At 44.6% G+C, this 62298-nt stretch overlaps 5 non-coding genes and 15 pseudogenes across 5 annotated transcripts; all 20 read left to right on the top strand.

Moving 5' to 3' along the window:
- Nucleotides 1-3577: 3577 nt before the first annotated feature.
- LOC148334018 (U2 spliceosomal RNA) lies at nt 3578-3697 on the top strand (annotated as a pseudogene).
- Nucleotides 3698-4845: 1148 nt separating this feature from the next.
- On the top strand, nt 4846-5020 carry LOC148334017 (U2 spliceosomal RNA; annotated as a pseudogene).
- Nucleotides 5021-5677: 657 nt separating this feature from the next.
- On the top strand, nt 5678-5841 carry LOC148334016 (U1 spliceosomal RNA). Its single transcript, XR_015844387.1, has one exon. It is a non-coding gene; the product is annotated as a U1 spliceosomal RNA (small nuclear RNA).
- A 688-nt stretch (nt 5842-6529) lies between these two features.
- LOC148334015 (U2 spliceosomal RNA) lies at nt 6530-6661 on the top strand (annotated as a pseudogene).
- A 9336-nt stretch (nt 6662-15997) lies between these two features.
- LOC148334014 (U2 spliceosomal RNA) lies at nt 15998-16117 on the top strand (annotated as a pseudogene).
- A 1148-nt stretch (nt 16118-17265) lies between these two features.
- LOC148334013 (U2 spliceosomal RNA) lies at nt 17266-17440 on the top strand (annotated as a pseudogene).
- Nucleotides 17441-18097: 657 nt separating this feature from the next.
- LOC148334012 (U1 spliceosomal RNA) lies at nt 18098-18261 on the top strand. The gene has a single exon (XR_015844386.1). It is a non-coding gene; the product is annotated as a U1 spliceosomal RNA (small nuclear RNA).
- A 688-nt stretch (nt 18262-18949) lies between these two features.
- On the top strand, nt 18950-19081 carry LOC148334011 (U2 spliceosomal RNA; annotated as a pseudogene).
- Nucleotides 19082-28529: 9448 nt separating this feature from the next.
- On the top strand, nt 28530-28649 carry LOC148334010 (U2 spliceosomal RNA; annotated as a pseudogene).
- A 1148-nt stretch (nt 28650-29797) lies between these two features.
- LOC148334009 (U2 spliceosomal RNA) lies at nt 29798-29972 on the top strand (annotated as a pseudogene).
- Nucleotides 29973-30629: 657 nt separating this feature from the next.
- On the top strand, nt 30630-30793 carry LOC148334008 (U1 spliceosomal RNA). Its single transcript, XR_015844385.1, has one exon. It is a non-coding gene; the product is annotated as a U1 spliceosomal RNA (small nuclear RNA).
- Nucleotides 30794-31481: 688 nt separating this feature from the next.
- LOC148334007 (U2 spliceosomal RNA) lies at nt 31482-31613 on the top strand (annotated as a pseudogene).
- Nucleotides 31614-41061: 9448 nt separating this feature from the next.
- Nucleotides 41062-41181, top strand: LOC148334006 (U2 spliceosomal RNA; annotated as a pseudogene).
- A 1148-nt stretch (nt 41182-42329) lies between these two features.
- Nucleotides 42330-42504, top strand: LOC148334005 (U2 spliceosomal RNA; annotated as a pseudogene).
- Nucleotides 42505-43161: 657 nt separating this feature from the next.
- Nucleotides 43162-43325, top strand: LOC148334004 (U1 spliceosomal RNA). Its single transcript, XR_015844384.1, has one exon. It is a non-coding gene; the product is annotated as a U1 spliceosomal RNA (small nuclear RNA).
- Nucleotides 43326-44013: 688 nt separating this feature from the next.
- Nucleotides 44014-44145, top strand: LOC148334003 (U2 spliceosomal RNA; annotated as a pseudogene).
- Nucleotides 44146-53593: 9448 nt separating this feature from the next.
- Nucleotides 53594-53713, top strand: LOC148334002 (U2 spliceosomal RNA; annotated as a pseudogene).
- A 1148-nt stretch (nt 53714-54861) lies between these two features.
- On the top strand, nt 54862-55036 carry LOC148334001 (U2 spliceosomal RNA; annotated as a pseudogene).
- Nucleotides 55037-55693: 657 nt separating this feature from the next.
- On the top strand, nt 55694-55857 carry LOC148334000 (U1 spliceosomal RNA). The gene has a single exon (XR_015844382.1). It is a non-coding gene; the product is annotated as a U1 spliceosomal RNA (small nuclear RNA).
- A 688-nt stretch (nt 55858-56545) lies between these two features.
- On the top strand, nt 56546-56677 carry LOC148333999 (U2 spliceosomal RNA; annotated as a pseudogene).
- Nucleotides 56678-62298: the final 5621 nt, after the last annotated feature.

Raw genomic sequence — 62298 nt, 5'->3', positions numbered from 1 at the left:
GTGCAATAGGGATTCAGGTTGATCAGGCCTGTCCACCCATCGCACCCTAATTACTGTAAGGGCTTGCCGGTGACCTCAAACAATTTTCTGTCCTGAGGCCCGTCCCTTAAACATTCACTCAAACCACATATGCATCCAAACACTTTTTCTTTCACACTTTCATTCACCAAACGATACTTTCCAATTCCACACAGAGACCCCTCCCTTGGCGCGTCCGCCTTGATTTCACTGAGATTTGTGCTGGCAGATCCATAATTTTGCCTTAATTTAGCCAGCGTATGCCAAAATTCACAACTGTGGGTCTCTGGATTTTCCCATTCACTCCCCGTGAAGTTGTTTCTCCTCTCCTGGACGTAGCTGACGAAACTGCACCTGTGACATCAAACAGCTCATAGATGCGAATGTTAGCAGTCTGGTATTTATGGAATGATGTCATATCCTCTAAAATTGTCATGTCAGCGTTCGCGTCGTACAGTCAAAAAAACATCTGTCTTCCACCTTTGTCACATTTAATACACATCAGTTAATAAATCATCTACGAAACTATTTAGTCCAACTTTATATTTGGTAAACCAATCTCCAATGGCTAGATATTCCCCTTTCCAAAGATTTTCTTTCAACATGTTCATAGAATACTTCACTTAAAACTTATCCCAAAACCATAATCCCTTTGCTTAAAAATTTAAATTTTAATAAGATTGTCGCCGCCCTGCTGTTCCTCAGGTGTCCCCTGCCTGTTTCCGTGTTCAACTTGCGTTCATACTCCCTGCCAATTTATATTTATTGTTCAGTTGAATATATACTTTATCCCGTACCTTACTACACTAGCACTGCAAAAAATTGCTCCACAGTGCGACCCATGCTCGACCACATAAGAACACCTCAAGGAGAGGCAGATGCCTGAAGATTAGATCGTCTGCAACATCGAGGGGGGGTGCCGAGACACACCTCTGAAACAAAAGGACTGTGACCTTCTTTCGAGAGCACCAAAAGGCATATCTTCCTTTTCAATCAGTTAACGACTGCCATTGATGCCTGTTCTTCCTCTTGTGTCTGAAATGTTTACATGTTCCTGCTGGTGCTTCCCCCCCCCTGGGGCCAGCACGGGCGTCTCCACACTCCCCTGCTGTTCTCCGCGCACCCTCTCTCTCATTATTCACAGCCTGTTCCATCAATTGTATGGTCGCTGGTGCCATCCGTGAATCGTTATCTTTTGCATCTCAAACCATTCTGCCCCCCCAATGTGACTACGGGGCCATTAATTGCGCCGTCGGAACGGGCGGCGGCTCAAACACATACTGTTGCGAGTCTGGCAACTGTGGATGAATGCCTCTCAGACATTCCGTCTTTTCTTCCACTTTTTCAATCACTTCATCCTCTTTCTCTGACTTCCTCCCCCTACTTGGGAACGAGCATCTAACTTCAAAGGGCTGTGAACTCTCTGTTACAGCACACTCATGATTTTACGATTACACCTCTACCCATTGCCTTCTGTAAAATCTTTCTCACTCTTATTTTTTTTCCTTTAATTTTCCAAATTCACTGTAGCCTTACCAAAGCCACTCAAACAATCAAGGTATCAAATCACAAACTACAAAGTCAGGAACCACCTATGCTCTTGCAAAGGTTTCTCATGCGCTCAAAGCTTCCTTCAATTAAGATTTCATAACACCAATCTTTTTCTTTTTCTTCGTGTCATTTCCATCTGTGCATTTCATTCCAGTTACTAATTACAGTTACCTTAATAGAAAGACCATCAACTCAAGTATGAAACATGAAATATTTATTTCTTCAATTCCTCCTTACAGCAGACCCTAATTCTTATCCTTTTCATTTGTTCAAGTCACACCTTCTTCAATCACCAAACTCTGTCATTCTCAATACTGCCTGTTTCACCATCCTCCTTTCAATGGAACATTAATTGTCCCTTTCTCTTTTCTACACATTCTGCATTTTTTTCACATTCCTTTTCTTTTCTTATTGAACTTCCAATCGCTACACTGACAAAATTTCTTCTCTTTTCTCTAGCTTTCTTTCTTTCTCTTTTCTTATTTCATCCCTACTTCATGTTTTTCTTCTCTTTTTTATGTTTCATTTTTATGAATTTATCCTTATTCTCCGTGCCACACCCGGGACCCGAGACCACTATAACACTTCCTCTCCTTCGCCATCTTGAAATCAAAATCCACTCGTGCGTGTCCCAAACACACTTCTTACGCAGAACAATTTTAGCCTTTACATTCACACCGCTTCCACTCTGATATTTTAAATCGTATCTTAACCACGAATAGTTCCAAACTATTCTAGTAGGTAAATCCCAGATTTTACACTACTATCGTCCACACTTTTACACTTATTTATTTATATATTTATTTATTTATATATTTTAACGCCGTTCCACTCCGCCTTCCTCTTATAATTTAGCGTTGCCAATATGCAGAATTTGAAAAGGATCTGCTTACCTTATGTCACTGTGGGCCCAAGAGGAAGGCCGGTCGGATGTGCGGCTCCTTTATTCTTTATCAGGTCGTCACCTGGTGTGGACGTGGGCCCCAGGCCCGAGTCCCAGACTCTTGTGGTTTTTCATGAAGCCCCAGGCTTCCTTTGAGCCCCAGACTCTTGAAGCCCCAGACTTCTTTTCTTTTCTTAGAGTCCCAGACTCTCTTTGAAGTCCCAGACTTCTATTACCTCTCATGCATCACGTCAGGGTCACCATAAATTGATGGAATTTATCTTTATATCAATGTTAGAATTTAACTTTAACCCAATGTAAACTCAAATTAGTAATCTGACTCCAATTTGCGACCTTACCCAACTCTCACTCATCCAACAATATACGCGCTCGTTCTGCAATAGAAAGGTATCAGGAAGCCGGCATTTTCACGCACAAGTGGGTTTATTCCCAATACACAGATTTCTACATGGCACCTGGATCTCGGGTCCCTCTCAATACAACTCTACACCTCTCTTGCCACCAGCGAATGTGTTCTACCCCCGAGTTGCCCAGTACTGATTCATACTATACAACATGCAAAATGGCACAGACAAAGGCATCCTGGCATAATTCTATTGGCTATGTGTATTGCAGTTAACTTTAGCTCGCTCTCATTGGTCTTTCTCCTCCCGCCGAATCCCGTGGCTCCTCCTGCGTGCGATCCCCCGATGGCCGCTCCTTCCCGGAGTCATCTCGTCTCGCTCAGCACCTTCTGCTTCTAAAACATTCCATTCTTGCACAACCCCCGCAACCAGTTTTGCTTCACCAGTCACACTCTCAGCATTTTACAATATCACATTTTCATACATTGGATGCACCAACATCTAATGAACTATGTTAAGCTCAAACTCTTATATTCCTTTAATAGTCAAATGTATGAAATCCTTTAAGTGTAACTGAAGTTTAGACCATGCTAATGACCAAACCCTCAGGATTGGAATGCAGGAAGATTGGATCACAGCTGCACCACAGGAGGTGTGAACGAGACCCCTCTGAAACAATGGACTTCCATGCCGGGATCACAAAAGTGGCTCCTAGCAGTCTACTCTTTATTCAGTTTTTAAATTGACTGCCATTTACATGATCCTTTAGGGACCATATATTAAATTGATTTTTGGAACTGGGAGATGGAATAGGGGCTTGCTCCGTCCATTCCACGCATCGACCTGGTATTGCAGTACCGCCAGGAGCGGTGCACCCACCTCTGCTGGTCACAATGAATTTGTTGCTGGATGTTTCCATTCTATGTAGTTCTGTGGGAAAACGAAGAAACCCTTTAAGCAGCTGTCGTGTTTCTCAAAGGCTGTCTCTTGTTTTTGAGACTTTCACCGAATACCATGTCATGCTGCGGCTTAAAGGACATTCTTTCATTGAAGAAAGCGTCGTCTTGCTCCGTTATTGAGGTAACATGCGGTGGGTGGTCATATAAATAATGGTTTCAAATATAGATCATATAAATTTCCTATAAAGTTATAATATTGGCGCTTGGCTAATCAAAATGTAAAAACCATCCCGCCCTCCCAAACAAACTTCGGGACCTGTCATGGATGGCGGCGCACGAAATCCTCCCAGTCAGGTACGTTATGCACTCCCGAGGTATGGCAGCACACTCAAACTGCCCCCGACCTGGTTGTGGCGCCCAAGAGTCGGTGAGGCACCTCCTCTGGGAGTGCAGTGCTGCCACGGACCTGTGGGCGACAGCCGGCCACCTGCAATTCCCGGACTTGCCAGCAAGGGAGGTCCTCAATGCACAATTCGTGCTCTATGGGATGGGCCCAATGACGAACACAAGAGAACATTTTGCAAAGCAGTGGCTCACCCTTGCCGCCATCAAAGACGCCATTTGGACCTCCAGAAACTTGCTGGTAAGGAGGCACAGACAGACCCCCCCGTGGCTGTGCTCCGAATGGCAGCGGCTACTCTGAGCTGCCTGCGGCAAGCCAAGGACAGAGTCACCAAGAAGAGTCGTCTGTGCCCGCCCGGAGGAGGGAACCGGAGCCCACAGGGAAGGTCCTGGCAGCGACGGCCTGGCTCCTCGGGAGAGAGTGGAGAGATGCAACACCTCTGAGGAACTCCTTGAAGCATCCTGGCAGGTTTTTTTTCTCTCTGGATTCTGTTTGAGAGGGTGAGATGAGGTCCCACTTAGTAAGGCGATAGTACGCTCCTGCACAACAGAGGTTGAAGTGCTTTTTTTAACAATTGCTTTTAAAAAATATTGACTAGATATATTTTAGATACATTTTACCTTACACCTTTATGTCACACATGCTGCTTTTTTAACATGTAACCTCAGAACTAAGATTGTGCTCCATGTTGGAGAGATGTGAACAACAATGTCTCCAGTAACAATAAAAATTTATCAAAAGAAAAAAATCTGTTCTTATCAGTTTAATATCTGATACGTCCCTTTCCTGGGGACCAGATATTAAATTGATTTTTGGAACGGGGACATGGAATAGGGGCTTGCTCCGTTCATTCCACGCATCGACCTGGTATTGCAGTACCTCCAAGAACGGTGCACCCTCCTCTGCTGGTCACAATGAATTTGTTGCTGGATGTTTCCGTTCTACGTAGTTGTGTGGGAAAACGAAAAAACTCTTCAGCAGCTGTCGTGTTTCTCAAAGGCTGTCTCTTGTTTTTGAGACTTTCACCGAATACCATGTCATGCTGCGGCTTAAAGGACATTCTTTCATTGAAGAAAGCGTCGTCTTGCTCCGTTATTGAGGGAACATGCGGTGGGTGGTCATATAAATAATGGTTTCAAATATAAATCACATAAATTTCCTATAAAGTTATAATATTGGCGCTTGGCTAATCAAAAACGTAAATAAGTAAAGTTTTGTAAAGGAGTTTGAATTGTTACACCGCTACATGTTCCTGACCACACAAAGAAACAGGAAATGAGTGCTAGAAAGGCGTGGGGCAGGGTCAATTCAATTCTCGCTTTGAATTCTTGTTAGAATTTAAGCAAGGCGTGATGGGAATGTTTTTGCTGATTCTTTTGACCTCATTCACAAATATTTACTTAATGCAAGTCTAAAAGAGACTACTTAAATTAATGTACGTGTCATGCATCATCCAGCGTGTATGTGTGTGCATGCGATCACACGTGCGTTGCAATCGGGCCCGTGACTGAAGATGGTGTGGGTGCTTAACCTTTTGGCCTGGCAATGTGTACATCTCATACTTACCTGGCAGGGGAGATACCATGATCCCGAAGGTGGTTCACCCAGGGTGAGGCTCAGCCGTTGCACTCCGGCTGTACTGACCCCTGCGAATTCCCCAAATGTGGGAATCTCGACTGCACAATTTCTGACACTGGGGGACTGCGTTCGCGCGCTCCCCTGATTTCTGATGGTAATGACAATGAAATAAAATCATTCATGTCACTTAGTGAGCACGCATTCATGCTTATTTGTCAACATGCGATAAATAGTTAGCTTCTTTCGCAGTTGACAAATTACTGTCATTCACCTCCACACAAGTGGTGGCGCTAGCAAGTGACATTGTCAATTGGGAAGCAGGAAGTGCGTGTAAACGAAAAGATCTCGGTTTTTTAGTCTGTTTAGGACTGTTTTACATGGTTACACGGCATGAAGTTAGCGCAGAATTCATATTGGTCCGATATGGATCACGTGACAGGCGAGCGATTTCCTAACTTTCTTTTCACTTAGAGGAGGAAAAGCAACACAATTGTCCTCTTACGATCCGCAATACGTTTTATTAGATTCTTGAAATTCGCACGTCGAACTATTTAACCATTTAAGAGCATTGCGATGCCAGTAAATGGAATACTTCTATTGCTGTTTCCAATTGGTCCACTTTGGGTCACATGGACTACAGTACCCAGCAATTGCTCAGCTTTTGTTTCGTTCGCAGGCTGGCAAGCAAAACAGTTGGTCTCGTTTTCAGCTAAAAATGTGTGAGTTTGATGTTTGGCATGTAAATGGTTTGTTGTGATCATTTTACATTGGTCACCGTCACTGTTGCTCGGAATGTCGAGAATCAAGTCGCCCCCTGTGTCAGTTTGCTGATATCGCTTCTCGGCCTTTTGGCTAAGATCAAGTGTAATATCTGTTCTTATCAGTTTAATATCTGATACGTTCCCTATTTGGGGATGTTGGAATTTATCTTTATATCAATGTTAGAATTTAACTTTAACCCAATGTAAACTCAAATTAGTAATCTGACTCCAATTTGCGACCTTACCCAACTCTCACTCATCCAACAATATGCGCGCTCGTTCTGCAATAGAAAGGTATCAGGAAGCCGGCATTTTCACGCACAAGTGGGTTTATTCCCAATACACAGATTTCTACATGGCACCTGGATCTCGGGTCCCTCTCAATACAACTCTACACCTCTCTTGCCACCAGCGAATGTGTTCTACCCCCGAGTTGCCCAGTACTGATTCGTACTATACAACATGCAAAATGGCACAGACAAAGGCATCCTGGCATGATTCTATTGGCTATGTGTATTGCAGTTAACTTTAGCTCGCTCTCATTGGTCTTTCTCCTCCCGCCGATTCCCGTGGCTCCTCCTGCGTGCGATCCCCCGATGGCCGCTCCTTCCCGGAGTCATCTCGTCTCGCTCAGCACCTTCTGCTTCTATAACATTCCATTCTTGCACAACCCCCGCAACCAGTTTTGCTTCACCAGTCACACTCTCAGCATTTTACAATATCACATTTTCATACATTGGATGCACCAACATCTAATGAACTATGTTAAGATCAAACTCTTATATTCCTTTAATAGTCAAATGTATGAAATCCTTTAAGTGTAACTGAAGTTTAGACCATGCTAATGACCAAACCCTCAGGATTGGAATGCAGGAAGATTGGATCACAGCTGCACCACAGGAGGTGTGAACGAGACCCCTCTGAAACAATGGACTTCCATGCCGGGATCACAAAAGTGGCTCCTAGCAGTCTACTCTTTATTCAGTTTTTAAATTGACTGCCATTTACATTGTCCTTTAATCCCTCTCATGACCTCAGACATCTGAGGTCATCACTTGAACACCTTATTTCATTGCTGCACACGAGCTCGACATCATTTGCCATAAAACTAAAACACATCAAACAATTAGTAAAAGAATAAGAATCAGTAGAAAATTTCATTCCAGTAGACAATTCGTGAAAATTAATACAAAAATGTCATTCCAATAGAAAATTAGTAGAAAAGTTCATTCCAGTAGAAAATTAGTAGAAAATTTCATTCCCTCCTTATGGCCTCAGGTCCCCGAGGCCATCTTTCCATACTCATATCCTGGACTTCCGGAGGGCCACGGCTACCTCCGCCTCCTGGGGGTCCTTTTGAGGGATCATCATGTACTGACCCCCCGGAGGGAGTGGCCCCAACGTGCGTTCTATTGTCTTAACAGTTAATGATCTGATACATGGAATACAGCAACATCCGTATAACACCATAATAGCGGCAAACACAGCGATAGAAATCAGTACTGATGCAATCAGGCTTTTATATTTACCAAAGATGTTTAACCAGTCAGAATACCAACTGGTGTCCACACCTGAGTGCTCCTTCATTTTGTTACTTAGCGTGCGCAGACCCTCCAATGCCTTGGTAAGGCGACGGTCAGGAGATGTATTGTTGGGAATCAGAGTACAACACTGATGCCCAAAAATACCACACACCCCTCCTCTTTCGGCTAACACCATATCTAAGCTTATTCTGTTCTGGAATGCCATAAGAGACGTGGCAGCCAATTGCTCATGCACTGCCTGGAGTGCTGAGGTGGTCAAATTCGCCAATCGTTGGACATTATAGTGGACATAATTAATCCGGTCCACATTTTTGTTTACTGTAACGAACAGGAAAAGGCTCTCCCATCCTGCCGCAATTTGATCCACCAATTTATACTCGTCAGGGATCCCTCTTGGAACTCCAATTGCATCTATATACGTGGGATCTCCTGCATTCAACCATTCTTGCATGTCCCTTCTCTTCCTGTTAAGGAAGGGGATTCTTCCCCATTGTCCAACACCTTCCCACTCCATTTTGGCCAGATCTAAGGCTGTCACACTAACTGGCATGATCAGCGTTACCAGGGCGCACTTACCTGAGGCATTGGTGGGAAGCCTATCGTACAGCACTTTCTCTCCACACCACAGCCAAACATCATCACGAGCGAGAGGGATTCCTACTGGCAAAGACACATTTTCATTACACCATGACTCCTGGATATTGCCAATCCCAGGACCCGTCCCATTTAACTTTTAGGCAGGTGAACTTTTGTTTTGCAACTTGGGTGTCAAAAATAGGCTCTTTCTTTTTTATTCCCACATCATTCCATGGGTGTGTCCAATTAAAATTGTCACGCAAGTGTTCACCTGTGTCGGTTGTTTACATTTCAGATTTAGCAGTAGTTGTTGTGTCTGTGTCAGCGTCTTACCATCATCTCGCTCTGCTTCATACCATACCGTTCCATTACAGGAATAGTACACCATCACTCGTTCTCCTTTCACTCCATCACTTCTGTCATCCTGCATCCTTTGTTCAAACGCCAACATAGTCCACACAAAGCACAAGCCAGCCAGCAAAATAGTCAAACATTTGCATCGTCCTCGTCTTTGTTCAGACTCGAAAGTGTCTGACTTTGATCCAATTCATGCCATCTACACATTCCCTCTCTTGACCTGCCCGTCCGGGCGGTCAACCTCTAAGCTCAACCTTGGCGGGCACAAATACTGGGGCCGGGCGCAACTGTGAGTTATGGTACCACTGTTGTTCTGTAGTTCCCAATTGGATGGCGTGTGAGGTTCTAGCCAGAACACTAAACTGTCCTTACCCGCGAGATTGAGTCCACCTCCGGGAAAGCACCCGGAGGTTGATGTACGGAGTAATGTCCGACTCCAGTGATGCTGAGTTCACTGAGTTCAAATATCTAACTGCGTTCCGAGATTACAAATTAAGCCTCGAGCTAACGCTCCAATATTGACTGTTAATTGACAAATTTTAAAGCAACACAAATGAAATAGTAACCATTTATGCTTAAAATAAAAAAAATCCCAAAACTATAATAACGCAGATACCGAATTAAACCTCTATTTTCTTTTTTTTTTTTTTTTTTTTTTTTTATGGGAAGAAAAGGTGCTCTACAAGACATAGACAGCTCCAAGACCGCTGCAGTCTTCACCTCCTATTGTCTCATGATTGACTCAATCCACCTACAGGCTGTGCCCACACTGATTCTGTCAACTGGGGGAGGGGGTAGAGACAGTAAAAACAATCGCGGAGCTGTGGAGCCGAGCCCCAAATCAGTCGGGCCCTGGGTCCACAACACCTCTAGCAGAGACACACACAGAACTACCATTTCCGAGCGACCCTTCCCTGGAAATTTTGAAATTTAGTAATGTTCCCAAAACCAAAGAATTTGTAGTCGGTGCTGAAATATGATCTCCTGATTGTGACGCGGAGTATTCAACAACTATGGGGTCTAGATCTCTAGTATGATGACGCTCATCAATATTCAATGCGATTTGTGGCTCTGCGACAGTAAACAATTCATACCATTTCCGCTGCTCAGGGACAAGGCACACGTGCGAGGCAACGCCAGTAGACATAACAAATATATAATTCTAACGCAAGATGCACTCATGACTAAATTTGGACGAGTGCATTTTTGATAAACCAAATCATGTTTGTGATCACATGTACAATGTGATATGTCAATTGGTGAATTGAAAGGGTGGCGGTTGCTAAACCACTCAGACCAGAGCAAGAACAGGGCATACCCACCGCGGGAGGATGGGAACCAGGTTTCAGAGCTGCCCTCAAATGTTTCAGTTCAGTTTAGCCACAGGGAAGGAAGAGAGCACGACATATGCTCCCTCCGTGGGATGTGCACAGTCAAGTTCAGTCCCATCCGGGAATGCCACTCGAATTCCAGTGTTCGTTCAGTCAATGGCAGTGACTCAGGCAATCTCGAGAGTCCACATGGCTCAGTGGGGGTTGCGGAAGGAGCTCATAGCTCGCCCCAATATCCAGCACCATCGAAAACTTGTCCATCCACCGTCCCCGGAATGCTAGGACCTGCTAGTCCTCGAACGCTGAAGCTCCGCGGCCCCCTGTCACGGAATGGGGTACGAGCGGGTTTGTGTCAAGTGCGTTGGGAGTGGGTAACGGTGGCGCCCCCTGCGCTGGTGGAGCTCTTTGTGACAGATATGACACCGGAGGATGGCACATTCCAGAAAGTGGCTCGGCATGGACAGCTCATCACCCAGTGACCCCACACCCCGCAGCCAGAGCACACCCCACTCACAACCCCCGTCTGTAACCACCCATACCTCTGTTACTGCAATCCCAACCTCGTTGACTGGCCTGCTATGGACAGCAGCCAGTCTGCTGTGGCGCTGCGTCACCCGAACCTTGCCCAGAAGCAGCAGAAGTGGAAGGAGCAGCTGCCTCCTTTTTTCTTATCTCTCTTGGCCTTCTAAACCTGCAAGTACAACAATTTTAGTCACGCTCCTTAATCCAATCCCATATTTTCCTTTTCTGATGTCGTGCAAAATTATGTACAAAATGTGTTCTACTTAGCCCGAGTAGCATTTCTCATTGATGGACTATTTCGCCTGATTTCTGCCACTGGGAGGGGCACGCCCTGGTGGACGGCCAACTGGAACAGCTGTGTAATGTCGACATTATTGGATGGGTCACTGCCGGAAGTCTCACTCCAATCACGTCTCGCCCTGGCCACATAGACCAGGCCTGTCTCCCCCTTCCCCACCTGAACGACACAGCAACATCGACCCCAACGGGCCAGAAATATCTGATGCACGGCACGGCCAATCTCACCTGAGGTGTCCCCACTTAGCTGGTGACCATCATGCTGGTCAGCAGGTCTGGCCTCGGCCTCAAGTGAGGACAGTTCCTCTTAAATAAATTTTGTCCCGCTTGCAACTCTGTATAAACCTCTTAGTCTGGTGTCTCCTTTGTAGGAGATTTCAACCAACGTGACCTCTTTACAACGTGTGACCTCTTTACAACGTGTCGAATAAACCAATGTTGACCTTTCTGCTATCTTTACAGCTGTGAGAGCTGTTACTAACCACTCCTTCCCCCTTGGGTAATTACAAATGTCTTATCTTCAAACTTCTTACAAGCACCCAGTATCCTGGCTTCACTATATTAGTGCCCCTGCTGGGAGACAGAAAGATCCTGGTCACTCTAAATTTGCGCCTGTCTTTTGTTTTCCTAACACTTTTCACATATGGTCAGCTAAAGTTGCTTTAACAACTATTTCCCATTTGTTCTTAAATTTGAGGTATTCTATAAGTTCTTCCAAACAGTGTTTTACAATGTCTTAGTCCTAAATACAATGAAATACGTTACAATGGAAAATATCAGAATAAAATTTCATACATCCAACATGAGACACGTGCTTGTGACCACTTCAGGGTCATTTTTGTCTGAAATATCTCCTCTACAACAACTTACCCTTGCGTTAAGTGAGTAATTTTCCATAAAAACAGTGCCACTAATTCGACATTAACTTCAAGTATCACTGCTGTGGTGCTGTATTATATGGAAAAGTCTGAACAATCCAAGAAAATTTTGCCCTATCCTGGACTGGGTGTGTGTTATCTAGTCGCGCATCCAATGTGAATATATCTTATATCTCCCTCTTGTTGAGGAGAACCTCCGGGATGGGCGTGGTGAGGCGCTATTTGAAGCGTTCTCCGGCCTTCTGGTCACACTGGTCACATGTCACCTCAAACCTGTGGACAGAACTGGACGAGTGGCACTTGCCAGTGAGAATGAGAAGGGGTAAATTATCTTCCTTCCAAAACTTTCAGTTTTGCATAAATTTTGTGTAATAACGTCAATCAACCATTCACTTGATGTTTGAATTTAATTACTCCAATCTTTCTCCAATAACAATTTGAAAATCAATACTCGGGAGTGCAATAGGGATTCAGGTTGATCAGGCCTGTCCACCCATCGCACCCTAATTACTGTAAGGGCTTGCCGGTGACCTCAAACAATTTTCTGTCCTGAGGCCCGTCCCTTAAACATTCACTCAAACCACATATGCATCCAAACACTTTTTCTTTCACACTTTCATTCACCAAACGATACTTTCCAATTCCACACAGAGACCCCTCCCTTGGCGCGTCCGCCTTGATTTCACTGAGATTTGTGCTGGCAGATCCATAATTTTGCCTTAATTTAGCCAGCGTATGCCAAAATTCACAACTGTGGGTCTCTGGATTTTCCCATTCACTCCCCGTGAAGTTGTTTCTCCTCTCCTGGACGTAGCTGACGAAACTGCACCTGTGACATCAAACAGCTCATAGATGCGAATGTTAGCAGTCTGGTATTTATGGAATGATGTCATATCCTCTAAAATTGTCATGTCAGCGTTCGCGTCGTACAGTCAAAAAAACATCTGTCTTCCACCTTTGTCACATTTAATACACATCAGTTAATAAATCATCTACGAAACTATTTAGTCCAACTTTATATTTGGTAAACCAATCTCCAATGGCTAGATATTCCCCTTTCCAAAGATTTTCTTTCAACATGTTCATAGAATACTTCACTTAAAACTTATCCCAAAACCATAATCCCTTTGCTTAAAAATTTAAATTTTAATAAGATTGTCGCCGCCCTGCTGTTCCTCAGGTGTCCCCTGCCTGTTTCCGTGTTCAACTTGCGTTCATACTCCCTGCCAATTTATATTTATTGTTCAGTTGAATATATACTTTATCCCGTACCTTACTACACTAGCACTGCAAAAAATTGCTCCACAGTGCGACCCATGCTCGACCACATAAGAACACCTCAAGGAGAGGCAGATGCCTGAAGATTAGATCGTCTGCAACATCGAGGGGGGGTGCCGAGACACACCTCTGAAACAAAAGGACTGTGACCTTCTTTCGAGAGCACCAAAAGGCATATCTTCCTTTTCAATCAGTTAACGACTGCCATTGATGCCTGTTCTTCCTCTTGTGTCTGAAATGTTTACATGTTCCTGCTGGTGCTTCCCCCCCCCTGGGGCCAGCACGGGCGTCTCCACACTCCCCTGCTGTTCTCCGCGCACCCTCTCTCTCATTATTCACAGCCTGTTCCATCAATTGTATGGTCGCTGGTGCCATCCGTGAATCGTTATCTTTTGCATCTCAAACCATTCTGCCCCCCCAATGTGACTACGGGGCCATTAATTGCGCCGTCGGAACGGGCGGCGGCTCAAACACATACTGTTGCGAGTCTGGCAACTGTGGATGAATGCCTCTCAGACATTCCGTCTTTTCTTCCACTTTTTCAATCACTTCATCCTCTTTCTCTGACTTCCTCCCCCTACTTGGGAACGAGCATCTAACTTCAAAGGGCTGTGAACTCTCTGTTACAGCACACTCATGATTTTACGATTACACCTCTACCCATTGCCTTCTGTAAAATCTTTCTCACTCTTATTTTTTTTCCTTTAATTTTCCAAATTCACTGTAGCCTTACCAAAGCCACTCAAACAATCAAGGTATCAAATCACAAACTACAAAGTCAGGAACCACCTATGCTCTTGCAAAGGTTTCTCATGCGCTCAAAGCTTCCTTCAATTAAGATTTCATAACACCAATCTTTTTCTTTTTCTTCGTGTCATTTCCATCTGTGCATTTCATTCCAGTTACTAATTACAGTTACCTTAATAGAAAGACCATCAACTCAAGTATGAAACATGAAATATTTATTTCTTCAATTCCTCCTTACAGCAGACCCTAATTCTTATCCTTTTCATTTGTTCAAGTCACACCTTCTTCAATCACCAAACTCTGTCATTCTCAATACTGCCTGTTTCACCATCCTCCTTTCAATGGAACATTAATTGTCCCTTTCTCTTTTCTACACATTCTGCATTTTTTTCACATTCCTTTTCTTTTCTTATTGAACTTCCAATCGCTACACTGACAAAATTTCTTCTCTTTTCTCTAGCTTTCTTTCTTTCTCTTTTCTTATTTCATCCCTACTTCATGTTTTTCTTCTCTTTTTTATGTTTCATTTTTATGAATTTATCCTTATTCTCCGTGCCACACCCGGGACCCGAGACCACTATAACACTTCCTCTCCTTCGCCATCTTGAAATCAAAATCCACTCGTGCGTGTCCCAAACACACTTCTTACGCAGAACAATTTTAGCCTTTACATTCACACCGCTTCCACTCTGATATTTTAAATCGTATCTTAACCACGAATAGTTCCAAACTATTCTAGTAGGTAAATCCCAGATTTTACACTACTATCGTCCACACTTTTACACTTATTTATTTATATATTTATTTATTTATATATTTTAACGCCGTTCCACTCCGCCTTCCTCTTATAATTTAGCGTTGCCAATATGCAGAATTTGAAAAGGATCTGCTTACCTTATGTCACTGTGGGCCCAAGAGGAAGGCCGGTCGGATGTGCGGCTCCTTTATTCTTTATCAGGTCGTCACCTGGTGTGGACGTGGGCCCCAGGCCCGAGTCCCAGACTCTTGTGGTTTTTCATGAAGCCCCAGGCTTCCTTTGAGCCCCAGACTCTTGAAGCCCCAGACTTCTTTTCTTTTCTTAGAGTCCCAGACTCTCTTTGAAGTCCCAGACTTCTATTACCTCTCATGCATCACGTCAGGGTCACCATAAATTGATGGAATTTATCTTTATATCAATGTTAGAATTTAACTTTAACCCAATGTAAACTCAAATTAGTAATCTGACTCCAATTTGCGACCTTACCCAACTCTCACTCATCCAACAATATACGCGCTCGTTCTGCAATAGAAAGGTATCAGGAAGCCGGCATTTTCACGCACAAGTGGGTTTATTCCCAATACACAGATTTCTACATGGCACCTGGATCTCGGGTCCCTCTCAATACAACTCTACACCTCTCTTGCCACCAGCGAATGTGTTCTACCCCCGAGTTGCCCAGTACTGATTCATACTATACAACATGCAAAATGGCACAGACAAAGGCATCCTGGCATAATTCTATTGGCTATGTGTATTGCAGTTAACTTTAGCTCGCTCTCATTGGTCTTTCTCCTCCCGCCGAATCCCGTGGCTCCTCCTGCGTGCGATCCCCCGATGGCCGCTCCTTCCCGGAGTCATCTCGTCTCGCTCAGCACCTTCTGCTTCTAAAACATTCCATTCTTGCACAACCCCCGCAACCAGTTTTGCTTCACCAGTCACACTCTCAGCATTTTACAATATCACATTTTCATACATTGGATGCACCAACATCTAATGAACTATGTTAAGCTCAAACTCTTATATTCCTTTAATAGTCAAATGTATGAAATCCTTTAAGTGTAACTGAAGTTTAGACCATGCTAATGACCAAACCCTCAGGATTGGAATGCAGGAAGATTGGATCACAGCTGCACCACAGGAGGTGTGAACGAGACCCCTCTGAAACAATGGACTTCCATGCCGGGATCACAAAAGTGGCTCCTAGCAGTCTACTCTTTATTCAGTTTTTAAATTGACTGCCATTTACATGATCCTTTAGGGACCATATATTAAATTGATTTTTGGAACTGGGAGATGGAATAGGGGCTTGCTCCGTCCATTCCACGCATCGACCTGGTATTGCAGTACCGCCAGGAGCGGTGCACCCACCTCTGCTGGTCACAATGAATTTGTTGCTGGATGTTTCCATTCTATGTAGTTCTGTGGGAAAACGAAGAAACCCTTTAAGCAGCTGTCGTGTTTCTCAAAGGCTGTCTCTTGTTTTTGAGACTTTCACCGAATACCATGTCATGCTGCGGCTTAAAGGACATTCTTTCATTGAAGAAAGCGTCGTCTTGCTCCGTTATTGAGGTAACATGCGGTGGGTGGTCATATAAATAATGGTTTCAAATATAGATCATATAAATTTCCTATAAAGTTATAATATTGGCGCTTGGCTAATCAAAATGTAAAAACCATCCCGCCCTCCCAAACAAACTTCGGGACCTGTCATGGATGGCGGCGCACGAAATCCTCCCAGTCAGGTACGTTATGCACTCCCGAGGTATGGCAGCACACTCAAACTGCCCCCGACCTGGTTGTGGCGCCCAAGAGTCGGTGAGGCACCTCCTCTGGGAGTGCAGTGCTGCCACGGACCTGTGGGCGACAGCCGGCCACCTGCAATTCCCGGACTTGCCAGCAAGGGAGGTCCTCAATGCACAATTCGTGCTCTATGGGATGGGCCCAATGACGAACACAAGAGAACATTTTGCAAAGCAGTGGCTCACCCTTGCCGCCATCAAAGACGCCATTTGGACCTCCAGAAACTTGCTGGTAAGGAGGCACAGACAGACCCCCCCGTGGCTGTGCTCCGAATGGCAGCGGCTACTCTGAGCTGCCTGCGGCAAGCCAAGGACAGAGTCACCAAGAAGAGTCGTCTGTGCCCGCCCGGAGGAGGGAACCGGAGCCCACAGGGAAGGTCCTGGCAGCGACGGCCTGGCTCCTCGGGAGAGAGTGGAGAGATGCAACACCTCTGAGGAACTCCTTGAAGCATCCTGGCAGGTTTTTTTTCTCTCTGGATTCTGTTTGAGAGGGTGAGATGAGGTCCCACTTAGTAAGGCGATAGTACGCTCCTGCACAACAGAGGTTGAAGTGCTTTTTTTAACAATTGCTTTTAAAAAATATTGACTAGATATATTTTAGATACATTTTACCTTACACCTTTATGTCACACATGCTGCTTTTTTAACATGTAACCTCAGAACTAAGATTGTGCTCCATGTTGGAGAGATGTGAACAACAATGTCTCCAGTAACAATAAAAATTTATCAAAAGAAAAAAATCTGTTCTTATCAGTTTAATATCTGATACGTCCCTTTCCTGGGGACCAGATATTAAATTGATTTTTGGAACGGGGACATGGAATAGGGGCTTGCTCCGTTCATTCCACGCATCGACCTGGTATTGCAGTACCTCCAAGAACGGTGCACCCTCCTCTGCTGGTCACAATGAATTTGTTGCTGGATGTTTCCGTTCTACGTAGTTGTGTGGGAAAACGAAAAAACTCTTCAGCAGCTGTCGTGTTTCTCAAAGGCTGTCTCTTGTTTTTGAGACTTTCACCGAATACCATGTCATGCTGCGGCTTAAAGGACATTCTTTCATTGAAGAAAGCGTCGTCTTGCTCCGTTATTGAGGGAACATGCGGTGGGTGGTCATATAAATAATGGTTTCAAATATAAATCACATAAATTTCCTATAAAGTTATAATATTGGCGCTTGGCTAATCAAAAACGTAAATAAGTAAAGTTTTGTAAAGGAGTTTGAATTGTTACACCGCTACATGTTCCTGACCACACAAAGAAACAGGAAATGAGTGCTAGAAAGGCGTGGGGCAGGGTCAATTCAATTCTCGCTTTGAATTCTTGTTAGAATTTAAGCAAGGCGTGATGGGAATGTTTTTGCTGATTCTTTTGACCTCATTCACAAATATTTACTTAATGCAAGTCTAAAAGAGACTACTTAAATTAATGTACGTGTCATGCATCATCCAGCGTGTATGTGTGTGCATGCGATCACACGTGCGTTGCAATCGGGCCCGTGACTGAAGATGGTGTGGGTGCTTAACCTTTTGGCCTGGCAATGTGTACATCTCATACTTACCTGGCAGGGGAGATACCATGATCCCGAAGGTGGTTCACCCAGGGTGAGGCTCAGCCGTTGCACTCCGGCTGTACTGACCCCTGCGAATTCCCCAAATGTGGGAATCTCGACTGCACAATTTCTGACACTGGGGGACTGCGTTCGCGCGCTCCCCTGATTTCTGATGGTAATGACAATGAAATAAAATCATTCATGTCACTTAGTGAGCACGCATTCATGCTTATTTGTCAACATGCGATAAATAGTTAGCTTCTTTCGCAGTTGACAAATTACTGTCATTCACCTCCACACAAGTGGTGGCGCTAGCAAGTGACATTGTCAATTGGGAAGCAGGAAGTGCGTGTAAACGAAAAGATCTCGGTTTTTTAGTCTGTTTAGGACTGTTTTACATGGTTACACGGCATGAAGTTAGCGCAGAATTCATATTGGTCCGATATGGATCACGTGACAGGCGAGCGATTTCCTAACTTTCTTTTCACTTAGAGGAGGAAAAGCAACACAATTGTCCTCTTACGATCCGCAATACGTTTTATTAGATTCTTGAAATTCGCACGTCGAACTATTTAACCATTTAAGAGCATTGCGATGCCAGTAAATGGAATACTTCTATTGCTGTTTCCAATTGGTCCACTTTGGGTCACATGGACTACAGTACCCAGCAATTGCTCAGCTTTTGTTTCGTTCGCAGGCTGGCAAGCAAAACAGTTGGTCTCGTTTTCAGCTAAAAATGTGTGAGTTTGATGTTTGGCATGTAAATGGTTTGTTGTGATCATTTTACATTGGTCACCGTCACTGTTGCTCGGAATGTCGAGAATCAAGTCGCCCCCTGTGTCAGTTTGCTGATATCGCTTCTCGGCCTTTTGGCTAAGATCAAGTGTAATATCTGTTCTTATCAGTTTAATATCTGATACGTTCCCTATTTGGGGATGTTGGAATTTATCTTTATATCAATGTTAGAATTTAACTTTAACCCAATGTAAACTCAAATTAGTAATCTGACTCCAATTTGCGACCTTACCCAACTCTCACTCATCCAACAATATGCGCGCTCGTTCTGCAATAGAAAGGTATCAGGAAGCCGGCATTTTCACGCACAAGTGGGTTTATTCCCAATACACAGATTTCTACATGGCACCTGGATCTCGGGTCCCTCTCAATACAACTCTACACCTCTCTTGCCACCAGCGAATGTGTTCTACCCCCGAGTTGCCCAGTACTGATTCGTACTATACAACATGCAAAATGGCACAGACAAAGGCATCCTGGCATGATTCTATTGGCTATGTGTATTGCAGTTAACTTTAGCTCGCTCTCATTGGTCTTTCTCCTCCCGCCGATTCCCGTGGCTCCTCCTGCGTGCGATCCCCCGATGGCCGCTCCTTCCCGGAGTCATCTCGTCTCGCTCAGCACCTTCTGCTTCTATAACATTCCATTCTTGCACAACCCCCGCAACCAGTTTTGCTTCACCAGTCACACTCTCAGCATTTTACAATATCACATTTTCATACATTGGATGCACCAACATCTAATGAACTATGTTAAGATCAAACTCTTATATTCCTTTAATAGTCAAATGTATGAAATCCTTTAAGTGTAACTGAAGTTTAGACCATGCTAATGACCAAACCCTCAGGATTGGAATGCAGGAAGATTGGATCACAGCTGCACCACAGGAGGTGTGAACGAGACCCCTCTGAAACAATGGACTTCCATGCCGGGATCACAAAAGTGGCTCCTAGCAGTCTACTCTTTATTCAGTTTTTAAATTGACTGCCATTTACATTGTCCTTTAATCCCTCTCATGACCTCAGACATCTGAGGTCATCACTTGAACACCTTATTTCATTGCTGCACACGAGCTCGACATCATTTGCCATAAAACTAAAACACATCAAACAATTAGTAAAAGAATAAGAATCAGTAGAAAATTTCATTCCAGTAGACAATTCGTGAAAATTAATACAAAAATGTCATTCCAATAGAAAATTAGTAGAAAAGTTCATTCCAGTAGAAAATTAGTAGAAAATTTCATTCCCTCCTTATGGCCTCAGGTCCCCGAGGCCATCTTTCCATACTCATATCCTGGACTTCCGGAGGGCCACGGCTACCTCCGCCTCCTGGGGGTCCTTTTGAGGGATCATCATGTACTGACCCCCCGGAGGGAGTGGCCCCAACGTGCGTTCTATTGTCTTAACAGTTAATGATCTGATACATGGAATACAGCAACATCCGTATAACACCATAATAGCGGCAAACACAGCGATAGAAATCAGTACTGATGCAATCAGGCTTTTATATTTACCAAAGATGTTTAACCAGTCAGAATACCAACTGGTGTCCACACCTGAGTGCTCCTTCATTTTGTTACTTAGCGTGCGCAGACCCTCCAATGCCTTGGTAAGGCGACGGTCAGGAGATGTATTGTTGGGAATCAGAGTACAACACTGATGCCCAAAAATACCACACACCCCTCCTCTTTCGGCTAACACCATATCTAAGCTTATTCTGTTCTGGAATGCCATAAGAGACGTGGCAGCCAATTGCTCATGCACTGCCTGGAGTGCTGAGGTGGTCAAATTCGCCAATCGTTGGACATTATAGTGGACATAATTAATCCGGTCCACATTTTTGTTTACTGTAACGAACAGGAAAAGGCTCTCCCATCCTGCCGCAATTTGATCCACCAATTTATACTCGTCAGGGATCCCTCTTGGAACTCCAATTGCATCTATATACGTGGGATCTCCTGCATTCAACCATTCTTGCATGTCCCTTCTCTTCCTGTTAAGGAAGGGGATTCTTCCCCATTGTCCAACACCTTCCCACTCCATTTTGGCCAGATCTAAGGCTGTCACACTAACTGGCATGATCAGCGTTACCAGGGCGCACTTACCTGAGGCATTGGTGGGAAGCCTATCGTACAGCACTTTCTCTCCACACCACAGCCAAACATCATCACGAGCGAGAGGGATTCCTACTGGCAAAGACACATTTTCATTACACCATGACTCCTGGATATTGCCAATCCCAGGACCCGTCCCATTTAACTTTTAGGCAGGTGAACTTTTGTTTTGCAACTTGGGTGTCAAAAATAGGCTCTTTCTTTTTTATTCCCACATCATTCCATGGGTGTGTCCAATTAAAATTGTCACGCAAGTGTTCACCTGTGTCGGTTGTTTACATTTCAGATTTAGCAGTAGTTGTTGTGTCTGTGTCAGCGTCTTACCATCATCTCGCTCTGCTTCATACCATACCGTTCCATTACAGGAATAGTACACCATCACTCGTTCTCCTTTCACTCCATCACTTCTGTCATCCTGCATCCTTTGTTCAAACGCCAACATAGTCCACACAAAGCACAAGCCAGCCAGCAAAATAGTCAAACATTTGCATCGTCCTCGTCTTTGTTCAGACTCGAAAGTGTCTGACTTTGATCCAATTCATGCCATCTACACATTCCCTCTCTTGACCTGCCCGTCCGGGCGGTCAACCTCTAAGCTCAACCTTGGCGGGCACAAATACTGGGGCCGGGCGCAACTGTGAGTTATGGTACCACTGTTGTTCTGTAGTTCCCAATTGGATGGCGTGTGAGGTTCTAGCCAGAACACTAAACTGTCCTTACCCGCGAGATTGAGTCCACCTCCGGGAAAGCACCCGGAGGTTGATGTACGGAGTAATGTCCGACTCCAGTGATGCTGAGTTCACTGAGTTCAAATATCTAACTGCGTTCCGAGATTACAAATTAAGCCTCGAGCTAACGCTCCAATATTGACTGTTAATTGACAAATTTTAAAGCAACACAAATGAAATAGTAACCATTTATGCTTAAAATAAAAAAAATCCCAAAACTATAATAACGCAGATACCGAATTAAACCTCTATTTTCTTTTTTTTTTTTTTTTTTTTTTTTTATGGGAAGAAAAGGTGCTCTACAAGACATAGACAGCTCCAAGACCGCTGCAGTCTTCACCTCCTATTGTCTCATGATTGACTCAATCCACCTACAGGCTGTGCCCACACTGATTCTGTCAACTGGGGGAGGGGGTAGAGACAGTAAAAACAATCGCGGAGCTGTGGAGCCGAGCCCCAAATCAGTCGGGCCCTGGGTCCACAACACCTCTAGCAGAGACACACACAGAACTACCATTTCCGAGCGACCCTTCCCTGGAAATTTTGAAATTTAGTAATGTTCCCAAAACCAAAGAATTTGTAGTCGGTGCTGAAATATGATCTCCTGATTGTGACGCGGAGTATTCAACAACTATGGGGTCTAGATCTCTAGTATGATGACGCTCATCAATATTCAATGCGATTTGTGGCTCTGCGACAGTAAACAATTCATACCATTTCCGCTGCTCAGGGACAAGGCACACGTGCGAGGCAACGCCAGTAGACATAACAAATATATAATTCTAACGCAAGATGCACTCATGACTAAATTTGGACGAGTGCATTTTTGATAAACCAAATCATGTTTGTGATCACATGTACAATGTGATATGTCAATTGGTGAATTGAAAGGGTGGCGGTTGCTAAACCACTCAGACCAGAGCAAGAACAGGGCATACCCACCGCGGGAGGATGGGAACCAGGTTTCAGAGCTGCCCTCAAATGTTTCAGTTCAGTTTAGCCACAGGGAAGGAAGAGAGCACGACATATGCTCCCTCCGTGGGATGTGCACAGTCAAGTTCAGTCCCATCCGGGAATGCCACTCGAATTCCAGTGTTCGTTCAGTCAATGGCAGTGACTCAGGCAATCTCGAGAGTCCACATGGCTCAGTGGGGGTTGCGGAAGGAGCTCATAGCTCGCCCCAATATCCAGCACCATCGAAAACTTGTCCATCCACCGTCCCCGGAATGCTAGGACCTGCTAGTCCTCGAACGCTGAAGCTCCGCGGCCCCCTGTCACGGAATGGGGTACGAGCGGGTTTGTGTCAAGTGCGTTGGGAGTGGGTAACGGTGGCGCCCCCTGCGCTGGTGGAGCTCTTTGTGACAGATATGACACCGGAGGATGGCACATTCCAGAAAGTGGCTCGGCATGGACAGCTCATCACCCAGTGACCCCACACCCCGCAGCCAGAGCACACCCCACTCACAACCCCCGTCTGTAACCACCCATACCTCTGTTACTGCAATCCCAACCTCGTTGACTGGCCTGCTATGGACAGCAGCCAGTCTGCTGTGGCGCTGCGTCACCCGAACCTTGCCCAGAAGCAGCAGAAGTGGAAGGAGCAGCTGCCTCCTTTTTTCTTATCTCTCTTGGCCTTCTAAACCTGCAAGTACAACAATTTTAGTCACGCTCCTTAATCCAATCCCATATTTTCCTTTTCTGATGTCGTGCAAAATTATGTACAAAATGTGTTCTACTTAGCCCGAGTAGCATTTCTCATTGATGGACTATTTCGCCTGATTTCTGCCACTGGGAGGGGCACGCCCTGGTGGACGGCCAACTGGAACAGCTGTGTAATGTCGACATTATTGGATGGGTCACTGCCGGAAGTCTCACTCCAATCACGTCTCGCCCTGGCCACATAGACCAGGCCTGTCTCCCCCTTCCCCACCTGAACGACACAGCAACATCGACCCCAACGGGCCAGAAATATCTGATGCACGGCACGGCCAATCTCACCTGAGGTGTCCCCACTTAGCTGGTGACCATCATGCTGGTCAGCAGGTCTGGCCTCGGCCTCAAGTGAGGACAGTTCCTCTTAAATAAATTTTGTCCCGCTTGCAACTCTGTATAAACCTCTTAGTCTGGTGTCTCCTTTGTAGGAGATTTCAACCAACGTGACCTCTTTACAACGTGTGACCTCTTTACAACGTGTCGAATAAACCAATGTTGACCTTTCTGCTATCTTTACAGCTGTGAGAGCTGTTACTAACCCCTCCTTCCCCCTTGGGTAATTACAAATGTCTTATCTTCAAACTTCTTACAAGCACCCAGTATCCTGGCTTCACTATATTAGTGCCCCTGCTGGGAGACAGAAAGATCCTGGTCACTCTAAATTTGCGCCTGTCTTTTGTTTTCCTAACACTTTTCACATATGGTCAGCTAAAGTTGCTTTAACAACTATTTCCCATTTGTTCTTAAATTTGAGGTATTCTATAAGTTCTTCCAAACAGTGTTTTACAATGTCTTAGTCCTAAATACAATGAAATACGTTACAATGGAAAATATCAGAATAAAATTTCATACATCCAACATGAGACACGTGCTTGTGACCACTTCAGGGTCATTTTTGTCTGAAATATCTCCTCTACAACAACTTACCCTTGCGTTAAGTGAGTAATTTTCCATAAAAACAGTGCCACTAATTCGACATTAACTTCAAGTATCACTGCTGTGGTGCTGTATTATATGGAAAAGTCTGAACAATCCAAGAAAATTTTGCCCTATCCTGGACTGGGTGTGTGTTATCTAGTCGCGCATCCAATGTGAATATATCTTATATCTCCCTCTTGTTGAGGAGAACCTCCGGGATGGGCGTGGTGAGGCACTATTTGAAGCGTTCTCCGGCCTTCTGGTCACACTGGTCACATGTCACCTCAAACCTGTGGACAGAACTGGACGAGTGGCACTTGCCAGTGAGAATGAGAAGGGGTAAATTATCTTCCTTCCAAAACTTTCAGTTTTGCATAAATTTTGTGTAATAACGTCAATCAACCATTCACTTGATGTTTGAATTTAATTACTCCAATCTTTCTCCAATAACAATTTGAAAATCAATACTCGGGAGTGCAATAGGGATTCAGGTTGATCAGGCCTGTCCACCCATCGCACCCTAATTACTGTAAGGGCTTGCCGGTGACCTCAAACAATTTTCTGTCCTGAGGCCCGTCCCTTAAACATTCACTCAAACCACATATGCATCCAAACACTTTTTCTTTCACACTTTCATTCACCAAACGATACTTTCCAATTCCACACAGAGACCCCTCCCTTGGCGCGTCCGCCTTGATTTCACTGAGATTTGTGCTGGCAGATCCATAATTTTGCCTTAATTTAGCCAGCGTATGCCAAAATTCACAACTGTGGGTCTCTGGATTTTCCCATTCACTCCCCGTGAAGTTGTTTCTCCTCTCCTGGACGTAGCTGACGAAACTGCACCTGTGACATCAAACAGCTCATAGATGCGAATGTTAGCAGTCTGGTATTTATGGAATGATGTCATATCCTCTAAAATTGTCATGTCAGCGTTCGCGTCGTACAGTCAAAAAAACATCTGTCTTCCACCTTTGTCACATTTAATACACATCAGTTAATAAATCATCTACGAAACTATTTAGTCCAACTTTATATTTGGTAAACCAATCTCCAATGGCTAGATATTCCCCTTTCCAAAGATTTTCTTTCAACATGTTCATAGAATACTTCACTTAAAACTTATCCCAAATCCATAATCCCTTTGCTTAAAAATTTAAATTTTAATAAGATTGTCGCCGCCCTGCTGTTCCTCAGGTGTCCCCTGCCTGTTTCCGTGTTCAACTTGCGTTCATACTCCCTGCCAATTTATATTTATTGTTCAGTTGAATATATACTTTATCCCGTACCTTACTACACTAGCACTGCAAAAAATTGCTCCACAGTGCGACCCATGCTCGACCACATGAGAACACCTCAAGGAGAGGCAGATGCCTGAAGATTAGATCGTCTGCAACATCGAGGGGGGGTGCCGAGACACACCTCTGAAACAAAAGGACTGTGACCTTCTTTCGAGAGCACCAAAAGGCATATCTTCCTTTTCAATCAGTTAACGACTGCCATTGATGCCTGTTCTTCCTCTTGTGTCTGAAATGTTTACATGTTCCTGCTGGTGCTTCCCCCCCCCTGGGGCCAGCACGGGCGTCTCCACACTCCCCTGCTGTTCTCCGCGCACCCTCTCTCTCATTATTCACAGCCTGTTCCATCAATTGTATGGTCGCTGGTGCCATCCGTGAATCGTTATCTTTTGCATCTCAAACCATTCTGCCCCCCCAATGTGACTACGGGGCCATTAATTGCGCCGTCGGAACGGGCGGCGGCTCAAACACATACTGTTGCGAGTCTGGCAACTGTGGATGAATGCCTCTCAGACATTCCGTCTTTTCTTCCACTTTTTCAATCACTTCATCCTCTTTCTCTGACTTCCTCCCCCTACTTGGGAACGAGCATCTAACTTCAAAGGGCTGTGAACTCTCTGTTACAGCACACTCATGATTTTACGATTACACCTCTACCCATTGCCTTCTGTAAAATCTTTCTCACTCTTATTTTTTTTCCTTTAATTTTCCAAATTCACTGTAGCCTTACCAAAGCCACTCAAACAATCAAGGTATCAAATCACAAACTACAAAGTCAGGAACCACCTATGCTCTTGCAAAGGTTTCTCATGCGCTCAAAGCTTCCTTCAATTAAGATTTCATAACACCAATCTTTTTCTTTTTCTTCGTGTCATTTCCATCTGTGCATTTCATTCCAGTTACTAATTACAGTTACCTTAATAGAAAGACCATCAACTCAAGTATGAAACATGAAATATTTATTTCTTCAATTCCTCCTTACAGCAGACCCTAATTCTTATCCTTTTCATTTGTTCAAGTCACACCTTCTTCAATCACCAAACTCTGTCATTCTCAATACTGCCTGTTTCACCATCCTCCTTTCAATGGAACATTAATTGTCCCTTTCTCTTTTCTACACATTCTGCATTTTTTTCACATTCCTTTTCTTTTCTTATTGAACTTCCAATCGCTACACTGACACAATTTCTTCTCTTTTCTCTAGCTTTCTTTCTTTCTCTTTTCTTATTTCATCCCTACTTCATGTTTTTCTTCTCTTTTTTATGTTTCATTTTTATGAATTTATCCTTATTCTCCGTGCCACACCCGGGACCCGAGACCACTATAACACTTCCTCTCCTTCGCCATCTTGAAATCAAAATCCACTCGTGCGTGTCCCAAACACACTTCTTACGCAGAACAATTTTAGCCTTTACATTCACACCGCTTCCACTCTGATATTTTAAATCGTATCTTAACCACGAATAGTTCCAAACTATTCTAGTAGGTAAATCCCAGATTTTACACTACTATCGTCCACACTTTTACACTTATTTATTTATATATTTATTTAACCATATCGTATCTTAACCACGAATAGTTCCAAACTATTCTAGTAGGTAAATCCCAGATTTTACACTACTATCGTCCACACTTTTACACTTATTTATTTATATATTTATTTATTTATATATTTTAACGCCGTTCCACTCCGCCTTCCTCTTATAATTTAGCGTTGCCAATATGCAGAATTTGAAAAGGATCTGCTTACCTTATGTCACTGTGGGCCCAAGAGGAAGGCCGGTCGGATGTGCGGCTCCTTTATTCTTTATCAGGTCGTCACCTGGTGTGGACGTGGGCCCCAGGCCCGAGTCCCAGACTCTTGTGGTTTTTCATGAAGCCCCAGGCTTCCTTTGAGCCCCAGACTCTTGAAGCCCCAGACTTCTTTTCTTTTCTTAGAGTCCCAGACTCTCTTTGAAGTCCCAGACTTCTATTACCTCTCATGCATCACGTCAGGGTCACCATAAATTGATGGAATTTATCTTTATATCAATGTTAGAATTTAACTTTAACCCAATGTAAACTCAAATTAGTAATCTGACTCCAATTTGCGACCTTACCCAACTCTCACTCATCCAACAATATGCGCGCTCGTTCTGCAATAGAAAGGTATCAGGAAGCCGGCATTTTCACGCACAAGTGGGTTTATTCCCAATACACAGATTTCTACATGGCACCTGGATCTCGGGTCCCTCTCAATACAACTCTACACCTCTCTTGCCACCAGCGAATGTGTTCTACCCCCGAGTTGCCCAGTACTGATTCATACTATACAACATGCAAAATGGCACAGACAAAGGCATCCTGGCATAATTCTATTGGCTATGTGTATTGCAGTTAACTTTAGCTCGCTCTCATTGGTCTTTCTCCTCCCGCCGAATCCCGTGGCTCCTCCTGCGTGCGATCCCCCGATGGCCGCTCCTTCCCGGAGTCATCTCGTCTCGCTCAGCACCTTCTGCTTCTAAAACATTCCATTCTTGCACAACCCCCGCAACCAGTTTTGCTTCACCAGTCACACTCTCAGCATTTTACAATATCACATTTTCATACATTGGATGCACCAACATCTAATGAACTATGTTAAGCTCAAACTCTTATATTCCTTTAATAGTCAAATGTATGAAATCCTTTAAGTGTAACTGAAGTTTAGACCATGCTAATGACCAAACCCTCAGGATTGGAATGCAGGAAGATTGGATCACAGCTGCACCACAGGAGGTGTGAACGAGACCCCTCTGAAACAATGGACTTCCATGCCGGGATCACAAAAGTGGCTCCTAGCAGTCTACTCTTTATTCAGTTTTTAAATTGACTGCCATTTACATGATCCTTTAGGGACCATATATTAAATTGATTTTTGGAACTGGGAGATGGAATAGGGGCTTGCTCCGTCCATTCCACGCATCGACCTGGTATTGCAGTACCGCCAGGAGCGGTGCACCCACCTCTGCTGGTCACAATGAATTTGTTGCTGGATGTTTCCATTCTATGTAGTTCTGTGGGAAAACGAAGAAACTCTTTAAGCAGCTGTCGTGTTTCTCAAAGGCTGTCTCTTGTTTTTGAGACTTTCACCGAATACCATGTCATGCTGCGGCTTAAAGGACATTCTTTCATTGAAGAAAGCGTCGTCTTGCTCCGTTATTGAGGTAACATGCGGTGGGTGGTCATATAAATAATGGTTTCAAATATAGATCATATAAATTTCCTATAAAGTTATAATATTGGCGCTTGGCTAATCAAAATGTAAAAACCATCCCGCCCTCCCAAACAAACTTCGGGACCTGTCATGGATGGCGGCGCACGAAATCCTCCCAGTCAGGTACGTTATGCACTCCCGAGGTATGGCAGCACACTCAAACTGCCCCCGACCTGGTTGTGGCGCCCAAGAGTCGGTGAGGCACCTCCTCTGGGAGTGCAGTGCTGCCACGGACCTGTGGGCGACAGCCGGCCACCTGCAATTCCCGGACTTGCCAGCAAGGGAGGTCCTCAATGCACAATTCGTGCTCTATGGGATGGGCCCAATGACGAACACAAGAGAACATTTTGCAAAGCAGTGGCTCACCCTTGCCGCCATCAAAGACGCCATTTGGACCTCCAGAAACTTGCTGGTAAGGAGGCACAGACAGACCCCCCCGTGGCTGTGCTCCGAATGGCAGCGGCTACTCTGAGCTGCCTGCGGCAAGCCAAGGACAGAGTCACCAAGAAGAGTCGTCTGTGCCCGCCCGGAGGAGGGAACCGGAGCCCACAGGGAAGGTCCTGGCAGCGACGGCCTGGCTCCTCGGGAGAGAGTGGAGAGATGCAACACCTCTGAGGAACTCCTTGAAGCATCCTGGCAGGTTTTTTTTCTCTCTGGATTCTGTTTGAGAGGGTGAGATGAGGTCCCACTTAGTAAGGCGATAGTACGCTCCTGCACAACAGAGGTTGAAGTGCTTTTTTTAACAATTGCTTTTAAAAAATATTGACTAGATATATTTTAGATACATTTTACCTTACACCTTTATGTCACACATGCTGCTTTTTTAACATGTAACCTCAGAACTAAGATTGTGCTCCATGTTGGAGAGATGTGAACAACAATGTCTCCAGTAACAATAAAAATTTATCAAAAGAAAAAAATCTGTTCTTATCAGTTTAATATCTGATACGTCCCTTTCCTGGGGACCAGATATTAAATTGATTTTTGGAACGGGGACATGGAATAGGGGCTTGCTCCGTTCATTCCACGCATCGACCTGGTATTGCAGTACCTCCAAGAACGGTGCACCCTCCTCTGCTGGTCACAATGAATTTGTTGCTGGATGTTTCCGTTCTACGTAGTTGTGTGGGAAAACGAAAAAACTCTTCAGCAGCTGTCGTGTTTCTCAAAGGCTGTCTCTTGTTTTTGAGACTTTCACCGAATACCATGTCATGCTGCGGCTTAAAGGACATTCTTTCATTGAAGAAAGCGTCGTCTTGCTCCGTTATTGAGGGAACATGCGGTGGGTGGTCATATAAATAATGGTTTCAAATATAAATCACATAAATTTCCTATAAAGTTATAATATTGGCGCTTGGCTAATCAAAAACGTAAATAAGTAAAGTTTTGTAAAGGAGTTTGAATTGTTACACCGCTACATGTTCCTGACCACACAAAGAAACAGGAAATGAGTGCTAGAAAGGCGTGGGGCAGGGTCAATTCAATTCTCGCTTTGAATTCTTGTTAGAATTTAAGCAAGGCGTGATGGGAATGTTTTTGCTGATTCTTTTGACCTCATTCACAAATATTTACTTAATGCAAGTCTAAAAGAGACTACTTAAATTAATGTACGTGTCATGCATCATCCAGCGTGTATGTGTGTGCATGCGATCACACGTGCGTTGCAATCGGGCCCGTGACTGAAGATGGTGTGGGTGCTTAACCTTTTGGCCTGGCAATGTGTACATCTCATACTTACCTGGCAGGGGAGATACCATGATCCCGAAGGTGGTTCACCCAGGGTGAGGCTCAGCCGTTGCACTCCGGCTGTACTGACCCCTGCGAATTCCCCAAATGTGGGAATCTCGACTGCACAATTTCTGACACTGGGGGACTGCGTTCGCGCGCTCCCCTGATTTCTGATGGTAATGACAATGAAATAAAATCATTCATGTCACTTAGTGAGCACGCATTCATGCTTATTTGTCAACATGCGATAAATAGTTAGCTTCTTTCGCAGTTGACAAATTACTGTCATTCACCTCCACACAAGTGGTGGCGCTAGCAAGTGACATTGTCAATTGGGAAGCAGGAAGTGCGTGTAAACGAAAAGATCTCGGTTTTTTAGTCTGTTTAGGACTGTTTTACATGGTTACACGGCATGAAGTTAGCGCAGAATTCATATTGGTCCGATATGGATCACGTGACAGGCGAGCGATTTCCTAACTTTCTTTTCACTTAGAGGAGGAAAAGCAACACAATTGTCCTCTTACGATCCGCAATACGTTTTATTAGATTCTTGAAATTCGCACGTCGAACTATTTAACCATTTAAGAGCATTGCGATGCCAGTAAATGGAATACTTCTATTGCTGTTTCCAATTGGTCCACTTTGGGTCACATGGACTACAGTACCCAGCAATTGCTCAGCTTTTGTTTCGTTCGCAGGCTGGCAAGCAAAACAGTTGGTCTCGTTTTCAGCTAAAAATGTGTGAGTTTGATGTTTGGCATGTAAATGGTTTGTTGTGATCATTTTACATTGGTCACCGTCACTGTTGCTCGGAATGTCGAGAATCAAGTCGCCCCCTGTGTCAGTTTGCTGATATCGCTTCTCGGCCTTTTGGCTAAGATCAAGTGTAATATCTGTTCTTATCAGTTTAATATCTGATACGTTCCCTATTTGGGGATGTTGGAATTTATCTTTATATCAATGTTAGAATTTAACTTTAACCCAATGTAAACTCAAATTAGTAATCTGACTCCAATTTGCGACCTTACCCAACTCTCACTCATCCAACAATATGCGCGCTCGTTCTGCAATAGAAAGGTATCAGGAAGCCGGCATTTTCACGCACAAGTGGGTTTATTCCCAATACACAGATTTCTACATGGCACCTGGATCTCGGGTCCCTCTCAATACAACTCTACACCTCTCTTGCCACCAGCGAATGTGTTCTACCCCCGAGTTGCCCAGTACTGATTCGTACTATACAACATGCAAAATGGCACAGACAAAGGCATCCTGGCATGATTCTATTGGCTATGTGTATTGCAGTTAACTTTAGCTCGCTCTCATTGGTCTTTCTCCTCCCGCCGATTCCCGTGGCTCCTCCTGCGTGCGATCCCCCGATGGCCGCTCCTTCCCGGAGTCATCTCGTCTCGCTCAGCACCTTCTGCTTCTAAAACATTCCATTCTTGCACAACCCCCGCAACCAGTTTTGCTTCACCAGTCACACTCTCAGCATTTTACAATATCACATTTTCATACATTGGATGCACCAACATCTAATGAACTATGTTAAGATCAAACTCTTATATTCCTTTAATAGTCAAATGTATGAAATCCTTTAAGTGTAACTGAAGTTTAGACCATGCTAATGACCAAACCCTCAGGATTGGAATGCAGGAAGATTGGATCACAGCTGCACCACAGGAGGTGTGAACGAGACCCCTCTGAAACAATGGACTTCCATGCCGGGATCACAAAAGTGGCTCCTAGCAGTCTACTCTTTATTCAGTTTTTAAATTGACTGCCATTTACATTGTCCTTTAATCCCTCTCATGACCTCAGACATCTGAGGTCATCACTTGAACACCTTATTTCATTGCTGCACACGAGCTCGACATCATTTGCCATAAAACTAAAACACATCAAACAATTAGTAAAAGAATAAGAATCAGTAGAAAATTTCATTCCAGTAGACAATTCGTGAAAATTAATACAAAAATGTCATTCCAATAGAAAATTAGTAGAAAAGTTCATTCCAGTAGAAAATTAGTAGAAAATTTCATTCCCTCCTTATGGCCTCAGGTCCCCGAGGCCATCTTTCCATACTCATATCCTGGACTTCCGGAGGGCCACGGCTACCTCCGCCTCCTGGGGGTCCTTTTGAGGGATCATCATGGACTGACCCCCCGGAGGGAGTGGCCCCAACGTGCGTTCTATTGTCTTAACAGTTAATGATCTGATACATGGAATACAGCAACATCCGTATAACACCATAATAGCGGCAAACACAGCGATAGAAATCAGTACTGATGCAATCAGGCTTTTATATTTACCAAAGATGTTTAACCAGTCAGAATACCAACTGGTGTCCACACCTGAGTGCTCCTTCATTTTGTTACTTAGCGTGCGCAGACCCTCCAATGCCTTGGTAAGGCGACCGTCAGGAGATGTATTGTTGGGAATCAGAGTACAACACTGATGCCCAAAAATACCACACACCCCTCCTCTTTCGGCTAACACCATATCTAAGCTTATTCTGTTCTGGAATGCCATAAGAGACGTGGCAGCCAATTGCTCATGCACTGCCTGGAGTGCTGAGGTGGTCAAATTCGCCAATCGTTGGACATTATAGTGGACATAATTAATCCGGTCCACATTTTTGTTTACTGTAACGAACAGGAAAAGGCTCTCCCATCCTGCCGCAATTTGATCCACCAATTTATACTCGTCAGGGATCCCTCTTGGAACTCCAATTGCATCTATATACGTGGGATCTCCTGCATTCAACCATTCTTGCATGTCCCTTCTCTTCCTGTTAAGGAAGGGGATTCTTCCCCATTGTCCAACACCTTCCCACTCCATTTTGGCCAGATCTAAGGCTGTCACACTAACTGGCATGATCAGCGTTACCAGGGCGCACTTACCTGAGGCATTGGTGGGAAGCCTATCGTACAGCACTTTCTCTCCACACCACAGCCAAACATCATCACGAGCGAGAGGGATTCCTACTGGCAAAGACACATTTTCATTACACCATGACTCCTGGATATTGCCAATCCCAGGACCCGTCCCATTTAACTTTTAGGCAGGTGAACTTTTGTTTTGCAACTTGGGTGTCAAAAATAGGCTCTTTCTTTTTTATTCCCACATCATTCCATGGGTGTGTCCAATTAAAATTGTCACGCAAGTGTTCACCTGTGTCGGTTGTTTACATTTCAGATTTAGCAGTAGTTGTTGTGTCTGTGTCAGCGTCTTACCATCATCTCGCTCTGCTTCATACCATACCGTTCCATTACAGGAATAGTACACCATCACTCGTTCTCCTTTCACTCCATCACTTCTGTCATCCTGCATCCTTTGTTCAAACGCCAACATAGTCCACACAAAGCACAAGCCAGCCAGCAAAATAGTCAAACATTTGCATCGTCCTCGTCTTTGTTCAGACTCGAAAGTGTCTGACTTTGATCCAATTCATGCCATCTACACATTCCCTCTCTTGACCTGCCCGTCCGGGCGGTCAACCTCTAAGCTCAACCTTGGCGGGCACAAATACTGGGGCCGGGCGCAACTGTGAGTTATGGTACCACTGTTGTTCTGTAGTTCCCAATTGGATGGCGTGTGAGGTTCTAGCCAGAACACTAAACTGTCCTTACCCGCGAGATTGAGTCCACCTCCGGGAAAGCACCCGGAGGTTGATGTACGGAGTAATGTCCGACTCCAGTGATGCTGAGTTCACTGAGTTCAAATATCTAACTGCGTTCCGAGATTACAAATTAAGCCTCGAGCTAACGCTCCAATATTGACTGTTAATTGACAAATTTTAAAGCAACACAAATGAAATAGTAACCATTTATGCTTAAAATAAAAAAAATCCCAAAACTATAATAACGCAGATACCGAATTAAACCTCTATTTTCTTTTTTTTTTTTTTTTTTTTTTTTTATGGGAAGAAAAGGTGCTCTACAAGACATAGACAGCTCCAAGACCGCTGCAGTCTTCACCTCCTATTGTCTCATGATTGACTCAATCCACCTACAGGCTGTGCCCACACTGATTCTGTCAACTGGGGGAGGGGGTAGAGACAGTAAAAACAATCGCGGAGCTGTGGAGCCGAGCCCCAAATCAGTCGGGCCCTGGGTCCACAACACCTCTAGCAGAGACACACACAGAACTACCATTTCCGAGCGACCCTTCCCTGGAAATTTTGAAATTTAGTAATGTTCCCAAAACCAAAGAATTTGTAGTCGGTGCTGAAATATGATCTCCTGATTGTGACGCGGAGTATTCAACAACTATGGGGTCTAGATCTCTAGTATGATGACGCTCATCAATATTCAATGCGATTTGTGGCTCTGCGACAGTAAACAATTCATACCATTTCCGCTGCTCAGGGACAAGGCACACGTGCGAGGCAACGCCAGTAGACATAACAAATATATAATTCTAACGCAAGATGCACTCATGACTAAATTTGGACGAGTGCATTTTTGATAAACCAAATCATGTTTGTGATCACATGTACAATGTGATATGTCAATTGGTGAATTGAAAGGGTGGCGGTTGCTAAACCACTCAGACCAGAGCAAGAACAGGGCATACCCACCGCGGGAGGATGGGAACCAGGTTTCAGAGCTGCCCTCAAATGTTTCAGTTCAGTTTAGCCACAGGGAAGGAAGAGAGCACGACATATGCTCCCTCCGTGGGATGTGCACAGTCAAGTTCAGTCCCATCCGGGAATGCCACTCGAATTCCAGTGTTCGTTCAGTCAATGGCAGTGACTCAGGCAATCTCGAGAGTCCACATGGCTCAGTGGGGGTTGCGGAAGGAGCTCATAGCTCGCCCCAATATCCAGCACCATCGAAAACTTGTCCATCCACCGTCCCCGGAATGCTAGGACCTGCTAGTCCTCGAACGCTGAAGCTCCGCGGCCCCCTGTCACGGAATGGGGTACGAGCGGGTTTGTGTCAAGTGCGTTGGGAGTGGGTAACGGTGGCGCCCCCTGCGCTGGTGGAGCTCTTTGTGACAGATATGACACCGGAGGATGGCACATTCCAGAAAGTGGCTCGGCATGGACAGCTCATCACCCAGTGACCCCACACCCCGCAGCCAGAGCACACCCCACTCACAACCCCCGTCTGTAACCACCCATACCTCTGTTACTGCAATCCCAACCTCGTTGACTGGCCTGCTATGGACAGCAGCCAGTCTGCTGTGGCGCTGCGTCACCCGAACCTTGCCCAGAAGCAGCAGAAGTGGAAGGAGCAGCTGCCTCCTTTTTTCTTATCTCTCTTGGCCTTCTAAACCTGCAAGTACAACAATTTTAGTCACGCTCCTTAATCCAATCCCATATTTTCCTTTTCTGATGTCGTGCAAAATTATGTACAAAATGTGTTCTACTTAGCCCGAGTAGCATTTCTCATTGATGGACTATTTCGCCTGATTTCTGCCACTGGGAGGGGCACGCCCTGGTGGACGGCCAACTGGAACAGCTGTGTAATGTCGACATTATTGGATGGGTCACTGCCGGAAGTCTCACTCCAATCACGTCTCGCCCTGGCCACATAGACCAGGCCTGTCTCCCCCTTCCCCACCTGAACGACACAGCAACATCGACCCCAACGGGCCAGAAATATCTGATGCACGGCACGGCCAATCTCACCTGAGGTGTCCCCACTTAGCTGGTGACCATCATGCTGGTCAGCAGGTCTGGCCTCGGCCTCAAGTGTGGACAGTTCCTCTTAAATAAATTTTGTCCCGCTTGCAACTCTGTATAAACCTCTTAGTCTGGTGTCTCCTTTGTAGGAGATTTCAACCAACGTGACCTCTTTACAACGTGTGACCTCTTTACAACGTGTCGAATAAACCAATGTTGACCTTTCTGCTATCTTTACAGCTGTGAGAGCTGTTACTAACCCCTCCTTCCCCCTTGGGTAATTACAAATGTCTTATCTTCAAACTTCTTACAAGCACCCAGTATCCTGGCTTCACTATATTAGTGCCCCTGCTGGGAGACAGAAAGATCCTGGTCACTCTAAATTTGCGCCTGTCTTTTGTTTTCCTAACACTTTTCACATATGGTCAGCTAAAGTTGCTTTAACAACTATTTCCCATTTGTTCTTAAATTTGAGGTATTCTATAAGTTCTTCCAAACAGTGTTTTACAATGTCTTAGTCCTAAATACAAAGAAATACGTTACAATGGAAAATATCAGAATAAAATTTAATACATCCAACATGAGACACGTGCTTGTGACCACTTCAGGGTCATTTTTGTCTGAAATATCTCCTCTACAACAACTTACCCTTGCGTTAAGTGAGTAATTTTCCATAAAAACAGTGCCACTAATTCGACATTAACTTCAAGTATCACTGCTGTGGTGCTGTATTATATGGAAAAGTCTGAACAATCCAAGAAAATTTTGCCCTATCCTGGACTGGGTGTGTGTTATCTAGTCGCGCATCCAATGTGAATATATCTTATATCTCCCTCTTGTTGAGGAGAACCTCCGGGATGGGCGTGGTGAGGCGCTATTTGAAGCGTTCTCCGGCCTTCTGGTCACACTGGTCACATGTCACCTCAAACCTGTGGACAGAACTGGACGAGTGGCACTTGCCAGTGAGAATGAGAAGGGGTAAATTATCTTCCTTCCAAAACTTTCAGTTTTGCATAAATTTTGTGTAATAACGTCAATCAACCATTCACTTGATGTTTGAATTTAATTACTCCAATCTTTCTCCAATAACAATTTGAAAATCAATACTCGGGAGTGCAATAGGGATTCAGGTTGATCAGGCCTGTCCACCCATCGCACCCTAATTACTGTAAGGGCTTGCCGGTGACCTCAAACAATTTTCTGTCCTGAGGCCCGTCCCTTAAACATTCACTCAAACCACATATGCATCCAAACACTTTTTCTTTCACACTTTCATTCACCAAACGATACTTTCCAATTCCACACAGAGACCCCTCCCTTGGCGCGTCCGCCTTGATTTCACTGAGATTTGTGCTGGCAGATCCATAATTTTGCCTTAATTTAGCCAGCGTATGCCAAAATTCACAACTGTGGGTCTCTGGATTTTCCCATTCACTCCCCGTGAAGTTGTTTCTCCTCTCCTGGACGTAGCTGACGAAACTGCACCTGTGACATCAAACAGCTCATAGATGCGAATGTTAGCAGTCTGGTATTTATGGAATGATGTCATATCCTCTAAAATTGTCATGTCAGCGTTCGCGTCGTACAGTCAAAAAAACATCTGTCTTCCACCTTTGTCACATTTAATACACATCAGTTAATAAATCATCTACGAAACTATTTAGTCCAACTTTATATTTGGTAAACCAATCTCCAATGGCTAGATATTCCCCTTTCCAAAGATTTTCTTTCAACATGTTCATAGAATACTTCACTTAAAACTTATCCCAAAACCATAATCCCTTTGCTTAAAAATTTAAATTTTAATAAGATTGTCGCCGCCCTGCTGTTCCTCAGGTGTCCCCTGCCTGTTTCCGTGTTCAACTTGCGTTCATACTCCCTGCCAATTTATATTTATTGTTCAGTTGAATATATACTTTATCCCGTACCTTACTACACTAGCACTGCAAAAAATTGCTCCACAGTGCGACCCATGCTCGACCACATGAGAACACCTCAAGGAGAGGCAGATGCCTGAAGATTAGATCGTCTGCAACATCGAGGGGGGGTGCCGAGACACACCTCTGAAACAAAAGGACTGTGACCTTCTTTCGAGAGCACCAAAAGGCATATCTTCCTTTTCAATCAGTTAACGACTGCCATTGATGCCTGTTCTTCCTCTTGTGTCTGAAATGTTTACATGTTCCTGCTGGTGCTTCCCCCCCCCTGGGGCCAGCACGGGCGTCTCCACACTCCCCTGCTGTTCTCCGCGCACCCTCTCTCTCATTATTCACAGCCTGTTCCATCAATTGTATGGTCGCTGGTGCCATCCGTGAATCGTTATCTTTTGCATCTCAAACCATTCTGCCCCCCCAATGTGACTACGGGGCCATTAATTGCGCCGTCGGAACGGGCGGCGGCTCAAACACATACTGTTGCGAGTCTGGCAACTGTGGATGAATGCCTCTCAGACATTCCGTCTTTTCTTCCACTTTTTCAATCACTTCATCCTCTTTCTCTGACTTCCTCCCCCTACTTGGGAACGAGCATCTAACTTCAAAGGGCTGTGAACTCTCTGTTACAGCACACTCATGATTTTACGATTACACCTCTACCCATTGCCTTCTGTAAAATCTTTCTCACTCTTATTTTTTTTCCTTTAATTTTCCAAATTCACTGTAGCCTTACCAAAGCCACTCAAACAATCAAGGTATCAAATCACAAACTACAAAGTCAGGAACCACCTATGCTCTTGCAAAGGTTTCTCATGCGCTCAAAGCTTCCTTCAATTAAGATTTCATAACACCAATCTTTTTCTTTTTCTTCGTGTCATTTCCATCTGTGCATTTCATTCCAGTTACTAATTACAGTTACCTTAATAGAAAGACCATCAACTCAAGTATGAAACATGAAATATTTATTTCTTCAATTCCTCCTTACAGCAGACCCTAATTCTTATCCTTTTCATTTGTTCAAGTCACACCTTCTTCAATCACCAAACTCTGTCATTCTCAATACTGCCTGTTTCACCATCCTCCTTTCAATGGAACATTAATTGTCCCTTTCTCTTTTCTACACATTCTGCATTTTTTTCACATTCCTTTTCTTTTCTTATTGAACTTCCAATCGCTACACTGACACAATTTCTTCTCTTTTCTCTAGCTTTCTTTCTTTCTCTTTTCTTATTTCATCCCTACTTCATGTTTTTCTTCTCTTTTTTATGTTTCATTTTTATGAATTTATCCTTATTCTCCGTGCCACACCCGGGACCCGAGACCACTATAACACTTCCTCTCCTTCGCCATCTTGAAATCAAAATCCACTCGTGCGTGTCCCAAACACACTTCTTACGCAGAACAATTTTAGCCTTTACATTCACACCGCTTCCACTCTGATATTTTAAATCGTATCTTAACCACGAATAGTTCCAAACTATTCTAGTAGGTAAATCCCAGATTTTACACTACTATCGTCCACACTTTTACACTTATTTATTTATATATTTATTTCACCATATCGTATCTTAACCACGAATAGTTCCAAACTATTCTAGTAGGTAAATCCCAGATTTTACACTACTATCGTCCACACTTTTACACTTATTTATTTATATATTTATTTATTTATATATTTTAACGCCGTTCCACTCCGCCTTCCTCTTATAATTTAGCGTTGCCAATATGCAGAATTTGAAAAGGATCTGCTTACCTTATGTCACTGTGGGCCCAAGAGGAAGGCCGGTCGGATGTGCGGCTCCTTTATTCTTTATCAGGTCGTCACCTGGTGTGGACGTGGGCCCCAGGCCCGAGTCCCAGACTCTTGTGGTTTTTCATGAAGCCCCAGGCTTCCTTTGAGCCCCAGACTCTTGAAGCCCCAGACTTCTTTTCTTTTCTTAGAGTCCCAGACTCTCTTTGAAGTCCCAGACTTCTATTACCTCTCATGCATCACGTCAGGGTCACCATAAATTGATGGAATTTATCTTTATATCAATGTTAGAATTTAACTTTAACCCAATGTAAACTCAAATTAGTAATCTGACTCCAATTTGCGACCTTACCCAACTCTCACTCATCCAACAATATGCGCGCTCGTTCTGCAATAGAAAGGTATCAGGAAGCCGGCATTTTCACGCACAAGTGGGTTTATTCCCAATACACAGATTTCTACATGGCACCTGGATCTCGGGTCCCTCTCAATACAACTCTACACCTCTCTTGCCACCAGCGAATGTGTTCTACCCCCGAGTTGCCCAGTACTGATTCATACTATACAACATGCAAAATGGCACAGACAAAGGCATCCTGGCATAATTCTATTGGCTATGTGTATTGCAGTTAACTTTAGCTCGCTCTCATTGGTCTTTCTCCTCCCGCCGAATCCCGTGGCTCCTCCTGCGTGCGATCCCCCGATGGCCGCTCCTTCCCGGAGTCATCTCGTCTCGCTCAGCACCTTCTGCTTCTAAAACATTCCATTCTTGCACAACCCCCGCAACCAGTTTTGCTTCACCAGTCACACTCTCAGCATTTTACAATATCACATTTTCATACATTGGATGCACCAACATCTAATGAACTATGTTAAGCTCAAACTCTTATATTCCTTTAATAGTCAAATGTATGAAATCCTTTAAGTGTAACTGAAGTTTAGACCATGCTAATGACCAAACCCTCAGGATTGGAATGCAGGAAGATTGGATCACAGCTGCACCACAGGAGGTGTGAACGAGACCCCTCTGAAACAATGGACTTCCATGCCGGGATCACAAAAGTGGCTCCTAGCAGTCTACTCTTTATTCAGTTTTTAAATTGACTGCCATTTACATGATCCTTTAGGGACCATATATTAAATTGATTTTTGGAACTGGGAGATGGAATAGGGGCTTGCTCCGTCCATTCCACGCATCGACCTGGTATTGCAGTACCGCCAGGAGCGGTGCACCCACCTCTGCTGGTCACAATGAATTTGTTGCTGGATGTTTCCATTCTATGTAGTTCTGTGGGAAAACGAAGAAACCCTTTAAGCAGCTGTCGTGTTTCTCAAAGGCTGTCTCTTGTTTTTGAGACTTTCACCGAATACCATGTCATGCTGCGGCTTAAAGGACATTCTTTCATTGAAGAAAGCGTCGTCTTGCTCCGTTATTGAGGTAACATGCGGTGGGTGGTCATATAAATAATGGTTTCAAATATAGATCATATAAATTTCCTATAAAGTTATAATATTGGCGCTTGGCTAATCAAAATGTAAAAACCATCCCGCCCTCCCAAACAAACTTCGGGACCTGTCATGGATGGCGGCGCACGAAATCCTCCCAGTCAGGTACGTTATGCACTCCCGAGGTATGGCAGCACACTCAAACTGCCCCCGACCTGGTTGTGGCGCCCAAGAGTCGGTGAGGCACCTCCTCTGGGAGTGCAGTGCTGCCACGGACCTGTGGGCGACAGCCGGCCACCTGCAATTCCCGGACTTGCCAGCAAGGGAGGTCCTCAATGCACAATTCGTGCTCTATGGGATGGGCCCAATGACGAACACAAGAGAACATTTTGCAAAGCAGTGGCTCACCCTTGCCGCCATCAAAGACGCCATTTGGACCTCCAGAAACTTGCTGGTAAGGAGGCACAGACAGACCCCCCCGTGGCTGTGCTCCGAATGGCAGCGGCTACTCTGAGCTGCCTGCGGCAAGCCAAGGACAGAGTCACCAAGAAGAGTCGTCTGTGCCCGCCCGGAGGAGGGAACCGGAGCCCACAGGGAAGGTCCTGGCAGCGACGGCCTGGCTCCTCGGGAGAGAGTGGAGAGATGCAACACCTCTGAGGAACTCCTTGAAGCATCCTGGCAGGTTTTTTTTCTCTCTGGATTCTGTTTGAGAGGGTGAGATGAGGTCCCACTTAGTAAGGCGATAGTACGCTCCTGCACAACAGAGGTTGAAGTGCTTTTTTTAACAATTGCTTTTAAAAAATATTGACTAGATATATTTTAGATACATTTTACCTTACACCTTTATGTCACACATGCTGCTTTTTTAACATGTAACCTCAGAACTAAGATTGTGCTCCATGTTGGAGAGATGTGAACAACAATGTCTCCAGTAACAATAAAAATTTATCAAAAGAAAAAAATCTGTTCTTATCAGTTTAATATCTGATACGTCCCTTTCCTGGGGACCAGATATTAAATTGATTTTTGGAACGGGGACATGGAATAGGGGCTTGCTCCGTTCATTCCACGCATCGACCTGGTATTGCAGTACCTCCAAGAACGGTGCACCCTCCTCTGCTGGTCACAATGAATTTGTTGCTGGATGTTTCCGTTCTACGTAGTTGTGTGGGAAAACGAAAAAACTCTTCAGCAGCTGTCGTGTTTCTCAAAGGCTGTCTCTTGTTTTTGAGACTTTCACCGAATACCATGTCATGCTGCGGCTTAAAGGACATTCTTTCATTGAAGAAAGCGTCGTCTTGCTCCGTTATTGAGGGAACATGCGGTGGGTGGTCATATAAATAATGGTTTCAAATATAAATCACATAAATTTCCTATAAAGTTATAATATTGGCGCTTGGCTAATCAAAAACGTAAATAAGTAAAGTTTTGTAAAGGAGTTTGAATTGTTACACCGCTACATGTTCCTGACCACACAAAGAAACAGGAAATGAGTGCTAGAAAGGCGTGGGGCAGGGTCAATTCAATTCTCGCTTTGAATTCTTGTTAGAATTTAAGCAAGGCGTGATGGGAATGTTTTTGCTGATTCTTTTGACCTCATTCACAAATATTTACTTAATGCAAGTCTAAAAGAGACTACTTAAATTAATGTACGTGTCATGCATCATCCAGCGTGTATGTGTGTGCATGCGATCACACGTGCGTTGCAATCGGGCCCGTGACTGAAGATGGTGTGGGTGCTTAACCTTTTGGCCTGGCAATGTGTACATCTCATACTTACCTGGCAGGGGAGATACCATGATCCCGAAGGTGGTTCACCCAGGGTGAGGCTCAGCCGTTGCACTCCGGCTGTACTGACCCCTGCGAATTCCCCAAATGTGGGAATCTCGACTGCACAATTTCTGACACTGGGGGACTGCGTTCGCGCGCTCCCCTGATTTCTGATGGTAATGACAATGAAATAAAATCATTCATGTCACTTAGTGAGCACGCATTCATGCTTATTTGTCAACATGCGATAAATAGTTAGCTTCTTTCGCAGTTGACAAATTACTGTCATTCACCTCCACACAAGTGGTGGCGCTAGCAAGTGACATTGTCAATTGGGAAGCAGGAAGTGCGTGTAAACGAAAAGATCTCGGTTTTTTAGTCTGTTTAGGACTGTTTTACATGGTTACACGGCATGAAGTTAGCGCAGAATTCATATTGGTCCGATATGGATCACGTGACAGGCGAGCGATTTCCTAACTTTCTTTTCACTTAGAGGAGGAAAAGCAACACAATTGTCCTCTTACGATCCGCAATACGTTTTATTAGATTCTTGAAATTCGCACGTCGAACTATTTAACCATTTAAGAGCATTGCGATGCCAGTAAATGGAATACTTCTATTGCTGTTTCCAATTGGTCCACTTTGGGTCACATGGACTACAGTACCCAGCAATTGCTCAGCTTTTGTTTCGTTCGCAGGCTGGCAAGCAAAACAGTTGGTCTCGTTTTCAGCTAAAAATGTGTGAGTTTGATGTTTGGCATGTAAATGGTTTGTTGTGATCATTTTACATTGGTCACCGTCACTGTTGCTCGGAATGTCGAGAATCAAGTCGCCCCCTGTGTCAGTTTGCTGATATCGCTTCTCGGCCTTTTGGCTAAGATCAAGTGTAATATCTGTTCTTATCAGTTTAATATCTGATACGTTCCCTATTTGGGGATGTTGGAATTTATCTTTATATCAATGTTAGAATTTAACTTTAACCCAATGTAAACTCAAATTAGTAATCTGACTCCAATTTGCGACCTTACCCAACTCTCACTCATCCAACAATATGCGCGCTCGTTCTGCAATAGAAAGGTATCAGGAAGCCGGCATTTTCACGCACAAGTGGGTTTATTCCCAATACACAGATTTCTACATGGCACCTGGATCTCGGGTCCCTCTCAATACAACTCTACACCTCTCTTGCCACCAGCGAATGTGTTCTACCCCCGAGTTGCCCAGTACTGATTCGTACTATACAACATGCAAAATGGCACAGACAAAGGCATCCTGGCATGATTCTATTGGCTATGTGTATTGCAGTTAACTTTAGCTCGCTCTCATTGGTCTTTCTCCTCCCGCCGATTCCCGTGGCTCCTCCTGCGTGCGATCCCCCGATGGCCGCTCCTTCCCGGAGTCATCTCGTCTCGCTCAGCACCTTCTGCTTCTATAACATTCCATTCTTGCACAACCCCCGCAACCAGTTTTGCTTCACCAGTCACACTCTCAGCATTTTACAATATCACATTTTCATACATTGGATGCACCAACATCTAATGAACTATGTTAAGATCAAACTCTTATATTCCTTTAATAGTCAAATGTATGAAATCCTTTAAGTGTAACTGAAGTTTAGACCATGCTAATGACCAAACCCTCAGGATTGGAATGCAGGAAGATTGGATCACAGCTGCACCACAGGAGGTGTGAACGAGACCCCTCTGAAACAATGGACTTCCATGCCGGGATCACAAAAGTGGCTCCTAGCAGTCTACTCTTTATTCAGTTTTTAAATTGACTGCCATTTACATTGTCCTTTAATCCCTCTCATGACCTCAGACATCTGAGGTCATCACTTGAACACCTTATTTCATTGCTGCACACGAGCTCGACATCATTTGCCATAAAACTAAAACACATCAAACAATTAGTAAAAGAATAAGAATCAGTAGAAAATTTCATTCCAGTAGACAATTCGTGAAAATTAATACAAAAATGTCATTCCAATAGAAAATTAGTAGAAAAGTTCATTCCAGTAGAAAATTAGTAGAAAATTTCATTCCCTCCTTATGGCCTCAGGTCCCCGAGGCCATCTTTCCATACTCATATCCTGGACTTCCGGAGGGCCACGGCTACCTCCGCCTCCTGGGGGTCCTTTTGAGGGATCATCATGTACTGACCCCCCGGAGGGAGTGGCCCCAACGTGCGTTCTATTGTCTTAACAGTTAATGATCTGATACATGGAATACAGCAACATCCGTATAACACCATAATAGCGGCAAACACAGCGATAGAAATCAGTACTGATGCAATCAGGCTTTTATATTTACCAAAGATGTTTAACCAGTCAGAATACCAACTGGTGTCCACACCTGAGTGCTCCTTCATTTTGTTACTTAGCGTGCGCAGACCCTCCAATGCCTTGGTAAGGCGACGGTCAGGAGATGTATTGTTGGGAATCAGAGTACAACACTGATGCCCAAAAATACCACACACCCCTCCTCTTTCGGCTAACACCATATCTAAGCTTATTCTGTTCTGGAATGCCATAAGAGACGTGGCAGCCAATTGCTCATGCACTGCCTGGAGTGCTGAGGTGGTCAAATTCGCCAATCGTTGGACATTATAGTGGACATAATTAATCCGGTCCACATTTTTGTTTACTGTAACGAACAGGAAAAGGCTCTCCCATCCTGCCGCAATTTGATCCACCAATTTATACTCGTCAGGGATCCCTCTTGGAACTCCAATTGCATCTATATACGTGGGATCTCCTGCATTCAACCATTCTTGCATGTCCCTTCTCTTCCTGTTAAGGAAGGGGATTCTTCCCCATTGTCCAACACCTTCCCACTCCATTTTGGCCAGATCTAAGGCTGTCACACTAACTGGCATGATCAGCGTTACCAGGGCGCACTTACCTGAGGCATTGGTGGGAAGCCTATCGTACAGCACTTTCTCTCCACACCACAGCCAAACATCATCACGAGCGAGAGGGATTCCTACTGGCAAAGACACATTTTCATTACACCATGACTCCTGGATATTGCCAATCCCAGGACCCGTCCCATTTAACTTTTAGGCAGGTGAACTTTTGTTTTGCAACTTGGGTGTCAAAAATAGGCTCTTTCTTTTTTATTCCCACATCATTCCATGGGTGTGTCCAATTAAAATTGTCACGCAAGTGTTCACCTGTGTCGGTTGTTTACATTTCAGATTTAGCAGTAGTTGTTGTGTCTGTGTCAGCGTCTTACCATCATCTCGCTCTGCTTCATACCATACCGTTCCATTACAGGAATAGTACACCATCACTCGTTCTCCTTTCACTCCATCACTTCTGTCATCCTGCATCCTTTGTTCAAACGCCAACATAGTCCACACAAAGCACAAGCCAGCCAGCAAAATAGTCAAACATTTGCATCGTCCTCGTCTTTGTTCAGACTCGAAAGTGTCTGACTTTGATCCAATTCATGCCATCTACACATTCCCTCTCTTGACCTGCCCGTCCGGGCGGTCAACCTCTAAGCTCAACCTTGGCGGGCACAAATACTGGGGCCGGGCGCAACTGTGAGTTATGGTACCACTGTTGTTCTGTAGTTCCCAATTGGATGGCGTGTGAGGTTCTAGCCAGAACACTAAACTGTCCTTACCCGCGAGATTGAGTCCACCTCCGGGAAAGCACCCGGAGGTTGATGTACGGAGTAATGTCCGACTCCAGTGATGCTGAGTTCACTGAGTTCAAATATCTAACTGCGTTCCGAGATTACAAATTAAGCCTCGAGCTAACGCTCCAATATTGACTGTTAATTGACAAATTTTAAAGCAACACAAATGAAATAGTAACCATTTATGCTTAAAATAAAAAAAATCCCAAAACTATAATAACGCAGATACCGAATTAAACCTCTATTTTCTTTTTTTTTTTTTTTTTTTTTTTTTATGGGAAGAAAAGGTGCTCTACAAGACATAGACAGCTCCAAGACCGCTGCAGTCTTCACCTCCTATTGTCTCATGATTGACTCAATCCACCTACAGGCTGTGCCCACACTGATTCTGTCAACTGGGGGAGGGGGTAGAGACAGTAAAAACAATCGCGGAGCTGTGGAGCCGAGCCCCAAATCAGTCGGGCCCTGGGTCCACAACACCTCTAGCAGAGACACACACAGAACTACCATTTCCGAGCGACCCTTCCCTGGAAATTTTGAAATTTAGTAATGTTCCCAAAACCAAAGAATTTGTAGTCGGTGCTGAAATATGATCTCCTGATTGTGACGCGGAGTATTCAACAACTATGGGGTCTAGATCTCTAGTATGATGACGCTCATCAATATTCAATGCGATTTGTGGCTCTGCGACAGTAAACAATTCATACCATTTCCGCTGCTCAGGGACAAGGCACACGTGCGAGGCAACGCCAGTAGACATAACAAATATATAATTCTAACGCAAGATGCACTCATGACTAAATTTGGACGAGTGCATTTTTGATAAACCAAATCATGTTTGTGATCACATGTACAATGTGATATGTCAATTGGTGAATTGAAAGGGTGGCGGTTGCTAAACCACTCAGACCAGAGCAAGAACAGGGCATACCCACCGCGGGAGGATGGGAACCAGGTTTCAGAGCTGCCCTCAAATGTTTCAGTTCAGTTTAGCCACAGGGAAGGAAGAGAGCACGACATATGCTCCCTCCGTGGGATGTGCACAGTCAAGTTCAGTCCCATCCGGGAATGCCACTCGAATTCCAGTGTTCGTTCAGTCAATGGCAGTGACTCAGGCAATCTCGAGAGTCCACATGGCTCAGTGGGGGTTGCGGAAGGAGCTCATAGCTCGCCCCAATATCCAGCACCATCGAAAACTTGTCCATCCACCGTCCCCGGAATGCTAGGACCTGCTAGTCCTCGAACGCTGAAGCTCCGCGGCCCCCTGTCACGGAATGGGGTACGAGCGGGTTTGTGTCAAGTGCGTTGGGAGTGGGTAACGGTGGCGCCCCCTGCGCTGGTGGAGCTCTTTGTGACAGATATGACACCGGAGGATGGCACATTCCAGAAAGTGGCTCGGCATGGACAGCTCATCACCCAGTGACCCCACACCCCGCAGCCAGAGCACACCCCACTCACAACCCCCGTCTGTAACCACCCATACCTCTGTTACTGCAATCCCAACCTCGTTGACTGGCCTGCTATGGACAGCAGCCAGTCTGCTGTGGCGCTGCGTCACCCGAACCTTGCCCAGAAGCAGCAGAAGTGGAAGGAGCAGCTGCCTCCTTTTTTCTTATCTCTCTTGGCCTTCTAAACCTGCAAGTACAACAATTTTAGTCACGCTCCTTAATCCAATCCCATATTTTCCTTTTCTGATGTCGTGCAAAATTATGTACAAAATGTGTTCTACTTAGCCCGAGTAGCATTTCTCATTGATGGACTATTTCGCCTGATTTCTGCCACTGGGAGGGGCACGCCCTGGTGGACGGCCAACTGGAACAGCTGTGTAATGTCGACATTATTGGATGGGTCACTGCCGGAAGTCTCACTCCAATCACGTCTCGCCCTGGCCACATAGACCAGGCCTGTCTCCCCCTTCCCCACCTGAACGACACAGCAACATCGACCCCAACGGGCCAGAAATATCTGATGCACGGCACGGCCAATCTCACCTGAGGTGTCCCCACTTAGCTGGTGACCATCATGCTGGTCAGCAGGTCTGGCCTCGGCCTCAAGTGAGGACAGTTCCTCTTAAATAAATTTTGTCCCGCTTGCAACTCTGTATAAACCTCTTAGTCTGGTGTCTCCTTTGTAGGAGATTTCAACCAACGTGACCTCTTTACAACGTGTGACCTCTTTACAACGTGTCGAATAAACCAATGTTGACCTTTCTGCTATCTTTACAGCTGTGAGAGCTGTTACTAACCCCTCCTTCCCCCTTGGGTAATTACAAATGTCTTATCTTCAAACTTCTTACAAGCACCCAGTATCCTGGCTTCACTATATTAGTGCCCCTGCTGGGAGACAGAAAGATCCTGGTCACTCTAAATTTGCGCCTGTCTTTTGTTTTCCTAACACTTTTCACATATGGTCAGCTAAAGTTGCTTTAACAACTATTTCCCATTTGTTCTTAAATTTGAGGTATTCTATAAGTTCTTCCAAACAGTGTTTTACAATGTCTTAGTCCTAAATACAATGAAATACGTTACAATGGAAAATATCAGAATAAAATTTCATACATCCAACATGAGACACGTGCTTGTGACCACTTCAGGGTCATTTTTGTCTGAAATATCTCCTCTACAACAACTTACCCTTGCGTTAAGTGAGTAATTTTCCATAAAAACAGTGCCACTAATTCGACATTAACTTCAAGTATCACTGCTGTGGTGCTGTATTATATGGAAAAGTCTGAACAATCCAAGAAAATTTTGCCCTATCCTGGACTGGGTGTGTGTTATCTAGTCGCGCATCCAATGTGAATATATCTTATATCTCCCTCTTGTTGAGGAGAACCTCCGGGATGGGCGTGGTGAGGCACTATTTGAAGCGTTCTCCGGCCTTCTGGTCACACTGGTCACATGTCACCTCAAACCTGTGGACAGAACTGGACGAGTGGCACTTGCCAGTGAGAATGAGAAGGGGTAAATTATCTTCCTTCCAAAACTTTCAGTTTTGCATAAATTTTGTGTAATAACGTCAATCAACCATTCACTTGATGTTTGAATTTAATTACTCCAATCTTTCTCCAATAACAATTTGAAAATCAATACTCGGGAGTGCAATAGGGATTCAGGTTGATCAGGCCTGTCCACCCATCGCACCCTAATTACTGTAAGGGCTTGCCGGTGACCTCAAACAATTTTCTGTCCTGAGGCCCGTCCCTTAAACATTCACTCAAACCACATATGCATCCAAACACTTTTTCTTTCACACTTTCATTCACCAAACGATACTTTCCAATTCCACACAGAGACCCCTCCCTTGGCGCGTCCGCCTTGATTTCACTGAGATTTGTGCTGGCAGATCCATAATTTTGCCTTAATTTAGCCAGCGTATGCCAAAATTCACAACTGTGGGTCTCTGGATTTTCCCATTCACTCCCCGTGAAGTTGTTTCTCCTCTCCTGGACGTAGCTGACGAAACTGCACCTGTGACATCAAACAGCTCATAGATGCGAATGTTAGCAGTCTGGTATTTATGGAATGATGTCATATCCTCTAAAATTGTCATGTCAGCGTTCGCGTCGTACAGTCAAAAAAACATCTGTCTTCCACCTTTGTCACATTTAATACACATCAGTTAATAAATCATCTACGAAACTATTTAGTCCAACTTTATATTTGGTAAACCAATCTCCAATGGCTAGATATTCCCCTTTCCAAAGATTTTCTTTCAACATGTTCATAGAATACTTCACTTAAAACTTATCCCAAATCCATAATCCCTTTGCTTAAAAATTTAAATTTTAATAAGATTGTCGCCGCCCTGCTGTTCCTCAGGTGTCCCCTGCCTGTTTCCGTGTTCAACTTGCGTTCATACTCCCTGCCAATTTATATTTATTGTTCAGTTGAATATATACTTTATCCCGTACCTTACTACACTAGCACTGCAAAAAATTGCTCCACAGTGCGACCCATGCTCGACCACATGAGAACACCTCAAGGAGAGGCAGATGCCTGAAGATTAGATCGTCTGCAACATCGAGGGGGGGTGCCGAGACACACCTCTGAAACAAAAGGACTGTGACCTTCTTTCGAGAGCACCAAAAGGCATATCTTCCTTTTCAATCAGTTAACGACTGCCATTGATGCCTGTTCTTCCTCTTGTGTCTGAAATGTTTACATGTTCCTGCTGGTGCTTCCCCCCCCCTGGGGCCAGCACGGGCGTCTCCACACTCCCCTGCTGTTCTCCGCGCACCCTCTCTCTCATTATTCACAGCCTGTTCCATCAATTGTATGGTCGCTGGTGCCATCCGTGAATCGTTATCTTTTGCATCTCAAACCATTCTGCCCCCCCAATGTGACTACGGGGCCATTAATTGCGCCGTCGGAACGGGCGGCGGCTCAAACACATACTGTTGCGAGTCTGGCAACTGTGGATGAATGCCTCTCAGACATTCCGTCTTTTCTTCCACTTTTTCAATCACTTCATCCTCTTTCTCTGACTTCCTCCCCCTACTTGGGAACGAGCATCTAACTTCAAAGGGCTGTGAACTCTCTGTTACAGCACACTCATGATTTTACGATTACACCTCTACCCATTGCCTTCTGTAAAATCTTTCTCACTCTTATTTTTTTTCCTTTAATTTTCCAAATTCACTGTAGCCTTACCAAAGCCACTCAAACAATCAAGGTATCAAATCACAAACTACAAAGTCAGGAACCACCTATGCTCTTGCAAAGGTTTCTCATGCGCTCAAAGCTTCCTTCAATTAAGATTTCATAACACCAATCTTTTTCTTTTTCTTCGTGTCATTTCCATCTGTGCATTTCATTCCAGTTACTAATTACAGTTACCTTAATAGAAAGACCATCAACTCAAGTATGAAACATGAAATATTTATTTCTTCAATTCCTCCTTACAGCAGACCCTAATTCTTATCCTTTTCATTTGTTCAAGTCACACCTTCTTCAATCACCAAACTCTGTCATTCTCAATACTGCCTGTTTCACCATCCTCCTTTCAATGGAACATTAATTGTCCCTTTCTCTTTTCTACACATTCTGCATTTTTTTCACATTCCTTTTCTTTTCTTATTGAACTTCCAATCGCTACACTGACACAATTTCTTCTCTTTTCTCTAGCTTTCTTTCTTTCTCTTTTCTTATTTCATCCCTACTTCATGTTTTTCTTCTCTTTTTTATGTTTCATTTTTATGAATTTATCCTTATTCTCCGTGCCACACCCGGGACCCGAGACCACTATAACACTTCCTCTCCTTCGCCATCTTGAAATCAAAATCCACTCGTGCGTGTCCCAAACACACTTCTTACGCAGAACAATTTTAGCCTTTACATTCACACCGCTTCCACTCTGATATTTTAAATCGTATCTTAACCACGAATAGTTCCAAACTATTCTAGTAGGTAAATCCCAGATTTTACACTACTATCGTCCACACTTTTACACTTATTTATTTATATATTTATTTAACCATATCGTATCTTAACCACGAATAGTTCCAAACTATTCTAGTAGGTAAATCCCAGATTTTACACTACTATCGTCCACACTTTTACACTTATTTATTTATATATTTATTTATTTATATATTTTAACGCCGTTCCACTCCGCCTTCCTCTTATAATTTAGCGTTGCCAATATGCAGAATTTGAAAAGGATCTGCTTACCTTATGTCACTGTGGGCCCAAGAGGAAGGCCGGTCGGATGTGCGGCTCCTTTATTCTTTATCAGGTCGTCACCTGGTGTGGACGTGGGCCCCAGGCCCGAGTCCCAGACTCTTGTGGTTTTTCATGAAGCCCCAGGCTTCCTTTGAGCCCCAGACTCTTGAAGCCCCAGACTTCTTTTCTTTTCTTAGAGTCCCAGACTCTCTTTGAAGTCCCAGACTTCTATTACCTCTCATGCATCACGTCAGGGTCACCATAAATTGATGGAATTTATCTTTATATCAATGTTAGAATTTAACTTTAACCCAATGTAAACTCAAATTAGTAATCTGACTCCAATTTGCGACCTTACCCAACTCTCACTCATCCAACAATATGCGCGCTCGTTCTGCAATAGAAAGGTATCAGGAAGCCGGCATTTTCACGCACAAGTGGGTTTATTCCCAATACACAGATTTCTACATGGCACCTGGATCTCGGGTCCCTCTCAATACAACTCTACACCTCTCTTGCCACCAGCGAATGTGTTCTACCCCCGAGTTGCCCAGTACTGATTCATACTATACAACATGCAAAATGGCACAGACAAAGGCATCCTGGCATAATTCTATTGGCTATGTGTATTGCAGTTAACTTTAGCTCGCTCTCATTGGTCTTTCTCCTCCCGCCGAATCCCGTGGCTCCTCCTGCGTGCGATCCCCCGATGGCCGCTCCTTCCCGGAGTCATCTCGTCTCGCTCAGCACCTTCTGCTTCTAAAACATTCCATTCTTGCACAACCCCCGCAACCAGTTTTGCTTCACCAGTCACACTCTCAGCATTTTACAATATCACATTTTCATACATTGGATGCACCAACATCTAATGAACTATGTTAAGCTCAAACTCTTATATTCCTTTAATAGTCAAATGTATGAAATCCTTTAAGTGTAACTGAAGTTTAGACCATGCTAATGACCAAACCCTCAGGATTGGAATGCAGGAAGATTGGATCACAGCTGCACCACAGGAGGTGTGAACGAGACCCCTCTGAAACAATGGACTTCCATGCCGGGATCACAAAAGTGGCTCCTAGCAGTCTACTCTTTATTCAGTTTTTAAATTGACTGCCATTTACATGATCCTTTAGGGACCATATATTAAATTGATTTTTGGAACTGGGAGATGGAATAGGGGCTTGCTCCGTCCATTCCACGCATCGACCTGGTATTGCAGTACCGCCAGGAGCGGTGCACCCACCTCTGCTGGTCACAATGAATTTGTTGCTGGATGTTTCCATTCTATGTAGTTCTGTGGGAAAACGAAGAAACTCTTTAAGCAGCTGTCGTGTTTCTCAAAGGCTGTCTCTTGTTTTTGAGACTTTCACCGAATACCATGTCATGCTGCGGCTTAAAGGACATTCTTTCATTGAAGAAAGCGTCGTCTTGCTCCGTTATTGAGGTAACATGCGGTGGGTGGTCATATAAATAATGGTTTCAAATATAGATCATATAAATTTCCTATAAAGTTATAATATTGGCGCTTGGCTAATCAAAATGTAAAAACCATCCCGCCCTCCCAAACAAACTTCGGGACCTGTCATGGATGGCGGCGCACGAAATCCTCCCAGTCAGGTACGTTATGCACTCCCGAGGTATGGCAGCACACTCAAACTGCCCCCGACCTGGTTGTGGCGCCCAAGAGTCGGTGAGGCACCTCCTCTGGGAGTGCAGTGCTGCCACGGACCTGTGGGCGACAGCCGGCCACCTGCAATTCCCGGACTTGCCAGCAAGGGAGGTCCTCAATGCACAATTCGTGCTCTATGGGATGGGCCCAATGACGAACACAAGAGAACATTTTGCAAAGCAGTGGCTCACCCTTGCCGCCATCAAAGACGCCATTTGGACCTCCAGAAACTTGCTGGTAAGGAGGCACAGACAGACCCCCCCGTGGCTGTGCTCCGAATGGCAGCGGCTACTCTGAGCTGCCTGCGGCAAGCCAAGGACAGAGTCACCAAGAAGAGTCGTCTGTGCCCGCCCGGAGGAGGGAACCGGAGCCCACAGGGAAGGTCCTGGCAGCGACGGCCTGGCTCCTCGGGAGAGAGTGGAGAGATGCAACACCTCTGAGGAACTCCTTGAAGCATCCTGGCAGGTTTTTTTTCTCTCTGGATTCTGTTTGAGAGGGTGAGATGAGGTCCCACTTAGTAAGGCGATAGTACGCTCCTGCACAACAGAGGTTGAAGTGCTTTTTTTAACAATTGCTTTTAAAAAATATTGACTAGATATATTTTAGATACATTTTACCTTACACCTTTATGTCACACATGCTGCTTTTTTAACATGTAACCTCAGAACTAAGATTGTGCTCCATGTTGGAGAGATGTGAACAACAATGTCTCCAGTAACAATAAAAATTTATCAAAAGAAAAAAATCTGTTCTTATCAGTTTAATATCTGATACGTCCCTTTCCTGGGGACCAGATATTAAATTGATTTTTGGAACGGGGACATGGAATAGGGGCTTGCTCCGTTCATTCCACGCATCGACCTGGTATTGCAGTACCTCCAAGAACGGTGCACCCTCCTCTGCTGGTCACAATGAATTTGTTGCTGGATGTTTCCGTTCTACGTAGTTGTGTGGGAAAACGAAAAAACTCTTCAGCAGCTGTCGTGTTTCTCAAAGGCTGTCTCTTGTTTTTGAGACTTTCACCGAATACCATGTCATGCTGCGGCTTAAAGGACATTCTTTCATTGAAGAAAGCGTCGTCTTGCTCCGTTATTGAGGGAACATGCGGTGGGTGGTCATATAAATAATGGTTTCAAATATAAATCACATAAATTTCCTATAAAGTTATAATATTGGCGCTTGGCTAATCAAAAACGTAAATAAGTAAAGTTTTGTAAAGGAGTTTGAATTGTTACACCGCTACATGTTCCTGACCACACAAAGAAACAGGAAATGAGTGCTAGAAAGGCGTGGGGCAGGGTCAATTCAATTCTCGCTTTGAATTCTTGTTAGAATTTAAGCAAGGCGTGATGGGAATGTTTTTGCTGATTCTTTTGACCTCATTCACAAATATTTACTTAATGCAAGTCTAAAAGAGACTACTTAAATTAATGTACGTGTCATGCATCATCCAGCGTGTATGTGTGTGCATGCGATCACACGTGCGTTGCAATCGGGCCCGTGACTGAAGATGGTGTGGGTGCTTAACCTTTTGGCCTGGCAATGTGTACATCTCATACTTACCTGGCAGGGGAGATACCATGATCCCGAAGGTGGTTCACCCAGGGTGAGGCTCAGCCGTTGCACTCCGGCTGTACTGACCCCTGCGAATTCCCCAAATGTGGGAATCTCGACTGCACAATTTCTGACACTGGGGGACTGCGTTCGCGCGCTCCCCTGATTTCTGATGGTAATGACAATGAAATAAAATCATTCATGTCACTTAGTGAGCACGCATTCATGCTTATTTGTCAACATGCGATAAATAGTTAGCTTCTTTCGCAGTTGACAAATTACTGTCATTCACCTCCACACAAGTGGTGGCGCTAGCAAGTGACATTGTCAATTGGGAAGCAGGAAGTGCGTGTAAACGAAAAGATCTCGGTTTTTTAGTCTGTTTAGGACTGTTTTACATGGTTACACGGCATGAAGTTAGCGCAGAATTCATATTGGTCCGATATGGATCACGTGACAGGCGAGCGATTTCCTAACTTTCTTTTCACTTAGAGGAGGAAAAGCAACACAATTGTCCTCTTACGATCCGCAATACGTTTTATTAGATTCTTGAAATTCGCACGTCGAACTATTTAACCATTTAAGAGCATTGCGATGCCAGTAAATGGAATACTTCTATTGCTGTTTCCAATTGGTCCACTTTGGGTCACATGGACTACAGTACCCAGCAATTGCTCAGCTTTTGTTTCGTTCGCAGGCTGGCAAGCAAAACAGTTGGTCTCGTTTTCAGCTAAAAATGTGTGAGTTTGATGTTTGGCATGTAAATGGTTTGTTGTGATCATTTTACATTGGTCACCGTCACTGTTGCTCGGAATGTCGAGAATCAAGTCGCCCCCTGTGTCAGTTTGCTGATATCGCTTCTCGGCCTTTTGGCTAAGATCAAGTGTAATATCTGTTCTTATCAGTTTAATATCTGATACGTTCCCTATTTGGGGATGTTGGAATTTATCTTTATATCAATGTTAGAATTTAACTTTAACCCAATGTAAACTCAAATTAGTAATCTGACTCCAATTTGCGACCTTACCCAACTCTCACTCATCCAACAATATGCGCGCTCGTTCTGCAATAGAAAGGTATCAGGAAGCCGGCATTTTCACGCACAAGTGGGTTTATTCCCAATACACAGATTTCTACATGGCACCTGGATCTCGGGTCCCTCTCAATACAACTCTACACCTCTCTTGCCACCAGCGAATGTGTTCTACCCCCGAGTTGCCCAGTACTGATTCGTACTATACAACATGCAAAATGGCACAGACAAAGGCATCCTGGCATGATTCTATTGGCTATGTGTATTGCAGTTAACTTTAGCTCGCTCTCATTGGTCTTTCTCCTCCCGCCGATTCCCGTGGCTCCTCCTGCGTGCGATCCCCCGATGGCCGCTCCTTCCCGGAGTCATCTCGTCTCGCTCAGCACCTTCTGCTTCTAAAACATTCCATTCTTGCACAACCCCCGCAACCAGTTTTGCTTCACCAGTCACACTCTCAGCATTTTACAATATCACATTTTCATACATTGGATGCACCAACATCTAATGAACTATGTTAAGATCAAACTCTTATATTCCTTTAATAGTCAAATGTATGAAATCCTTTAAGTGTAACTGAAGTTTAGACCATGCTAATGACCAAACCCTCAGGATTGGAATGCAGGAAGATTGGATCACAGCTGCACCACAGGAGGTGTGAACGAGACCCCTCTGAAACAATGGACTTCCATGCCGGGATCACAAAAGTGGCTCCTAGCAGTCTACTCTTTATTCAGTTTTTAAATTGACTGCCATTTACATTGTCCTTTAATCCCTCTCATGACCTCAGACATCTGAGGTCATCACTTGAACACCTTATTTCATTGCTGCACACGAGCTCGACATCATTTGCCATAAAACTAAAACACATCAAACAATTAGTAAAAGAATAAGAATCAGTAGAAAATTTCATTCCAGTAGACAATTCGTGAAAATTAATACAAAAATGTCATTCCAATAGAAAATTAGTAGAAAAGTTCATTCCAGTAGAAAATTAGTAGAAAATTTCATTCCCTCCTTATGGCCTCAGGTCCCCGAGGCCATCTTTCCATACTCATATCCTGGACTTCCGGAGGGCCACGGCTACCTCCGCCTCCTGGGGGTCCTTTTGAGGGATCATCATGGACTGACCCCCCGGAGGGAGTGGCCCCAACGTGCGTTCTATTGTCTTAACAGTTAATGATCTGATACATGGAATACAGCAACATCCGTATAACACCATAATAGCGGCAAACACAGCGATAGAAATCAGTACTGATGCAATCAGGCTTTTATATTTACCAAAGATGTTTAACCAGTCAGAATACCAACTGGTGTCCACACCTGAGTGCTCCTTCATTTTGTTACTTAGCGTGCGCAGACCCTCCAATGCCTTGGTAAGGCGACCGTCAGGAGATGTATTGTTGGGAATCAGAGTACAACACTGATGCCCAAAAATACCACACACCCCTCCTCTTTCGGCTAACACCATATCTAAGCTTATTCTGTTCTGGAATGCCATAAGAGACGTGGCAGCCAATTGCTCATGCACTGCCTGGAGTGCTGAGGTGGTCAAATTCGCCAATCGTTGGACATTATAGTGGACATAATTAATCCGGTCCACATTTTTGTTTACTGTAACGAACAGGAAAAGGCTCTCCCATCCTGCCGCAATTTGATCCACCAATTTATACTCGTCAGGGATCCCTCTTGGAACTCCAATTGCATCTATATACGTGGGATCTCCTGCATTCAACCATTCTTGCATGTCCCTTCTCTTCCTGTTAAGGAAGGGGATTCTTCCCCATTGTCCAACACCTTCCCACTCCATTTTGGCCAGATCTAAGGCTGTCACACTAACTGGCATGATCAGCGTTACCAGGGCGCACTTACCTGAGGCATTGGTGGGAAGCCTATCGTACAGCACTTTCTCTCCACACCACAGCCAAACATCATCACGAGCGAGAGGGATTCCTACTGGCAAAGACACATTTTCATTACACCATGACTCCTGGATATTGCCAATCCCAGGACCCGTCCCATTTAACTTTTAGGCAGGTGAACTTTTGTTTTGCAACTTGGGTGTCAAAAATAGGCTCTTTCTTTTTTATTCCCACATCATTCCATGGGTGTGTCCAATTAAAATTGTCACGCAAGTGTTCACCTGTGTCGGTTGTTTACATTTCAGATTTAGCAGTAGTTGTTGTGTCTGTGTCAGCGTCTTACCATCATCTCGCTCTGCTTCATACCATACCGTTCCATTACAGGAATAGTACACCATCACTCGTTCTCCTTTCACTCCATCACTTCTGTCATCCTGCATCCTTTGTTCAAACGCCAACATAGTCCACACAAAGCACAAGCCAGCCAGCAAAATAGTCAAACATTTGCATCGTCCTCGTCTTTGTTCAGACTCGAAAGTGTCTGACTTTGATCCAATTCATGCCATCTACACATTCCCTCTCTTGACCTGCCCGTCCGGGCGGTCAACCTCTAAGCTCAACCTTGGCGGGCACAAATACTGGGGCCGGGCGCAACTGTGAGTTATGGTACCACTGTTGTTCTGTAGTTCCCAATTGGATGGCGTGTGAGGTTCTAGCCAGAACACTAAACTGTCCTTACCCGCGAGATTGAGTCCACCTCCGGGAAAGCACCCGGAGGTTGATGTACGGAGTAATGTCCGACTCCAGTGATGCTGAGTTCACTGAGTTCAAATATCTAACTGCGTTCCGAGATTACAAATTAAGCCTCGAGCTAACGCTCCAATATTGACTGTTAATTGACAAATTTTAAAGCAACACAAATGAAATAGTAACCATTTATGCTTAAAATAAAAAAAATCCCAAAACTATAATAACGCAGATACCGAATTAAACCTCTATTTTCTTTTTTTTTTTTTTTTTTTTTTTTTATGGGAAGAAAAGGTGCTCTACAAGACATAGACAGCTCCAAGACCGCTGCAGTCTTCACCTCCTATTGTCTCATGATTGACTCAATCCACCTACAGGCTGTGCCCACACTGATTCTGTCAACTGGGGGAGGGGGTAGAGACAGTAAAAACAATCGCGGAGCTGTGGAGCCGAGCCCCAAATCAGTCGGGCCCTGGGTCCACAACACCTCTAGCAGAGACACACACAGAACTACCATTTCCGAGCGACCCTTCCCTGGAAATTTTGAAATTTAGTAATGTTCCCAAAACCAAAGAATTTGTAGTCGGTGCTGAAATATGATCTCCTGATTGTGACGCGGAGTATTCAACAACTATGGGGTCTAGATCTCTAGTATGATGACGCTCATCAATATTCAATGCGATTTGTGGCTCTGCGACAGTAAACAATTCATACCATTTCCGCTGCTCAGGGACAAGGCACACGTGCGAGGCAACGCCAGTAGACATAACAAATATATAATTCTAACGCAAGATGCACTCATGACTAAATTTGGACGAGTGCATTTTTGATAAACCAAATCATGTTTGTGATCACATGTACAATGTGATATGTCAATTGGTGAATTGAAAGGGTGGCGGTTGCTAAACCACTCAGACCAGAGCAAGAACAGGGCATACCCACCGCGGGAGGATGGGAACCAGGTTTCAGAGCTGCCCTCAAATGTTTCAGTTCAGTTTAGCCACAGGGAAGGAAGAGAGCACGACATATGCTCCCTCCGTGGGATGTGCACAGTCAAGTTCAGTCCCATCCGGGAATGCCACTCGAATTCCAGTGTTCGTTCAGTCAATGGCAGTGACTCAGGCAATCTCGAGAGTCCACATGGCTCAGTGGGGGTTGCGGAAGGAGCTCATAGCTCGCCCCAATATCCAGCACCATCGAAAACTTGTCCATCCACCGTCCCCGGAATGCTAGGACCTGCTAGTCCTCGAACGCTGAAGCTCCGCGGCCCCCTGTCACGGAATGGGGTACGAGCGGGTTTGTGTCAAGTGCGTTGGGAGTGGGTAACGGTGGCGCCCCCTGCGCTGGTGGAGCTCTTTGTGACAGATATGACACCGGAGGATGGCACATTCCAGAAAGTGGCTCGGCATGGACAGCTCATCACCCAGTGACCCCACACCCCGCAGCCAGAGCACACCCCACTCACAACCCCCGTCTGTAACCACCCATACCTCTGTTACTGCAATCCCAACCTCGTTGACTGGCCTGCTATGGACAGCAGCCAGTCTGCTGTGGCGCTGCGTCACCCGAACCTTGCCCAGAAGCAGCAGAAGTGGAAGGAGCAGCTGCCTCCTTTTTTCTTATCTCTCTTGGCCTTCTAAACCTGCAAGTACAACAATTTTAGTCACGCTCCTTAATCCAATCCCATATTTTCCTTTTCTGATGTCGTGCAAAATTATGTACAAAATGTGTTCTACTTAGCCCGAGTAGCATTTCTCATTGATGGACTATTTCGCCTGATTTCTGCCACTGGGAGGGGCACGCCCTGGTGGACGGCCAACTGGAACAGCTGTGTAATGTCGACATTATTGGATGGGTCACTGCCGGAAGTCTCACTCCAATCACGTCTCGCCCTGGCCACATAGACCAGGCCTGTCTCCCCCTTCCCCACCTGAACGACACAGCAACATCGACCCCAACGGGCCAGAAATATCTGATGCACGGCACGGCCAATCTCACCTGAGGTGTCCCCACTTAGCTGGTGACCATCATGCTGGTCAGCAGGTCTGGCCTCGGCCTCAAGTGTGGACAGTTCCTCTTAAATAAATTTTGTCCCGCTTGCAACTCTGTATAAACCTCTTAGTCTGGTGTCTCCTTTGTAGGAGATTTCAACCAACGTGACCTCTTTACAACGTGTGACCTCTTTACAACGTGTCGAATAAACCAATGTTGACCTTTCTGCTATCTTTACAGCTGTGAGAGCTGTTACTAACCCCTCCTTCCCCCTTGGGTAATTACAAATGTCTTATCTTCAAACTTCTTACAAGCACCCAGTATCCTGGCTTCACTATATTAGTGCCCCTGCTGGGAGACAGAAAGATCCTGGTCACTCTAAATTTGCGCCTGTCTTTTGTTTTCCTAACACTTTTCACATATGGTCAGCTAAAGTTGCTTTAACAACTATTTCCCATTTGTTCTTAAATTTGAGGTATTCTATAAGTTCTTCCAAACAGTGTTTTACAATGTCTTAGTCCTAAATACAAAGAAATACGTTACAATGGAAAATATCAGAATAAAATTTAATACATCCAACATGAGACACGTGCTTGTGACCACTTCAGGGTCATTTTTGTCTGAAATATCTCCTCTACAACAACTTACCCTTGCGTTAAGTGAGTAATTTTCCATAAAAACAGTGCCACTAATTCGACATTAACTTCAAGTATCACTGCTGTGGTGCTGTATTATATGGAAAAGTCTGAACAATCCAAGAAAATTTTGCCCTATCCTGGACTGGGTGTGTGTTATCTAGTCGCGCATCCAATGTGAATATATCTTATATCTCCCTCTTGTTGAGGAGAACCTCCGGGATGGGCGTGGTGAGGCGCTATTTGAAGCGTTCTCCGGCCTTCTGGTCACACTGGTCACATGTCACCTCAAACCTGTGGACAGAACTGGACGAGTGGCACTTGCCAGTGAGAATGAGAA

This window comes from Idiotropiscis lumnitzeri, chromosome 7 (genome assembly GCF_059441095.1).
Source record: "Idiotropiscis lumnitzeri isolate Australia: NSW breed Sydney's pygmy pipehorse chromosome 7, RoL_Ilum_1.0, whole genome shotgun sequence".
Lineage (NCBI taxonomy): Eukaryota > Metazoa > Chordata > Actinopteri > Syngnathiformes > Syngnathidae > Idiotropiscis > Idiotropiscis lumnitzeri.
This window is presented reverse-complemented; position numbering and strand designations above follow the sequence as displayed.